We start from the raw sequence: 72,089 nt of genomic DNA, 5'->3' as shown, positions 1-72,089 counted from the left end.
TATGCAGTATATATTATTGTATACTGTATATTTATATATACTTAGGATTTATGAAATTATATAAATAACAATCACACAACCATATTCATACAAAAACCAAATAATGACCAAAAATCACCATGAATATTTTTAAATATGCCTGCTACAAATTGGTTTATTGGTCACAACAAGAAGCATATGCATATAACATTTGACATGAATAAAAGCAGCAATTTGTCAGATGTAACTAGTACTGATCAACAAATGAAGTTTTCAAACTGTGATTTTTATCAGTTAATTTTAACACATATTTTCATAATACCTAAATATATTCAAATAAGATAAATAGAACTATGATGAGAAGTTAATAATTACAATCACAATTATTGAATATGAGGAAAATTTACTCTTATATAAGTTTTACAATTCTAATTACAAACTATAAGAAATTATCTAAAAATAAAAATGGTGATCAAACTGTGCTAATTTTCATCATATGTGTCTATTTAAATTAACTTTTTAAAACATTATCAGGAATTTAAATTTTTCAAGTTTGATTTCTAAGTATTTCTGCAAATCTGATAGGTGAAAAGGGGGAATTCATTTTTAATGTATCATTTATGTTTCAGATTTAACTTTTTTCAAAATTAACCATTTGGTAATAAAGATTGACATAATTGAATGATTTTTGTCTGTTTGTGGCCATTCATAACACTTCATTTATTAGTCATTCGTTTATATGTTTTTCCACTTACTCATGATGCTTTATTTCCCAATGGATTTAGGTGTCTCAGGAAATACAAACACTAAGTACAGTTTGAAAAAAAATAAGAAAGGTACAGTTAATATTATGTAACACATTCTAGATTTTAGACTCTTCCTTTCTCTTTAAGTTTAACCTTTAGAGCCAGAAAAAATGAATAAATTTAGAAATAATCCACAATAGAGAAAATAGGATCCATTGGCTACATATATTATTGACTCTAATTTTAAAGGCTAAACAGTAACTCTCTGTAGTAATTTTGCTATAATCAGAGTGATTTAGTCACTGTTCAAGGGATACAGGTGAAACCAATGATGTTGAAAAAAAGACATTATAGAAAAGTGATGAATAATAAAATGAAAAACAAGATAATGCCAACTAAATAAGGAAACTAAAAGAGGAAATGTGGAGTAGTTGTACCTGTGAACGTTAATTTGTCAGCTATACCTATAAGCATGCTGTTACCTTTCTAGATTCCTTCCTTATGCAAACTATGTGGTTTATATCATGATGATACTATATGTCATCAGCTGCATCACTCTTCCAAGTGAGACCTGGTAAAAGAACTAAAAGCTAATTTTATGAAAATAAAATGGAGAAGTGAGTCTCATATATTTCACTATGTAGTTAAGTTAATATCATTTTAAGGTTCTAAATTAGCCAAAGCTCTAGTAAAAGGATTAGTAAATATACTACCTCAGGCTACAGCTGGAAATAAAGTTTTATTTAAACAGTTATGACATGCTACACAAGGCTGGGCAATGCTGGTGGATACCTTTAACTCCAGCATCTGGGAGGTAGAGGCAGGTGGATCTCTGTAAGTTTGAGGCCAGTTTGGTCTACAGAACTAGTTCCAGGACAGCCAAGGATATACAAAGAAATACTGTCTTAGAAAAATTTAAATAATATAATGGAATAACATAGTCCACAATGCCTTTCACTGCTTTCCCACTACAACAGAAGCTAGTTTCAATGCAACAGTAAGTATAAAACCTTTACAACCTAAAATATTAAAATTGAATTTGCTGTAGGTTTATTAAGGATGATTAGAAGTTCAAAGTCATTCACAGCTCACAGTGAGTTTGAGCCTATCGTGAGATACAGGAGAACCAGTCTCAAATGTGTATTTACTTAAATCTTTTTAGTTTCTGGTCTATCTTAAGAAATTGTTGAGCATAATTTAATGTAATTAAAACTGTGCTTTAATATGTTAAAGTATAAAAGGTATGGATAGCAAGTTTGATTGATATTTTTGGTTGTGAGCTAGCCTTTAACGGCTGAGCCATCTCTCCAGCCCACAAGTTTGATTTAAATATTCCAACATATTAATAGTGTGTTTTAATGCCTGCTGGCAAGTGATAATGTCCCATAATCCTCAAGCTTTATTCTAAGTCATTATCACACAGACTAGTGTGGTCAATATCAGCTAACCTGAGAGGAATGACTTTACATTTCTTTTTTGATTGTTTTGTTTAACTTTTATTTTTATTCTTTGAGAATGTAGTATAATTACAGCATTTATCTCATCATTTCAGAAATCTTTCCCTATACTTCCCTTGCTCATTTTAATATTCATGACCTCTTTTGCCATTTATGTTGTTATATACACACACACAATGCTCTTAAATATATAATTTTTGTTTTAATTTTTGTTTGTTTAGTTGGGTTTTGTTTTTTGTTTGTTTATTTGGTTTGGTTTAACTTTTTGGTTTTTTTCAAGACAGGTTTCTGTTGGGTAGCCCTGGCTGTCCTGGAAATCACATTGTAGACTAAGCTGGCCTTGAACTCAGAGATTTGCCTGCCACTGAATAGAGTGCTGGGATAAAAGGAATGTGTCATAACCACCAGGCTCAATTATTTTTTTTTTATATCAGTGTCACAGGGTACACAGAAGACAGACAGACATATTTTACAGGATAAATTCTAAAAGATTATAGTGGCTATAAGAAGACTAATATAGGCTATTTCTAGTAACTGAACACATTTTTCTCCACAATTGCTTGTTTGACTCAAATACTAATTACTTGAAATACATTTCTGAATTTATTCTAAAATGATTGTAATACAATTGCTACATTTTATACATAATGTACATTAACCCCCCCTTCCCACATGATTATAATAGGAGCAGACAAGTAGTGGTGTTATAACAGACATGACAAAACACCTTAAATTAAAAAATGCTAACAGCTAGATATAGTGTTTATGTAAGAGAACTCATATCAAATGTCTATTGCATGAATCACATATTTCATATCCATTTAAAACAATCTGTTCTAAACCAAAAATGCATTTCTATCATTAATTCTTCCCAATTTTAGCCTATTTCTCCTAATAGTCATTAATTCATATTATAATTCATGTAATATTTTAATTAATAGCAAAACAAAATTAGGCATTCAAAAAATGGAATGATTTTTTTTGTACTAAATTTTCAAAATAAGGCCTAACAAAACCAATTTCCTGTCAAAGGAGCTCATTTTAAACTAACCATGAAGGAAATACAAAAGCAACTAAAACTAATTAATGTATCTTCATGGTTAAATAATAACTCAATTTTATTCAAACTTCATACTCTTATCATCTGAAACTTTCTTATGATTATCTGCCATGCTAACTACTCAAACATATAAATTAGTTTTCCACAAAATCCACATACACATGGATTCATTTCCAAGGGTTTGAGGTTATATCAAATACACAGAACCTCATCACCCAAAAGATAGGAAGAAGAAAATCGCATGAAGAAACCAGATGTGAGTGGTATTTTGCAATAGCAAAGATACTAGGAAATCTCAAGTTGGAAGAAAATGTCATGATTTAGAATAATTATTCAAATATTCTCAGAGTTTCAATCAATATCATATGAGTTTTAAAAGCAGACATTCTCACTAAAGTGATACACAAACGCTAACCATAATCCTGTATTCACCTTTCAATAATGAAATGCAAAATCATTAGAGTAAAAGAGAGAAGGTTGTGGTCTTTGCTTGTAATTCTAGTATTTGGAAGCATAGTAGGTTTGATGTCAACTTGATATACACAGAAAGTTCCAAACCAGCAAGGAATGAAAGCAAAGATTATTGCACAATTCTATGTGACAAAGTAAGAAGAAAATATAAAATTTCAAATCCTCAAATGTACAGGCACAATACTGGAAGATTTCCAGCTAGGGACTATAACAGTATCTTCCTTTTGGGAGAATATTCAATAACTTTCTTGTATATACTATAAACATTACTGCTGTTGATTGTTTTGGACATACTCTAAGTCTATGTTCAATGTAAGTGGTAATTATCAGTGTTCCTTCCTATTTTTGTTTACTTTAGATTTAATCACCTTAATTAATCTTTGAGAGCCAAAGAATGATAATGACATGCCCACATCTGGAAGCCATCCAAATACAAACATTAAAACTTCTAATCTATTTTTTCAAACATCAGATTATTTGTCCATCTCACTTTCAAAGATGATATCAGTGGAAATATTAGAGACTTGTTGTTTAAAATACACAAAATAAATATTTAAAATTCAGAAAAATTGGAACAATTCTGCATATCTTCTGTGACTTTAATCCAATAAGACTTAAAATCAGCAAAAATTATAGAAACTTATGGACATAAAAAAAATTACTGAATGATGACTGGTTCAAAGAAATCAAAGAAACGATTTTAAAATAGGAAGTAAATTAATAATAAAACAACACAACAAAAGCTCTGGGACATATTAAAGGCATTACTAAGATGTAAATTCATAGTTCTGAAACCTACATTAAAAATTAGAAAAAGAAGCAAAGGCAGGTAGACGTCTGTAAGTTCAAGGGTAATCAGCTTCACACAGTGAGTTCCAGAGAGCCAGGAATACATAGTAAGATCTACTGTCAATAATATAAAATATAGCAAAACCAAAAAATGAGAAATAGGACAAAAAGATGACTTAAGGATATAGTTCAAGAATTTGGAAAAACAAGAACTAACCAAACATAAATCCAGTAGACTATAAGAAATAATAAAAATAAGAGCAGAAAATTATTAAATGGAATAAAAGTATAAGGACCGAATGAATCTATGAGCTGATTCCCTGAAAAGATGAACAAATTTGATGGACTCTTGGCCCAATTAATCAAAATAAGGGAAGAGATGACCCAAGTAACTAAAATCAGAGATGAACAGGGCAACATAACAAACACCAAAAAATTAGAATACTATGAGAATACGTTAAAACATATTCTCTATTATATTAGAAAATCTAACACAGCTGGGTGGATTTCTAGAGTTCTCCAAACCACCAAAGTTTAACCAAGAATAGATCAATAGGTTAAGGAACTCAAAATGTGCAAATAGATAAAAACGTAATGGCCACGCAATGGGCACACAAGCCTTTAATATCACCACTACAGAGGCAAAGTCAGATGGATCTCTGTGAGTTCCAGCTAGCCTGGTATAAAAGTGAAGATCCAGGACAACCAAGGCTACACAAAGAAACCTTGTCTCAAAACCAAAAACACAACACTACAAAACAAAAATCCAAAACAAATAATAAAAGATCAAAGAAACGTAGCAAAAAGCATTCTAATATTGAAAAAAATGGCCCATCTAAGTATGATGATGCATGCCTCTAACTCCAACACAGTAGAAGTAGAGAAAGGTTTGTGGAACTCTGTCAGTGCAAGGGCAACCTGATTTACACAGGGAGCACTAAGACAGCCAAGGTTACATAGGTTACTATATTTATTTTTGTTGCTTTTTGTTTCAGTTTGTTTAGTCATTTTTCTCTTATTATTTCTTGTTTGTTTTGATTTTTTGGTTTGGCTTTTGTATTTGAGAGAAAGGACATGAAGTTGGGTAGAGAGGGAGGATCTGGAAGAATTTGGAGGAAGGGAAAAATACCATCAAGATATATTACACAAAAATAAAACAAAAAATAAGAAAGTCTCAGGCTCAAATTCATTCATAAAAAAAATTCTACTGGACTTTCAGAGAAGATATGCCATCAAATTTTCTTAGAGTCTTCAAAATTAGGAACACAAAATTAGGAAAATTTAAAAGGAGTATTTAAATTGATATTGCAGAAGTTTGATTATAAAGAGATTTACATAATTGCCAATCAACTTTCTATGTAATGTTTACTTAGAAAGAATAAAGTTAACATTGTAGAAAGATGTCAGTCCCAATTAAACTAAATGAATATCCATATTGCAATGATAAACATGTTTTTATTTGGCATGATTTATTGAAGGCATCACACATTTATTTTGGGTATTCCTGCCACAAATACATGTTCTCAGATATTTCACAAGGAATAAAATCAAAAGCTGAAGAATCTCAAAACCTGAAAGGTGCTATTTCTCAAGAACACCAATACTATCTAGGACAAAGATTGACTAATGGATTCTGATTAAACAATATAAAGACATGTGGCTTCTGTAAGTAAAGTTATTTTCACAGAATGGAAAAAGAAAGAAAAAGCAACTATTGACATGTAAATATATACAATGTATAAGACATGCTTTTATACAGGTGATGATGCAGCTGATATTCTTAATTTCTTTCCTTTTATTGAAAATAGATTTCTCACATACTAAGTATGATTTTTACCTCCCTCTACTTTTTCCAGATCTTCTCCACATGCCTTCCTATACAGAATCACCCTTTTTGTCTCTCATTAGAAAACAAACATGCTTCTAAGGAATAATAATACAATGGTTAATATAATATGATACAATATTATAAAGCAGAAATTAAAATATCAGAGTAAGAAAGGTTTTTAAATTTTAAGCCAGGCTTAAAGGAACATACATATACTTTTATAATGTAGATGCAAGAAAATATTAAGCAATTTGAACATCATATCTGCAACTAATGTATAGTTCAGAAAACAAAGTGACATGTATAAACAGAAATAAGATGGGAGGGAAGGGAGGGAAAGAGGAAATGGAATGATGAGTGAGAGGGATACAGAGAGTAAGACTAGATAAAGAGCAGATGGCTCTAAAATTTTATAAAAATTAAAGAGAAAGAAAAGGCTTATTTCCACAGTATGAACTCAAGGAATTTATGAGGAAGTGCAAAATTTGGAAACAGTGGTTGCTACATCTAGAAAATTATTTAATTTTTTAACATTTTGGCCACAACATTTAAATTAGGCTTAAGTTTTAAAATTACTATGTCACCTATTAGATTGACTATTATTTAAATATTTTGAAACAGAGTAAACACAAATCAATGAAAATTAGCACTGTCATTACACCACAGCTCTGGTTTAGCCCAGAGAGCATTTAAGAGCAATTTCACAATATTGACAAAAAACACAGAAGACGATATAATATTATCATACCTAGAAAACTATTATTGAAGTAGGAACCCAAATATATTTTCATAGTTTTATCATTATACACCACATCATCAACAACATCACATGTAGGAGCACAGCATTTTTTTATAAACTTAAACTGCTGCTTTGGAAATACTTCCATGATATATTATATAGAAAATTTAAAAGCATTAATACAAATATCATACATCTACAAACTCCATATCCACTTATGTCCACATAAGAAAGTTACTGACAACAACATATATCATGAATGGTTAACTCATCACAGCTGCGTAATGGGGATAGAAGATTCAGAATGAATGACGAAAGAATGGTTTAATCATTGTTGATGGCATATTTCAACATACTAAAGCATCTAACCTTAAAAATTGCTAAAACAAAAAAGAAACATGTTAAGGTCCAAGTATCAAAAGGCTTAAATATTTCTTTCAGTGACAAATACAACTATACATATAGACATGTAGAGCAGTGCTTCTCAACCTTCCCTCAGGCTGTTTTTGTTGCTACATCGTGATTGTATTTTGGCTACTGTTATGAGTTGTCATGTAAATACCTGGTTTAGAATAGTCTGAGGTGACCCCTGTGAAAGGGTTGTTGGACCCCAAAGGGGTCACAACAGGTTGAGAAGCACCGATATAAAGAATTCGGAAACTACTACAAGCAAAGACATACTTGTGTATCTTCTGTTTCAAAACAGATCAAATCCTCTGGATGGAAATGGAACTACACAGTAGGCTAAGGGTTCAAAAAATCATCTGCTAGAGTTCAAACCAGGCCCCAAATCTGGTCATTGTAATGATTTTACTGGCATACAGTTTAACCATCAGCCCTTGGTACTTTTGTACTGCAAGAACAGATTCCTGGTTGCAACAACATGATCTGGAAATCTGGAGCCTTACAGAGAATGTTTTGTGACACCCTAACACAAACTGACAGGTTCTTGTATTATCCTGTGTTTTATGCACTGCCACTGTGTCAGATTAGACTCAAAATGAATCTGAACTCATAAAATGCTAATATAAGAGATGAACTGAAATACATTAACTTAACTTTGCTATTAAAAAAGGAACTCCACTGCATATAAATTTAAATGGGTATCAAAAAAGAACACAGGTCACTCCTTAGAATCCAGCTGAAATGCCATAATAACATAATAACTAAGGAGACATGGGTTGTACTAAAAATTTATGAGATTAAAAAATGCATTATGTCTTCTGTTCTCTGCTATATTCTGTACCACTTGGGTTCCACGGTCCAACTGGGGTTGCCAGCCTTAGATAAAAATCAGCATTTTCCCCTGAGCTACTTTACTGTATTAAACAATTATTAAACAATGTATTAAACAATGTATTGGTAAATGACACAAAAGAAAGGAATCAATAAATAATCTTAAAATATTTGGGGCTTGAGTGATCATGGCTCACCTCTAACTCCAGCTCCAGAGAATCTGGCTTTCATTTCTCTCCTCTACAGAAAACTAATATGAACATAATCCCATAATGACATACATGCACAGATACTTTAAAAACTCTTAGCAATTGTATTTACTCTTGACAATTATTAAAACAGTTTGAGAAAAGCAGATAGTAATTTCCTAATGAACATTATGGTCTAGAAACAGACAACTAATATTTACAACAAATAATACTTTATATTGATTTCACCTAGTTTAAGAAGTAACAAGTAAAAATCAACACACTGTGTAATAAACTCAAATCTCTTTCATACAGTGAGTTGTTACTTTCACCTGAAATGACATAGGTGATACCAATAAAATGATGATGCCACACAGTCTATAACACATAATCCTTATGGCTCTCCTTACCAATTCAAGGACAACATTTCTCAACATACTCATAATTGCAATGGCACTGAAGTCTGCAGTTGGGGTGCTGAAGAAGAGGCAAGCCACAGAGATGCATACTCTTGCCTCAGACATAGGCCAGCAAAGTCAGTAAACAGCAACCAGTGCATCACCTCACAAATGATAACAAAAATGGTATACAGGGAAACTTAATTATTCAGAAAAACGTTGTTATCTTCCAAAGTATCATAAAATATCTGTGTCCCATTAAGTGTACTACACAAACACAAAAGTCTCTTCCATTTAAAAAGTAAAATATGAATAAGAGAATAGGTAACACACAATATCAGAGCACAAGATATACTGAAAGAAGTAATGAATGTTCCAGTCAATTACTTGCCAAAAGCAGATCATTTTTATTTCATTGACGTCTTCTGTACAAGTTATGAGATGAAAAGAGTAGAGTAAGACTCCAGTAGCAATAAATGCAATAACTGTATTTGGGAGATACTGTAGATGAAACCTCTTCAGAAGGTATATTTAGTATATTTGTCAAGATGGCCACCGCCTGCAAGAGTACAGAAACATAGATTATAATTGGAAAAAATAAGCTGTAATCTGGTTTCCAATATATAGAAATCATCCTCAAGATTTCTACCAGAATTCTATAAAAGCAATTTCTAGTCCTGAAGACAATGAAAAATATTCTATAAAAATGATTATGTTATCATTTCCTTCTTTTGTTTCTTATTGTAAAAAGTTTGCTGTTTAATCACATTAATTTGTGGACCTAACATTTCCTATATTGCTTCTTAGTTAACAGCCAATAAGTTAAAATATGCACGACATTCAACAATAGTTTATGGAAATATTTTCCAAAAATCAAAATCCCAACATCAGGGAGGCCAAAGCAAATTATTTATTTCTGGAAACCTCAGGATGCATAGAGGAATCCCTGTCTCTGAGAAAAACAAAAGCAAAAGACGTATCTATTGTGTCCAAATTCCTAAAAGCTTCTTGTGCAATTTCTTCTGATACTAAGAAAGCAGTGGCTTGAATACAAATGCCTGCCTGCTGCTGTAATAGTCCTGGGCTTATCCTCTGAAACAGTAAGACCCTAGTGAATAGTATCTTTTAAAAGTCTCTTCATGCATGGTGTTTTGACATAGCAATTAAAAAGTAACTAAGCCAGGCAATGTTGGCACTTTAATCCCAGCACTCGGGGAGGAAGAGGCATGTGGATCTCTGTGAGTTCCAGGCCAGCCAGGTCTACAGAGTGATTTCCAGAATAGACAAGGCTACACAGAGAAACCCTGTCAACAAACAAACAAACAAACAAATAAAAAGTAACAAAGACAGAAATTGGTATTAGGAGTGAGGAATTACTGTGCTAGGCCTAACTAGGAATGAGGAGGGAAGACTGGGTAAAACTTTGAGACTTTGCATATGAAAAGCAGTTTGATGATGAAAGCAGGGCTTACCAGGCCATCCTAACAGATGTTTGGAAGATGATAACTGCGAAGGTAATGTAGACTATGGAAGCCTATGAAAGGCTTTTACAGGGAAATAATATCAGCAACTGTGCTAGAGACTATTTTGTGATATTTTGGCAACAAATTTCTTATTTTTTCCTTTTTCCTAACAATCGGCCTGAGACTAAATTGAAAAATACTAGATTTATTTCTTTGGCAGATATTGATTCTGTCACTTGGTTATTAGTAATTACTCGTATGCAAGTCCACAATGTAAAAGAACAAGCAGGAAAAATAAATAAATCTACACTTTGAAAAGAAAAAGAGCACCAGAAAATTTAATGTTGGAGCTATGGCTTATACTAAAAAGATAAGGAGAGACTTGATGGGAATGGAATAAAGGGTGGGATGCCTTCAAGGAAAGATTCTACATTCAACCTGTGAAAAGGTCGAAGGAAAGTTCTTTACCCAAGAAGCAACAACAAATCAAAATTTATGCAAATATAATTTAAAAAAGAGGCCAGGTTCTACCTCAAGAAAGCATCTGAACTGGAGTTCAGGTCATATGGTTCTGGCTTGAGTTGTGAAGGATACAAGAGCAAATTGGTCATGAGATCTTCCTCTGTAGCTACAAGAGCTGCTGATAACAGGCTTATGGCCATGGACTGCCTGCATGGAGGTCCTGGGAGGCCACTGCATGTAGCTGACCTCAGGATGTTGGAGGTGCCAGAGCCAGGGGATATCTGTCAAGTAGGGCTTCAGACAGGGAGTGGAACTAGTCTAAAGAAATGTGTTGAGAAAGAAGTGTGTTACAGTCAATGAAGCAGAGAGGAAAAAGCAATGTGTCCCCTTTGACATCAGATATGGTATTAAAAGATTTGGAGTTTTCTCTGCTGGGTTTCAGTTTTATTTTCATACAGTGTTTCTTCACTATGCCTCCATTCCTGTCATTCGGGAAAGATAATATACATTCTGTAGAATTGCTTGTAGGAAGCATATAATTTGCTTTTTGATTTTTATTTCACAGGCCTTATACTTAAGAGAATGTCTTGAGTTTCATATGAGACTTTGAACTTTTAACCTGTGTTAAGACTATGGGGAGTTTCAAAATTCATCTACATTTTGTGTTATGATACAACTAGAAGCATGTGAAAGCCAGGGGCTGGAATGCAGTGATTTGAAGGAGCATGGCCCCATAGACTCATATATTTGAATTCATGGTGCCTGTTAATTGACCAGGCAAGAATAAGATCATTACCACAAATTGAGACAAATTTATAGTAAGCTTTATTAAACACTGGCCAGCACAATAGACACAGGCCAGTTCCATACCCAGGACTCCCAGAATATAACAGTAAATTAAGTTAGGGGCTTCTAAAGGCAAACCTGCAAGGCTACTACAGACACAAGCACATGAAACATTTATACACTTATACTACTGGTTGTATGAAGCTAAGGACTGTATCCAGGGTCTCATGCATACCAGGTAAGCTCTCTACTATATATCTATGAAACAAGCAAACAAGCAAAACCATATTTGAGGGCTAGAGATAGCTAGTCTTCCAGAGGAAGGAATCCAAGTTGGGTTCCTTGCACCCAGGTAGGGAAGTTCATACCAACTGAAGCTCCAGTAGGATCCAATATACGCTTCTCTACTCCTCAGCCCCCTAAATCCTTGTGGCATTCACACACAAACACACATTGAAATAAATGAAAATAGTAAAAATAAATCTTTAAAATATTTTGATTGCTTTATACCTAAACTCTGTAAATAAACAAAACTGTATAAATAAGTCTCTAAAATGTTTTTAAGAAAGCCCCACTGCCTCTTTTAAAAACAATCAGGAATGAAAGTCAAATGAGAAAAAGACCTCCAGGCCCAAAGTAACACAGGATACTAACAGTATAATGGAGGAATGTCACAAGGACTAAAATGACATCCGTTGCTGCAACTAGAGACCATAAATACAAACATACATACATACATACATACATACATACATACATACATACATGCTGACTAGTAGGTATGTCGCATTTGTCAGCTTAGACTTCAGAATTATATTATGATTTCCCTATTCTGGGTCTACCATGAAACATGAGCTGTCATTTTGCAAATAAATATCTTTTAAGAACAAACATTTCAGTCATAAAAATGGGAAAATGTGAAGTCAGGAAATGGTGAGGCACATCTTTCGTCCCAGCGTTTGGGAGGAAGAAGAGAGATCTCTGTGAGTTCAAGGCCAGCCTGGTCTACAGAGTGAGTTCTAGGACACACTCTAAAGCTACACAGAGATACTCTTTTTTGAAAAATCAAAAAAGGAAAATGTGACATATTATGCAAATTGCTTCAATTCTCTTACAGTGGTGATTGCTGTACTTCTTACACTCATGGCTAGTTCTAACTCACAAAAAGAAATATTTACTGAGAAGAAATTTAACCCAATATTAGAGACACATCCAGTGATATTCATGAGTAATTGTATAGCTAGTTATACCAGATAATTATTTTTGACAAAAATGTACCTGTATACATGTATGAGAACACTAGTCTTGATACATGCATATGAGATGGCAAGGTTAACAATGCTATTAATAATGATTTCAATGTCTATAACATCACCAGTGATTTTAATAGTAAGATAATTAAATTTTATTAATTTTTAAATATAATTGTTAGCAATATAGTTTTGACTTTGTTATCCTTGGAATACTCTGTATTATCTGCAGCGACAGGATGCCATGACAGCATTTTATATAGTAATTATATGACCTCACCTGGAAATCAATAAGTCATGTAATTTTATGCTGTGATAAGAGCATTCAGCACAAGTGACCAACACAAACACAGGACCCCTAAAAATCATGATTAGGCACATGAATTTTGGAAAGTCACACAAATTCATGTCACTGAGATTAAGAAATTAGGCTCTTCAGAATATCCAGACCCATGTTTACTTTCAAGCAAATCCTAATGACTTAATCCAGTTTTCTGCCCAACATGTCTACATTTTTCATTCTCAATTAGTCAAGTCATACTGTAATACACCTCACATATTATAGTGATCTATGTGTATATCCTTGTTTTGCATAGTTACATATGTAAAAAATTATACTTATAAACTCATAACCCATTCCTTTAATTCCATTTATAATGCATTCAGAATGCAATCAAACATCTACATATATAGCTTGAAGTTTTTTATCATCTGGTTCTGATTCCCTTCATTTTTCCTTAACTGTCACTAACCTACACATCCATTTTTATACATTTTCAATACATTTGGAAATTGATCAAATAACGTAAATAAACTATCCACAGGAAAATATAAGCAAAACACTTCAAGACAGAGTCACACACAAAGACTTTCTGACTCAGCCTAGGAACTAATTTCAAAATGTCAAAATAAATTTTGACCACAGCACAAAAAACTATCATTGATGAGAAAGTCTATTAAACAGCAGATTAATATCTAGAATTACACAAATTCCTAAAGCTCAAATACCAACTAAACAAAACCCATTCAATCAAATCAACATAAAGAGCAGCTCCAAGGAGCTTGAGAGATCCATGGAGGCTCTGAGGGGGGATGTGGCTGAGGTGGTAGCAGAGAGTCTGCAGAGCCTGCAGTACCACCAGAACAACTTTAAAACAGGTAGATCTCATGGGAAGATATCTTTTTTAAAAAGTGGACTTGTCAAAATGGACGGAAACTTGGTAGGCCAGAGCCATGTGTGTGGTGGAGAATTGTATAACAGCCAACAGGCATCTTTGGAGGTGGGAACCATACAGGTGCTTGGTCACAGCACACAAAGAACATGGGCCATTCATTGGACTGTAGGTGAACTGCAGCATGGAGCCTGTGCTACTCACCCTACTGTGAGGAGGGGACGCCCATTGGCTGCAAGTGCACAGGTCAATCTGGTGAACCTTGAGGCAGCTGGCACCAAGGGCATGGAGGTATAAGGTATGTGCAACTCTCGATAATACTGTTCCTGGATGCCCTGCCTAGCTGCAAGATCACTCTTAATCTGGAAAACAGTGGGATATCTAAGAAGATTCTATGCAATGTTCCAATATATATGGTGCTTCAGAAACCAGAAACCTTAAATCAGACCAATGACTCATTGCAATGAGTATTTGCATGTAAAAGAGTTAGATCAAAAAAATAATACTGTGACACACTGAAAATTTCAATACCACTTTGACAAACATTTTTGTGATGAAGAAATGGGAATGGTGGAGGAATGGAGTAGATGATGCATGGTAGAGAGAGACCATAGAGATTTGATGGTGGTGAAAGTAGTTTGTGAGAGCTTCAGTGGACAGGGAGCATGCCATTGCCAAGTAGGACCAGCATGGTGGCATGCAGCATCCTGGAGCTTCCTCCAAGGATGTGTCAGTATCTGTGTTCAGTGTTGTTGCCCAGGGCCATGTAGATGCCCATGGCCTGCGTTGCCACCAAAGCACATGTTGACATCAGTGATCCATACTGTCACTGGGGGCCATGTTTGTGTCCCTGCCCCATGCTGCTGCCAGGGCCATAATGTCATCTATGATCTGTGCTGCTGCCTGAGGCTATCCTATCTATCATCCCAGTACCACTGGGAGTGATGCTGGTGTCTATGGTTCCTATTGGAACCAAAGCCTATTTTGGAATCTATGGTCTGTGATGCCGCCTAAGACCATGTTGATGTTCATATTCTGTTTTATAGCCAGAAGACAAATGTAAGTCCTTGGCCTGTGGTAATGACTAAGGCCATGTTGATATCCAGTGGTCCATGCAGCTGCCTACGGCCATGTTGATGTCCATGGATTGAGCTGCCACCAGAGGCCTTGTTGATATCCATGCTTCATATTACCACCAAAGGTCTTATGTATGTCTGTAGTCTATGCTGCCACCTGAAGTCATGTTGATGTCCATGGCCTGTCCTTCTTCCTAGAGCCATGGGAGTTTGTCAATGCTCCAGTGAGTATATGTGCAACAGATAAAGACTTAGTAAATTTTTTCCTTCTGTTTTAGGATGAGGTCACAATGTTGGACATGGGAGTATGATTAAAGTGCATTATATGAAATTCCCAAATAATCAATAAAATATTATGTTAGAAAAAATCACTTAATAAGTCTATGCTATTTTGAAATATACAATATTTGAAACCAACCTAGATGTTGAACTATAGATAAATGAATTAAAAAATATGGCAATATGCACAATGGAATTTTATTTTGATGTAATGTAAAATGAAATGACATTCTTAGAAATATGGAATGAGCTGAAGGTCATAATGTTCATCAAAATAAGAAAGACTTAGGAAAATATATATTACAAATACAGAATATAGGTTTACTTCATTTTATATATTATACACGCACACAAGACACATACACAAAAGGAAAATGGGTAAAGGGATGGGAGACTAGTGAGTAATGAAACAGATACAGATGCATGGAAATAGAAATGACGACGTCTTTTAAAAGGGAAATAAGGAGACCATCAAGAGAAGAATGAGAAATTATCACAATATTACCTGTTACTTATTACACTAACCTCCCAAAATACTCTAATGGGTACAAATCTTAATCCTGAGACAGTATTTGATTAGTGAAGAGTGAGGATAAGAACAAGAACTTCAGGCAGAGAGACATGTGAGGGAAAAGAACATAAGAAGAAAGCGTCACATTGTTGATGTAGTAAGTGTCAAAACAGACAATGAAACAACAGAGTTGAGAAATAAAATTCGAATGAGAAATATACTTTAAATAAAACCGCTGAAACAGAGAATTTATAACTAATATATCGACAATCTTTGCTGATACAACAGATTAATGAAACCTAGAGAAAAATAACTTGCAAGAAAACTAAGATATATCAGAATTATCTCAAAATAAAAGTTTTCTTCTGAGAACAAGAAATTTATTTTGATTTAACACATCAAACCTCCATGCTAAGGAGAACATGAAGGAGGATTCTGTTTGAGGATGAATAAGCAGTATGCAAAAACAAAAAGCAAAAGACACCTGTCTACTTATTTGTTTTATAAAACTAAAAGTCATCCCCTCTAATCCAATAAAAAAAACTTTTGTACATTTTACCTAAAGGATTATACTGAACCAAAGGTCATAGAAGAAAATGGATAGGTTACATACATATAGAACATTTTGAACATAAAATATCAATCTAACAATTGACTTCTATAACAAAAACAGAAAGATACTGGTACCCATACATTCAATAAAAATCAGCATTCGTTTCTCCAAACCACTTGTGAATTATCCAAAGAAAGTGGAAAGTCAGCATTTGTTATTAGTATGTCCTAATTATATAAAATGGGGTTCATGACTTTTCATATATATATTTTCATATATATATATATATATATATATATATATATATATATATATGAAATGTATATGTATATATATGTATGTATATATATATATATATATATAAAATCAGTAAGTTTTTTGTTTAATTGTAAAAGAGACTTAATAAATGTAAGCATAGGTTCTTTGAGTGAATAAACAAGATTTACAGATCCTTTGCTCAACCAAACAAAAGAAAGAGTAACAAAAAATAATAGAATCAACAATGAGCATGAAACATTACAATAGACACCAAAGAGATACAGAATATTTTAAGGGAATACAGAATATTTAAAAAAAAACTGTATGTGACTAAGTTAGAAAATTTGAAAGAAACGTGTGAATTTATTGATTCATCCAAACTACCAATGTTAAATTATGTGAGTACTCACATGTATAAGTACTTGTTTTTACATTGTTTGGGAATTAGAATAATAGAATGAGTTTGGGAGTGTGTGTGTGTGTGTGTGTGTGTGTGTGTGTGTGTGTGTGTGTGTATGTGTAACTAGTCAGTACCTAACCTGATAAACCTCCTTTCATGTGTTAGACAGGGTAGCCCATTAGACTCTGAAAACAATATAGGATATTGATGCAGTGAAATAGCGATTGGTTGACTTTCTAAAGTTTAGGGTGTGTTCCTATTGCTTATTCAGGTGACTAGAGCTGGATATGCCCTTAAAAACTATGTTTGTAGTCTAGCTTCCATGGTTACAGAAAATACTATGCAAAATGCTAAGGAAGACAGCAATTAAAATGTCTTAGCCACTTTTAACACCTATGAATTATGACAATTAGCAGCATAACTATATTCATAAACATACAATGACGGATGCTCTGAAGTCAATGGTAACAACAGTTGTCTAATTGGACTTCAGGCCCACTGAAGAGGAAGGAAATCATGCTTGGTACTGGAAACCTAGACAACTTCCTGAAGCAAGTGGGTCATGGGCATATGTATATGAAAATATGTATGTATTCATGCATAATATGCACATGTGTGTATATATGTACATATATGACTACATATGACTGTATATACAGATGAGGCTAGCCTGGTCTATAGATTGAGCTCCAGGACAGCCAGTGCTACACAGAGAAAATGTCTCAAAAATTAAAAAAAAACCTGGATTATAACAAGCTCCCATATGATTCAGTTACATTACTATTAGGCATATGCCCAAGACTTTATATACTACTATAGGGAATACTTTCACATATGTTTATGAATTAATTGTTCATAAACAGATGGATAGAGATATTTCTTACGCATAAACTATGGACTATTAATGATGAAGTTAAAATCTTGTTATTGGTAGCTAAATAGATAAGACTAGAACAAGACTATGAAAGGTGAACTTAGTTCTCTTTTCTATGGATCATAGCATCAGATATCACCTCTTGGAACAATTAAAGGACTGAGAACAAAAAAAGAAGCATTTGAATTGGCATATGTTAGGGGGTAATACATGGTTGTAAAAAGAGAAAGTTACTGAGGTCGAATCCTGGTGGTGGATAGGCTTAGTCAGAAAGGAATATGAAGAGTATGAAAACCAGGCTATTAATGAGAGGGCTAGCTCCATGAAAATTGTATGGGAAGCCACATAGAAGACAACTATGTTATAACTTACTTTACAAAGTGGAGGGAAAGTAGAACACATGTGAAATGAAAAATAAGGGTAAGAATACTAAGTTAAATAGTTAAGCATGATTCTGGGGTACAAAAAAAGGTATGTTAAGCAGAATAATGACTTATGAAAAAATACAAAAGACACTTCTTTTATATTTTGTGTAACCTTGGCTGTCCTGGCACTAGCTCTGTAAAATATGTTGTTCTTCAAGTAATATAGACCTGTGTGCCTCTGCCTCCCATGTTCTTGTAATAAAGATGTGTGCCACCACTGACAGACTTAAAAACCACACCACTACTTAATCAGCTAAGACCTCAAATTTAATTATTTTCCACGTGTGGACAATAGTCCCAGATGTGGATTGTTAAAGCTAAATGTCAGTAGAAGATATAAGATGACTCCCAACCAGAAAGATTATCTTAATCAAACACAGCTTATCTGCCCTAGAAGTTTCTAAGCCAACAAACTATTGCACTGCTCTTGATAACCCACCATAATTCACATAGTAAATGGCAAAGACAGCACACATTTAGGCTGATGGACAGATGTAAGTACCCAAGTAACCAAGAACTTTCTCCTGTCTGGCTGGTAATTAATTGCCAATGTCCCTGACTACCTACAACAATGACACTGGAAGACTAATTCAGGAATATTTCACATACAAGAAATATCAGATATAAACCAACCAACCAGGAGACTTTCCTTATGTTATCTACATTTTTATAGTGCTGTAAGATTTTGCTGTAAACAGCTGTGGGAGAAAAGGTATCAATTATCTCACCCAATGGAAAGGTAGATCCTGCATGGTGCAATATTGTAATAGTAACAGGACAGTTATAGTAAACCAGCTAATTTCTGATGCCTGCTACACTAGAGGTAACTTGATGCCTGGCACTGGAATTCTTATCAAAGGTTCACATATAAGGAGATTTGATGTCACAGAGTATAAATTGCTGTTGTTATTTTGCTATATAATCATTATGCAAAATTCCCTTTGGAATTTTTATGATTGTTTCCACAGATTTGAGCTAATCTCCTGTTCTAGGTTTTTTTTTTTCCTTTTTGCAGTGGACAGATGTTAACAGAGATATACAATTTACCTGTTAACATGCTGAGGATATAAGGTTAAAGAGACTGGATGTGCACTCCCACATAGGACATGTACATTAACATCACCAGCATTAAGGCTCATGAACATTGCTTAAGAAGACAAAAAGAAGGTAAGAGGCAAGGTTTTAGAAGAGTACTGTGGGGTTGTTGTTAATGAGGAAAAATATTATAACACTTATTAACTCAAAGCAACTGTGGTTACCTGCAAAAGATGAAGCCAGAAAAAATTCCACCTCAGATGGAGTATATTATCTTTAAGCTGAATTCCTCCCTGGTGTTACTGGGAGTAGATAGTTGCTGGGGGAGGGAGAATTACTCTTTTTCTGAAGTGGACACAAATAGGTTTAGCATGCTCCACTGGAAGGTAGCACACACAAACAGTTCTATATCCTACATATCCATCCATCTTTCTCTTGTATGGTTGTCCCATGTGCTTTTAATACCCAAAGTCATTGCAAAATGCTGCTGGGACCTTTTCTACTCTTCACTTGTATTACTTTCCCCCTTTATTTCATCTTCCCTTCTGTCCTTGCTTTCTTTTCTTTCTCTCCCCTCTATCACATTTTTCTCTGTCCCTGATCTTCAAGGTCCTTGTGGCTCACCCTCCCAAGACAGGACAGTTATTCAATTATCTGACTGCAAAGGTTTGCTTCTAAATTTCAAACATTTCCCTATTTTTACTTTCCCACTTTAAAAAAATCGTTTTCCTATTCTTAACTATCTTTCTAATATTATTCCTTTCTTTTCTACTCATATTTACTGTGTTAATATGCCTTTACTCCCTGACATAGTGATTAAGGGATAACTTTTAAAAACTGAGTCCTAGTTTTGGCTGCCTTGGAAATGACTACTGTTTTAGGGGGTATCTGTGGATAGATTTTGGTTCGCTGAAAACCCTCAATTAATATATTACTAAAAAACATTTCCATCAAACTAATTCTTGATGCACAAATCTTAACATACTCATGTACAAACACACTGAATCAAATGGAATACCAAATAATATGTACCAGAAAAGAAATTCCCCATGAAAACTTATCAAAACACTACATGTACAGAAAATAGAATATTGAAGGCTGCTAGAGAAAAACATCAAATAAGATATAAACTTCACCTATTAAAATAACACATGATTTTTAAAGGAGAACGCCAAAGCCAGGAGAGCATGGACACATGCTCTACAAACCAGTTTCAAGCCCAGATATCAACAACAACAGAAAGCTTACAAACTCATGGAAACTTAACTCACTACTGAATGAAAATAATGATATTCTATAATTGAATGAAAACAATTATACAAGGCACCTAAACTGATGGGACACAGGGAAGTCATATCTGAGAGGCAAGTTCATCACACTAAGTGCCTAAGAAATGCTGGGATCTCATATTAGTAATTTAATGGGACACTTCTCCACCTTCCTGATGGTGTGACCCTTTAATAGTTCCTCAAGTTGTGGTGATCTACAACAATAAAATTATTTAGTTGCTACACATAACTAGTTTTCTCTGTTATGAATCACAATGTAATACCTGATATGTAGATTATCTGTGAGAGTCTTTTGACCCTCAAAGGTATCACAATCTACAGGTTAAGAACCACTGTTCTAGAACAAAAAGAAGTAACACCACAAAGGAGTAGAGGATAACAAACAACAAAAAGAAAATACAAAGATTCAATGAAACAATGAGTTTGTTCTTTGAGAAAAATCAGTAAGATTGACAAACCCTTATTCAAATTAAGTAAAAGTAGGTTAAAAGTTATCCAAATTAACACTATTCAAAAGGAAAGGGAAGACAGAACAATAGAACCAAGGAAATCCAAAGAACCAAGAATATACTTTAGAAAACTGGAAAAATCAAAAAGAAATGTTAAGTCAATAACACAAACAATTTAAACAGACCCTCGTGAAATAGAAGCAATCATTAAATGTCCTCCAACCAAAAACAAGGCACATTGTTTTAGCATATAATTCCACCAGACTTTCAAAGCTGAGTTACTCCTCAAATCATTCCATAAAATAGAAACAGAAGGTGCACTGCCCAGTGAGAAACAAAACGGGGGAAGAATTCCAATCACAGTAGCCTTAATACATATGTATGCATATCTTGGGGCAACTGTAATCAGGCATGTGAAAATTTGTATAACGAAGATATAAGATTTGAAGTTCTCCTACATTCATGAATCAATAGGATTAAACAGAATCATTCAACCTACACAACTCATTGAACATGAAAAGGTAGAGCCAGTGCCTTCATACACTTTACACTTACATTCTAACATCTCTATTACATGAAGGCACTCTGTGTGCTACCACCAACCCCAACCATAAAACCTTGGGTTAAAAATGTATTGTGCTTATAAGATATTCTAATACAATGGTGGCACAAGGCTTATGGGAGTAACCAACCAATATATTTTACATAAAGACACTGCTTTGGTGGCAAAAAAATCCTGAGACTAGATAGCCCATGGATTTAAGGGAAACCTACTAATAGGATATATATATATATATATATATATATATATATATATATATATATATATATATCTTATTGACATTCTGCTATACATACAGCTCAGTATCAACCAGCCCAGCAGCAAAGAAGCCTCCCTCTGTAGCAGATGAGAAGAAATATAGAAGCCCACAGCCAGGCATTATATAGAGTGAGACCTTGGAATGAACAGCCATAAATATGAACTCTCCATCAAATTGCCCCTATTGGGAATCAGAGAACTCTTTAGTAAAGCAGTAAGGTCTAGATGGAATGCAAGACACCAAGGAAACAATGTTTCTGAAGTGATCAATATTCCTAGACTTCATGAAAGTGAAAATTAAAACTGCATTGAGTTTCTAAGTTACCACTATGTGAATAATTACTATTATGAGGACAAATGATTACAAAGTTATGGAGGAAGCTGAACACAGTCAAGTTAATCTGGTTACCCACTAACGAATTCAGTGTGGAACTTTTCAAAACAAATAAGTGCAAAACACAGAACTCCACTGTGACCAAACATTACCATTTCTGGGGATTTACTCAAAGGACAGGAAATGGATGCAACCTAGGTATCCATCTTATGAATCGGTTATTTAAAATATATCCAAGCAGAAAATTATGGAATTTACCTGTTAAAGGCTGATAATGGTATAATAAGGTCTGACCAAGGTCTGGGAAGACAAATGCCTCATTTTGCATTTCTTATGAAAATCCAACCTGGAATCTTTAGATATGAATCTGAAGATACTTTTGTATCATCAGTACAGTAGTCAGTACATATATGTACAATCTGATTTGAGTGAATAACTTTTGAATGCTTGGCACCAATATCACTATATTCAGAAAATGTACAAGGAGGAGGAAATTTTAAGGACTTAATTATGGAAAGCACTGAGAAATGTTCTTTTGGGTACATAAGTGTGGCTGTTATTCCAGTGTATTCACAGCAGCAGGATTCAAGTGCACAGGAGCTTGTGTTTCATACAATACTATATTCCCTATGTTTGCTGAGGAGAGGAATTTGTTATTCCTAAGTGATGTAGTAAAGTGGCTTTGCTCAAATGAAAACCCTGATGTTAAAGTATGTGAACATGAATTCAGCTTCCCACTGAGACAAGCTTAAGTAGATATCTTTGGAGGTGCAGTTACAGCAACCGTAGACCTGATATGATGGGTGCTGGGAATGAAATACATTAGGTACTCTAAATCACTTAGAATTCTCTTTGGGCCCAACAATTAAACAGTGAGCTATACAACAATGAGGTCAAGTTATCCTGCGCCACACTGACACTTTAATGAGGAGGTTTGAAAAATAATTAATTCAAAATACTAAAACCAATGCTAAAATTGGAGAAAGTTATTTAGTATGTGACATTACCTATGACATTCTATCAGTACTTCAGACTTGCATATATTCTTGAAGTACTTCCCAATTCATTTTTTTGTGATCAAATGATAGTAGGAATTTTAACATTTTTAATGTTAATGGAGACTAATGTGAAAGGGATGTGAAAGTGAATTTAATATACTATAAGGCATATTTAATAGAAGTTACATGCCATTATATTAATGAAATTCATGGAATGCATAGGTATGAAAACATGTAGTTACAAATAGAAGACATACCTTGATGTTGTATAGGAAGACTCAATTTTAAAGAAATCTATTTTCTCCTACTTAATCTATTAAATGTGGTGCAAACGAAATTAAAAGTGCATTTTTTCCAACTTGTGAAATAATCAAGCATCAACTCTGAGGAAAAAATTGACTACATACAGGGAAAATTCTGAAAAAGAAGAAAAAAGTGACGGTGCTCAATAGAACAGGTAAGACAGTACAATTCATCACTAAATAACAAGTTAGTAGAAGAGAAAGCAAACAGGCTTATAGCAAATTATGTGACAGTTTCTATATACTAGATTTTAGGGAGTAATAATACAAGTCAAAGTAATTTTACCATTCTGCCACATTAACAGGAGCAAATGTAAAAAAAAATATGATTCAAAATTATGGAGAAAACAGATGACTATGACATGAACATAAACATGCTTACAAAAGAAAACAGACTCAAAGACACATGAGAGAAATGATTGTATTTCAATGTATAATTTATATACATCCTAACATTAAAACAAAGTAAATACAAACACATAATATTTCATTTGACACACATGATGAGTTGCTTACACACTCATTACAAATGAGCTTATAAACAAGTAACAGATACTCAGCATGGAAACTCAAACAGAACACATAAAAATGAATAGCATGATGATTTAATATTAAATAAATAGTATGTTACAATATTATATTACCAGTAACCACAATAAATGTACTATTAACTAAATAATGGTCAAATCCATTAATTCTTAAGTCATTTGCTCAAAATGTAGATTTGATATACTTTGGCATGTTACTTCAAAGCAATAGAAATTATTTGAACTATTTGTAAGATTCATATTTCCATATGAACATACTTGCTATGTAGAAAATGTAAAGCTATTACCTAAACTCATGAGAGGCAATTACAAATATGTATGAAAAATGTTCCAAATAGTACTAGAGAACTCCATAAACTTTGGTTAACACAGTATGTTAAAATTAGGAGGAACTTAATATGAAATAATAAAGCTTCATATACTACTGTGAACTTAGCACATGGTTAAATTTCTATAATTTCACCAATCAGGAAGTTGTGTGAGTTCAAAGTTCAGGCTGTGCTACATAAACCATTGGAAAAGGAATATCAAAATGAAAACTTCTTTTAAAAAGTTCATAATCAATTATAATTAACTTCAAATCAGCCTCAAAATTATCATGAAATGATTGTTATGAGAAACACTTCATACTTAAGAAAACAATGTGATGAAGCCAATGTCACTTCCATCATACTATTTTGATCCATGTAGTTTTGTCTTTATTTCTTGAGCTAATCCAACAGCAGCAATGAAAATGCCTCAAAAAAATTGTCTTCAAAGAATCCATTAGTCTCCGTCAATTTGCTTCAATTTTAATGATTGTGAAGACTACTTACACCACACATGAGACATTTTTTCAGTTATGAAGGTTATAATTGTCTTTTTTTTGGTGATCACCTGAAAGCACAGATCACCTGAAAGAAATTCAGAACAATTAGTATTATTATCAAAATACATTATTTTTATTTTTGTATAAGAGTATTATCCATTCACAATGTTTTTACATAAGTAGTCCTATTAGTATTGTGGTGTGTTATTGATTTGTGTTTGTCAGTTTTCCGTTTTACTAGATTTAAAATTCCACTGTATTTATTCCTGATCCTTGCTACTTTGTTACTACAATCACTTTCAAATAGGCGTATATTGTATCTTGACTATTTTTTTTCCATTCCTTCTCCCTATCCTGATTAATCTCTGACCATTAATGTGAACACCAACAAATTCTCCTGCTGTCATGCTATCCCTATGATTGTGGAACGTTCACTGAACTGTGAACACAAATACACACTTAAGTGCTTTGAGTCATGTACTTTTTAAATATTCATATTTATTATTTTAATCATGGGACATTTTTGACGTGTATGTGTATGATGGTTGTGAGTTACTAGGCATGGGTTCTAGGAACTAAACTTGGGGCCTTTGAAAAAGCATTACTATTCAGTGCTGAGCCATTTATTTAGACCTTATTTCAGGTGTTTTATCTAAGTCACAAGTCACATAACTAATATGGAATATACAAGCCAATTACAACACAGTATTAAAATCATTTTTTTAAAATGACTGTTTTGGGAAGATGGGAGATTTTAGATTGTACTTTCCATACATGAAGCACGCTCTGATTTTATTCCTATTAACTGCATAAACCAGACACATGGTTTATTCCCAATATGAAAAGGGGAGGCAAAGGAATCAGAATTTCATATCCATCCTCAGCTACATAGGAATTTTGAGGACAGATGGGATACCTCAGATCCAACCTCAGAAATTTATAAAGTAACTCAAGGCTCCAGTCGCAGTTTACTCAGGCTTGCTATTTGGGAGGCCCAGATTTTATACCAATCACTGGAAAAAATTGATTTAAGTTAAAACATTGCAATATATGAAAATAATATTGTTAGAAATAGTATTACTTTGCTGCACACCTAAGTTATAAACTAAAATCCTTTCTTACCTATAGCTTGCATGCAACACTTTAGTAAAGTCAATTTTCTTGGACTTCATAAGTAAATATCAAGGTAGGTTTAATAAGTCTGACATCAGGACCACCTGAAAAATAAAGTAGCCAACATAAACATTTTGTTAATGAAACAAGTATTAAGAGTATTTTTCCGGTTTTGGACTGGGGGGCACTCTTATTTAATAGCAATTTTTTTATCTATTTCCATTTTTTATGTGTACGAGAACCCAAAGAGTTAGAGGCATCAAGTTCCCCCCAAAGATTTACATATTACTTATGTGTTTGTAAATAGAGTTCATGTTCTTACAAGCATCTTCTTTTTAATTCATATGTCTGTGCCTGTACATGGATATGTGCTTTTCATGGCAGGTACCTGAGTGCAGACATTTCAGACTCCTTTGGCTCTGGAGTTATAGGCAGCAGTGAGCCACCACATTAAGCTGCTGGGGGCAGAGCTTAGGTCTGAAAGAATGTTAGAATGTTAAGTGCTCTCCACAGCTGAGCTATCTTTTTTACAGTGTTTCTGTTTCAATTTTGCCAGTATCTAAAGTGCTCCCCAGTAATTTTTAAGCATCTACACATCCTTAAATGCCTACTTGATGTCTTTAAGAAAATAAAACACAAACAATGAAGGAATACTCTATTCTTCACTTAATTAAAAATGAATTGGGATGCCTGGAAAGGTAATTTAGTAGTTCAGCTTGAACTTCATCATGCTTCAAAATGTGTGTTATAATGTAAGTACAAACATATAATGGGGAAATTTGCAATGTATTCCAAATGTGACATACCAAAACTTTTATCTAATATAGCGTTCAGTACCCATCAGGATAAATGCCATTATCCAGGTTTACTTTTCTAATTATTTTTAGTTATTTTACTCATAGGATCATAACTCAAAATACTCACGTTAAATTTCGTCTTCTCCTTTGGGTCATTGGCTAATGCATTACTTTTTGTTGAATCATAAAATCCCAGAGTGTCTTAAAATTCTTCAAAAAATGTTCATAAACCATAAGTGCTGCTAGGAGTACAAAGGTGGATATGGAAACCCAGCACTCCTGAGATTGGTACTGGGAAAAATTGTCTTTTTCTTGTTTTCTTCTTGTTTATCTGTTTATTTGCAAAGGCCCTTATAAAATGCAAAGGCAGACAGAAGTGTTCTTACTCCTTTCTATTTAGGAGTGTTCAAACTATAACATTCTTCCTGAATATCTTTTTCATTTCCATAAATTGTTCATTCATTGTAGTTGTTCTTACGAGGAAATTTCCATGAATGTATACATTGTTTACTTTAAATAACTTGAAAACTCTTCAAATATTACTGTAAAATAATATGCATTGTAATGCAAAAGTATTAACTCTCAGGAAAATAATCCCTACGTGTAATTATCAGCTGAAAGAATGAAAAACATGTATGTATACATGTAGGTAAATTGTTCATTTCTTCAATTAAAATACAACAAACAATACTTCTATAGAAATTGGGTATTTCAAGTGTTAAATTACATGTATCTTAAGCTAAAATCCTTATGCTCTGTTCATTGATAGATCTGGTAATTTTTATATAAACAATCTAATTAACATTTTCAGAACCAGAAAATTTTAGTTGTGAACTGTAAAATTTGAAAATAATTATACATTCTTCTAACTCCTGTTATTTTTTTTTGTAGCAAGGTGTTCAGTTTTTTTTTTGTTTGTTTGTTTTCTTCTGACACTTGGTCTTAAGACTCCAGGCTGACCTCAAACTCGGTATGTAGCTGAGTAGAATATTGGCAGGTGATGATGTAAGTGTTCCTCATCAAGCCCAACTCTACATGTTGTTTTATGTTGCCTTTAATGTCATCCAGGCTACTTTTTCTTGCAGTACATTTGAGGGAACGCTAGATGTTTACCTTTAATAATCCTAGATGAGAAATATATAAAAATTGAACAAGTTTTTAAAATTTTTTACAGTAAAAATGTAGAAATACATAAATAAATTTAGAAAAAAGTTACAGGCTCTTCAATATCATAAAACGTTTCTAGTAATTGCATGGAGATTGCAGAATAATCTGAATTAAAAATAACAAATTAATTGTGTAATTTGTAAAGTTTGAATATGGGTGTAAACAAAATCAAACTTTAACTCATGCAAGAAGAATATTATGTGATCTATAACTATAACAGAAGATGACTGTTATATAATTGGAGATATAAATAAACAAATGTACCTAGGTTAAATAGTCAAGATACAATGTTTTTAGAAATTCTCATTAATTTGCAATTTAAATTTTCTTTTTCACTGTTAATTTTTCTTCATAAAGATAAAAATTTTTGTAATTTTTTTTTGTTTTTTTGAGACAGGGTTTCTCTGTATTGGTTTGGAGGTTTCCTGGAACTTACTCTGTAGACCAGGCTGGCCTCGAAATCACAGAGATCCGCCTGCCTCTAGCTCCCAAGTGCTGGGATTAAAAGCGTGCGCCACCACGCCCAGCTGTCTAATTTTTTTGTAAGTAATTTCTCTCTAAGTAAAAATAAGCTCTAGCTTATTCTTCTCTACATGAGAAACTATTCAGAAACAATTTTATACCAATACACTGAGTAGTACTTATCTATTGCATTGAAAAAGCATTTACTATATTAATTTTATTAATGTTAGATTACAATGTAATATTTACAGGCTTATACTTTTATCATGAATGCGCATCTTAAAAAAAAACATTTTTTCAACCTAAGATATGCATCAGTTATTTACAACATATCTTGAATGCTGTCATGAAAAGTAAATATAATACTGTAGTAACTCACAGATGTAGAAGTCCTATCAAAAGATGTTACCTATGACTAAAAAGAAATATTTACATCATGGCCTATCATTAATACATCACAGAATTATGATTTATTTCTATTAATGTTCAATAAGCCTTACTTATCCCCATGGTTAATGAAGATTTTCCTTGAGATGAATAGCCAAAGTTAAAGATATTTTTTTTAAAGTACTACCAAATTACAAGTAATGAACATAATGTGGAAAAAAATTCTCAATGTTAAAAAATTGACTCTTAGAAATTTAATGGAAGTTTACAATGTTGTATTTACAAAAGGAACCCTGTTGCACTCTATCCATCTAGATAAGACTAGATGTTAAAATTTTGTATTTGACTATTTACAGAGTTGTCTTGAATATTGTCATGCAACCAGGAAACACATACAAAACTCTGTAGTGTCCCAAGAGGTAGTACAAAAATCTTCATGAAAGTTGACAAAAAGTAGAAAAAACAGGTGCTTCAGTAGGCTCATTACTGCTCAACAAGCCAACTGGATTACCTGCCATGTTAATGTACAACTCACATGAAAAAAATGGTCAACTATTCTACAATGAGAATAGAGTAAATGCATAGTATTTGTAGATTTCTTCTCTGGCATTCAAACAAATCGGAAAAACTGTGAGCTCCATGATGACCCCTTTTATAAACTATCAGTTTCTCATATTAAATGAAAAAGACAGTATTTACAACATATTTATAAGCATATAATCGCTAAGGTTCGATACCTCTAGAATTACTAGATGTTGACATAAAAGTATCTCATTACTTACAAGTTACATTTTTGTCATGTATCAGGTGAATACAAATTCTGATATATCTAGATCATTTGAATAAATAAATTTTATCAAAAATCTCAGAGACCAGAAAATAAAATGAAACCAAATGCCTTTTGAATAGCACATATTTTACATAAAACAGTGACACTTTAATGTGTTATGTTCACATATATATATATATATATATATATATATATATATATATATATGATAAAAGAGGCCATTGTTAACACAATGTTCAGGTAATTCAACTATCACACCAAAACATAAAGATAGATATTTTAGTACAAAAAAGTAAATTTCTTTTCTTATAATCAATATAAATTTAAAATTTAAACCATGAGCAGTCAATGTTTTAAACACAGCTATTAATACATGTGTTAACAGAGTCTCTCTCTGTTAAGTTTTTATAAGTTTTTAAAATATAACGTAACTACATACAGTTAAAACATTATGCTGAGATTTAGTACATTATATTCTACCACACACCGCATTAATCCTAAATTTTAAAACTAAAATATACTCAGAAAATGTAATCAGAATTTATACATATAGGCATATATAAATGTAAAGAAGCTCAAATAAACATATAAATTAAATTCAAAAATAAGAGGTTGATACTTCTAATGTTAAGATTGAATATATGTGTGTGTGTGTGTGTGGTATTTCCTGGAAGTTGGTGTTTCTACACATTCTATGCAGATTTACTTTCTTACTTCTGCACTAGTTAAATAAGGTCAGACCATATTTTTAAAAATGAATAAACACATCAGAAATAAGTTGAGAATTAGAGAGGATAAAAGTATTTATAATATGTTAATTAAACCTACAACTGTTATAATCCTCACAAATATTTACCAGAGTGAATGGTTAAATGTAGCTTACTTTACTGACAATCATTGATTTAATTACTAAAAACATGACTGACAGAAGCATGGAAGGTTCAATAACAGAAACATAGTGTTTGATAAGTGGAACCAACTAAATTTGTAAATCCAAAGTATGACATAGCAATTTTAAGATAAAAAAATAAAATGTTTGCCTTCACAATTCACAATGAACAACAGGAATAACACTGCTGTATCATACTACTTAATAAACCACATAATAGTTTGTGGTAACAACAAATTCTAAGCTTGTATCTTAGTGACTACTGTTTTATCTAAGTATAGAGAAATTTGTAAGTTAATAAGTATATAAAACTATATACATCCATGTAATTTGGGACAATCATACTCTTATCAAAGACTAGAAATGTAAAACAGAAATTATACATTTTATTTATAACATATCAAAACCCATATAAATGTTAATTTATAAACATGTGATACAAATATGAATGAAAAATAATTTGATATATACAAATATAGAATGCCACATGGCTTTGGATTAAAAATGATATTTGGGGACTAATATGGACAAAATAACTAAAAATTACTTGATGTTATATTCCTTGACTCAAGCTGATTTTCTGTCCAATCCTATTTTCATACATGGGGATTTTTGTGATTAAAAAGAACTCTGCATTTATATATAAAACACAATTGAAAATCATAAAAACTGAACAGAAATTTCTCATTAAATTTCTACCCTGTTGGATCTTTTAGGTACACAATGACACACTAGTACATTGTGCTTGTGGGGGGTGGGCTCTATAAGAATACTTTTTAAAATGCTAAAAAACTCATGGAGCTGATTTATGTTCATAGAAATCTCTATTATCATGAAGGCAATAATATTCTTTTGCATCTGATTCATCCACAAATCAAACCTGATACCTTTTTAATGAGGTCAAGCCATGTGAAATGCATCACATAGGACACTCTAAAAATGGTATCCTCTCATCTATTAAATCCTTTTCAACTTGTCATAAAAACAAGTCTAGAAATTCCTGAACAAGAAATGAAAATCATTTTAGTAATTTAATGATTTTGAAATGCAATCTCCATAAGATTAAATTAACATGTTCCATTATTCTATTACATGTAGATCAATGTAAAAGAATATTCTATCCTGGATAACAAAGTGATGTTTTTCCAGAATCCATCATGACAAAGAAATTTTCTGTTATACAGGTTAAAATAAGCTTCTCTGACAAACATTTAACCATGACTACCATAGTGATTATGGCACAAAGAAAGTACTCATCAAAAGGACAGGCACATTAATCCAATAAAATTATACTCTATACTACACAAATTCTACTTTTATTTTTTGAAATAATAGCCCCTTGTTTCTAACCTACCCAAATGTGAACATGAAAGAAAAACTTTAACACATACATTTTATCTAGGTATTTTTACTAAATAAACCAAAATTAAAGTACAATAAACTATGTTCTGATTTGACTCTGGTATGAAGTAAAACATAATACTTTATCAACAATCATCTTACATCTATTTCTGTGTTATCTAAATTATGCCAATGAATTACAATGTTTAACATGTTATATCAGTTTTTAAATTTACCATAACTTCAATATTTAGAGGTTTTTTTTACAATTGCAGGAGCAAATCAATCTACTTGTTGTATATAAGCAGATATGCAAAAATTCAATGGCAAATCTTACAAGGGCAGGAGTAACTGATACACAAAAAGAAAAGCTCAAGGACACTCACATGACAAAGAAATTAGTACAGAGATAGTCATCCAGATTCTGTCAAACCAATTGTCCCAAAATAGGAATTATTTTGTTGCAGCACAAAATAATTACTCACACTCAGATCAGTAGCCATAGAATTGTGAGGATAAGACTAACCTCTCTGAATTCATTCTCAGCATTCTGGTAAAATATCAAATTCCTATCTTACTCAAAATCAGTGAATGCCACTGGTGGGGGGTGCACGCCTTTAATCCTAGCACTTGGGAGGCAGAGGAAGGAAAATTTCAGTGAGTTTGAAGCAAGTATGGTCTACAAAGCAAGTTCCAGGACAGCCAGAACTGAATGTTACACAGAGAATTCCTGTCTTGAAAACCAAAGCTCAACACAAATACCTTACTAACATTCTAGTAATATCTCAATGTGGTAAATGGAAAAGCAGTCAGAATGACTAGGAACATGTTCAAGAAATTATCCCAAAGGGAAGAACTGGGTGACTAGAAGATCCACATTAACTTCAAAGGTCCTTCTCAAGTTTCTTTATTAAATGGAATGGAAAGTGAAAGCTACTATGTGATGGGAGTATAGAGGCACTTCAAATAAGGAAAAGTAAAAGGTCTAAAACAAATTTTACTATATTGGAAAAATCTACAGCTCCAGTCTCCTTGAAAAAAATTGTGATACCATGTTGCAATGACTTAAGTTTAAAAATTTTGTTACCTAAGTCATTAAACGGACACTTTGGCTAGACTTCAGAGTAACCATTTTGAGCCTTATTTCATCATGCTCAATAAACACAGCTCATCATAAATCCAGCCAAGGTCCTCTACAAGGTATTTACCAAAAACTATGTAAAAAATGGAATGTGGTATGTAGTCTCTTGGCACTGATGACATAGGAAAGACAGTGAGGTTGAGAAAAGAAACTCAAGCTATAGATGTATGGTTCACCGATAGAGCAATTGTGCCACATGACAAGATTCTGAGTTAAATTAACAACACAAAAACAATGTGAAGAGTGCAGGCTAAGTGTGTGGTTAGTACCCTAATGAGATATACAGGTGGTCCTGAGTTCAAGCCTCAATATCCATTCATAAATTCTCTCACAAAAACACACACATAAAATTTCACAAGATTTAAAAATACAGACAGTTGTTTTATCAAAGGACAAGATCCTATCATGAGAATCATTGATAAGCTTTATATAATAGAGAACTTGACAATGAAGTAAAAAAGAAATGATTCCTGAAATACAACTTCAGATTGCCACAAGAACACCATGACAGAGAAAGCTTTGGTGCCCATTATGAATTCACACCCGCATGCATGCACACACACTCTCTCTCTCACACACACACACTTAATGAAAGTGAAGAAATAAATAAGCCTGTATTCCCACACTTGGAAGCTTGAGGCAAGAATATTGTGACCTGGATGCCAGTTTGGCTAAATGACATAATGAAATCATGTTTCAAAAGGGAAAAATCACCAAAACCCACATCAAACCAAAAAGACAAAACACAAGCCAAAAAAAACCCCACACAAATACCTGACTCCTCCATTTCCCACTACAGAAGAAACTGTACTCATGGCCACTGAGTTCAATTTCCACTTAAAATGTAACTGAATAAATATGCAAATGAATAATAAATGCAGCGGGACAAACACATTGTTATCAATAGAATATGAGATCAAAGATTTTAGAATAAGAGATCAAAGATTTTAGAATAAGAGATTAAAGATTTCAAAACACTAGTCAATAATCATCCCTTCCCAGAAGTAAATCATTGAAAAAATTGATACGTGACAGAGAACTGCCTCCTACACCTACTGAGAACTCATTATCAAAATTAGCCATGATCAGTGATCATCTACTAACCCAAGATTAATTTACTATCATTCCTTTCCTTTTCTTCCCTTTTCCGTAGGCCTCCTTGTTCCTTGAAATTCAAAAACACTCAAAGTGTAATCACCCTCTAATTACTGAAAGAAAATAGAGTTCATCTGTCATTCCCTTGACAGTTAAGAGAATAAAATTATAAAATATTTCATTTAGGTGTTGTGGAATATTTTTTTACAACTGTATAGATATGTATTTGCCAAGGTATCTTCTGATTGGTTTTACAGAAAGAGGATAGGCATGACTTCTGGACAGAGAACTCTAGGAAGAACAGCGGAGTCATCAGCAGGGCAGAGGGATCAAGACGTGCAGGAGGGAAGGAAAGGTTCATGAGTCATGTGGCAACACATAGATGAATAAAAATGGGTTAATTTAAGTTATAAGAGCCAGAGGGATAAGCCTAAGCTATAGGCCAAGTTTTCATATTTAATAATAAGTCTAAAGGTCATTTTTTGTTAGCTGGCTTCCTGATATTTAGGATAGGTTGGTTAATGTATTTTAGGTATACAGGTCATTTCCTTAACAAAAAACTGTATTACTGATCCAGATGCTTAAACAAGCTATCAAGCAGACACAAAGGAAACAATTAAGGAAAGTGGCTACATCAAACACTGATTTTCAATGAAAAGCAGTGTCATGATGAAAAAGATGTCATATCCATGTGAGACTTCCACAAATATTATTTATTTCTAACCAGGCAGTGGTGTCACATGCCTCTGATTCCATCACTCAGGAGTCAGAGGCAGGTGGATCTCTGTGAAGTCAAGCCAGCCAGGTCTACACAGCAGGTATTAGAACTGCTGCACTAGAATTGTTACAGAGAAAAAAAAAAACCCTGTCTCAAAAACCAAAAAAAAAAAAAATAATTCCTTGATTCTAAGCAAATAAAGATGAACTGGCTATCCTGAATTAAGTTTACACAATTTCTGATTTATATTTGAAATTACTAATGCTCTTATGAATTCTGCACAAAGTTACCTACTTACACTACTCTAAGCGTACCCTATGACTAGAACATTGTAGCTGAATGCAAAAGTGTTAATATGTTTGGCAAGCATTTTAAATGAATTCTTGACATTTTACCACTGACTAAATTTTTTTACAAAATGTTGTTATTAACAGATACCAAACATGGCTCTAAGAGCCATGATGGTGTTGTATACTTTAATTAAGGTTCTTACTACTTGATTTATTCTACAGTCCATGAATACTTGTGTAATTTATTATGCTAGTTTGATGTAGTCTTATTACCTGGTTGGCCTAGAGTTTACTATGTAGACCAGGTTTAACTATAATTTGTATTAATATTCTTCCTTTTGTCTCCAGAGTACAGGATCAAAGGTATATCCTAAAATACCCAGATAAATGTACAATTTTAACTATTATTATTTGAAACAACAATGCATAAAGCTACTTTACATATAAGTCAGGTAAGGGAAAAATACTGAAATATCCTGGTGTGCAGAGGTGTGATCTTCCAAAGTGAAAGCTAGAAATAAGGCAGAGTAGGTAAGGTGAATGGTACTCGGGTGTGGTAGACTGTCTGTGGTCCTACCACTAGAGGCAATCTCCACATCAAGCTAGTTAGTGAGGTAGACTATCCAAATCAGGAACTTTCAGGTTCAAATAAGATACCCCGTCTCATTCTATAATGTGGAGAGCAAAGAAAAGATGACACCTTTGTCCTTAACATGAGTTGGCACTAACATACATATAAACATAGTTTCTGGAACATACACATGCATAAAGACACATACGAACACATGTGAAACGGGACATCACTGTGAATCACAGAAAAATGTCAACCTACTACTAACATTAACATATTTGGAAGTTGCTTATTCCAACAACACACATGAGTGATTTGAATGTTATCAAAACTTCAGAGTGAGCCAGGCATTGGTTGCGCATGCCTTTAATCCCAGCTCTCCGGAGACAGAGGCATAGGATCTCTGTGAGTTTGAGACAGGCCTGGTTACAAGAGCTAGTTCCAGGACAGCTTCCAAAGCCACAGAGAGACCCTGTCTCGAAAAAATAAAAACAAAACAAAACAAAAAAACTTCAGAGTGAAATCCAAAAGCAGGGTTGAATGAAACAGCAAAAAAAAAAAAAAAAGAAAAAAGAAAAAAGAAAAAATCATACATGAAACAAAGAAGCATTAAGTTTCAGTCTTTTATAAATTGCCACCCACATCCCAAACGCCAGAAACCACTACTCTCAGGCATGTGCTGTTGTTCTATGGTCAAAGGTACATGCTGCAAAGCCTAACAATCTGAGTTCAATACCATGGATCACTCTTGTTATTTCTTGTAAACTTTCATAAATATTTCAGCAACTGGATCTATAATACTTCCTACTTAACTTTGTTTCTTCATTAGTGGATGTAGTCTTGTGCCTTTAATTTCTAGGTTTCTTTTTAAGTAAAAGTTCCCTATCTCTGTAATCAAGAGAATGCTCTTCACCCCAGTAAACTTAAATGACAATTATTGTTTTTTTCACATTACAAAGATTGCTAAAACACTGCTACAAATGCATTAATAATATAAGTTATAAGGTAAAACATACAAAATATAGGCAAATATTAAAGCATTGTAGGAATAGCCAGCTTTAACATTAGAGTATGGACTCAGTTACCAAATAGTCATGGATTCTTAATACTCTACTGGATATATATAACACTTAAAACACTTTCTGACATAGAAAATTTCTAATAACTGCTACATTTATTCAATAAGTAATAATATGGTAACATTTGTTATGATGGTATCTGACCAGCTTAATCAGATGTAGAAATTAGAAGAAGAGGCTCTTGCCATACTCACCGCATTCCACAATGTACATCCTCTGTAAACATTACCCTTTCCTCCTGATTGATAGCACTTACAAATCCAGAATGATTCATTCCATTTTTCAAGACTTTGGAGTTCCACTTTTACACATTCTTATTTCCATATCAACAGGTGCCTATGTCTTTTGTGATCCATGGACATTTCATGTTTTGCTTTCAACAAAATACAAAATGCAGAAACAAATTATCTCAAAACATTTATGAAACAATATTGAAGAATATGGAAAAGTGCAATACTGTATTTTCCAGGTTTGAGAAGTTCTCACATCCCTCACGATTATTTGCTTTCATTTTTTTTTCCATAATGACTATTTGCTTTCATTATGAAGACAATATCTTGTATGCAACATATGGTGGCATGGAGCTTGTAATCATCACCTCAGCCTCAAGTGCTGGGATTACAAGTATGTGCCACTATGCCCATCTAAACAAATATTTTCTATTGAGAGTTATAAGCAATAATATATAGTGAGGCACACTGACTAGATTTCAGAATTTTTCAAGCTCATTTCTTTAAATCATTATGGTCAGACAAGGTCCTTTGTCATCATAAACCTAGTCAAGGCCTCTGTAAAATGCTCTTTTTTATCAAAAGATTACATTACCTTGTATGCTTTATGTTTCTGTCTTAAATGCAGCTATTAGTATTTACAGTCTTGTTATAATACTACGGGGTGGTATTCAGTCTCATGAAACTTCATAACATTCTTTGATGAAATTCTTTTCAGTCATCAACTATATTGACAAAAGGACATCACATGAGACTGAAATAACATAAAGATAGATATATACTGTTTCAGGGTTAGATACTGTTCTACAAAACAAATAAATAGCACACCTTAATACATAATATAAAATCCATATTCTGAGATGACACATAAACATGAAGTAGAATGCAATAATGAATGAGAATCAAAAACAAAACATCAATTTCTAAATTTTAACAATTTCATCTTTTTAAAATAACTAGATTATAGACACAGTAACAAGACTTGAAAATTTCTAGGCATGTACTTCATATTGTCTTATCATTTTAAAAATTGACTCTCTACCTCTAATGTCCCATCCAAGAAACCAGTTCCCAATATATTAATATCTGACTTCTAAGAACAATGGAGAGGTCCTAATTAAGGTCTAATATGCTGAAAGTTTCCATAACTTCCAAATTCTTTTTTGAGCCATGGTATCACCTATTAATGGCTGTCTGGTAACTAAATATACAGCCATGAACCTGAACAACTTACTAATCTCTGACTTTGTTTCCTAATGCTGGGGTGTACCAATGCAACTTATTTATGTTTCCAGAAATAAAACTCATGACTTCATGCCTGCTAGGCAAACTGTTCTTTTTTCTAGCTTTGTACATGGGTTTCTTCACTTTTTCCCATAATAAACCCCCATATGCTCCGCTAACGAAAAAATTAATGAGCTGGTGGTGGTGAATGACCTCAATCTCAGCACTAGAGAGGCATAGGTTCAAGCTAGCCTGGTCTACAGAGTGAGCAGGATAGCCAGGGATATATAGAGAATCGTGGGAAAAAAAGTGAAAAAGAAAAAAAAAGGAAATTTAAATGATCCAAAACAAAGATATTTATGCAGACACAGGTAATCAGTGTGCATACTAATCTGAGAATATTTTAGGAAACATGCACTCATTAAGTATTATGATGAGGTAGGGAATGCTAGAAATGTCTGTCATATTAGCACTTAAGAGGATGAGGAAGAAGAGCTTATGGTCATCTTTGCCTATAAGGAGTTTGAGATCAGCCCAGGTTACATGAGATCCTGTATCAAATTCTTCTGAAAGAAAAACGTAGGATGACTTCTTACATATCAGAAGTATATGGAATCTTGAAAACTACCATGTGAATTCATATTTCTAATCTGTGTAAATCTTACTAACATTTTATAGTAGTCTATAATACAAATTATCACCAGTAAACAGCACTCTTGAAATTCCCAGAAAGTTATAGGCAAAAAAGAATGGCACTTCCACTAGCGAAACATCTTTTTAAGATGAGCATCTTACAATCTAGGTATCTTATAATTTATTTTCTAACTTGCAAAGAAAGGTGGAAGGTTGCCTTTAGTCCAGGAATCAGAAAATAGATTTTTTTTAAATGTGCTGTTATCACTCAATCCCAAATCCAAGAGCCTCCTGTTACCAGCTTTCAGAACATGGGAGATGGCTTAATTAGCCAGACCTCCAGAAAGAACAGCAAAGCTACATACATGAAATTTCACAAGACCCCACACAGATGAAGAACTATCACTGACTAATGAAAAAGGAAGAATCAGTTTACCTCAAGAAAAGCAACAATATTTTACCTAACGCCACATGATGAATCTAAACAGATGTATATATAAGAAACAAAATGGAACCAGTAAACCTTTTTTTTTTTGCTTTGGGGTGTGTGTGTGCGTGCGTGCGTGCATGCGTCCGTGTGTGCGTGCGTGCATGCGTGCATGTGTTTACAGATGGTCAAGAAATGGAGCATGCTTGAAGTACATGAGAAGAACTAAGTGGGAAGGAGTGGTGGAAATGATGAAAATTCTACAATCATGTATTAGACTTTTATTTTAATTAAAACCAGAGAATTTACTCATTACCATTAGAAACATCTTCCCACTATAAAATAACTATTGTTGATAACTAATTCAAATTAAATTTCTTTACTATGATTCAAAGACAGCTGCTTTTCTCAATACATCTGGTGAATGCTACACGAGTGGTGATGACAGATATATCCTTAATATGAAATTTAGAGTGCTATATGCTTATATCAAGCATGCACAGCCTTGTTTCCCAATGCCCAGTCATTGACCCTTAGACTTACCATAATTGATTTCATTCCTAGATCAGGTCTTTCATACTCTATGGATTACAAACAATTGTAAAACCTGATCAATAAAGTAATACCATTTTCAAAAGTATTAGCTTGTATTCCAAATTTTTAATTAATGATCATAATAAAAAACATGCTACTCTCATAATTTAAGTGAATTTAATTATCTGATTAACTATTTCCACATATCTTTAAATGTGACATATTAAAGTGACCACAGTGCCATGTGAATATTAGCAAATCACATTCTTCACTTTTCCTTATCTTCAAGATTTTGACCAGTAAGTTAATGCATGAAATAAATGTCAGGAATTGGGAAAAAATTTCACAACCATTTTATCCTAAGATAACAGCTTGAGTAAACTACATGTCTACATTTAACTCTTTTACAATAATTTCACACAGAACACATTAAGGTTCACTCTGACTCTAACAAAATTGACAAAGGAAAACCTCAATTCAATTGCTCTATGCATTTATTAGCTATAATTAATGCAGTAAGGAGGGGTCAAAAAGCTTGCAGGCTACACAATTTCACAAGACGCAATGCAGGGGAAAGGAAAGGTTGATATTTATCAACCATATCTTAGGGTCTTGGTGGACGCATTCCTGGGGGAGGTGGGCCTAGAAAGGAAAAATAACAAAATTCCATTAAAGTTATCATGAGTATATAAATATTAAAGGATCTGGATGGGATTCCCAGATCCTAACATGCCACTAACCTCTAATTCCTGGTGGTGGGGGTCTCATTCCTGGAGGGGGCATGCCTATAGGTGTACCTCGAGCAGGGGGAAGGCCAATTGGTGGGCCCATGGGTGGTCTCATACCAGGTGGAGGAGCCATAATTCCTGAGAAAATGACAGCCATAATTAATCCCTTTGTAAGTCAGCTCAGTAAATAAATGATCTTATGATTTAGCACAAAACAGTGGTTAATGAAATAAGCAGAGATTGTGAACAAGAAATGATGTTCCTTATACTTCAATACCAGAGTGTCAACCTAATTCCAAAGATTCTATTATCTTTCATTTATATCTAGCAATGTCAATTCAAACCCTGTCATCTAAAATGGTAATCTGGAAGAAAGGTGCACTGGTACACACTGGTGGAAAAGACTGTGGGAGAAGCTAAACATTACTTGGTTGTATTTAACTTTCACTCCTTGAGTTGGAACCTGTCCCAGACAAAGCTTCTTAGATGACAAAGAATCTGGAACTAGATAGGCCATGAACCTAGGGCAAACAAAAGGAATGTAGCAATAATTAACACTCTACTATACGCATAGATCAGTGACTTGCTCAACCAGTATCAGAGAAGCTTCCTCCTCCTGTAAATGGAAACAAATTTAGAGACCCATAGGCTGACAATGTGCAGAGAGACCTTGGAATATTCAGTCCTAAATGGGATGCCTCCACCAAATCCTTCCCTTGGGCCATAGGGAACTCTACTGAAGACGAAGAAAGAGCTTGTAAGAGTCAGTGAGGATACAAGACACCAAGGAAACAAGGCCCTCCAGACACAACAGAACTGAGGAAGATGAACTTAGAGATAGTAGCAACATCTAGAACCTGAACAGGTCTAAGCCATATGAGAGTACCAGTACTGAGAGAAGAAGTAGACACAAGTCCTCACACGTAACCCAGAAGCTATTCCCAATGGATAATCACTTGCAAAGGGAAAAATGAAGATTCTCAATGTATATACAAGCCACTCTTAGAGACAGGCCCCATTCCCAGCAGTAGATGGTGACACAAAGCTGACTCAAATATTTTTGGAGGTGTTTTGTCTCATAAGGCTTTGTCTAAATATTAATAATTTTTAACTTTATAGATCTTTTGGTTATATATTATGGTTTCTGACTTTGTTTCTTATGAGTTTTTTTATGTTCACAAATGTGTTTTTGGTATCTATGTATGTTTCTTCTGCTTTTAATTTAGTTCTTTTTTCTATTTTTTTTAATCCTAACCTGGTTTATTTGGTTTTAATTTACCTTAGTTTACTTAATTACTATTTTCTGATGCCTGCTCATATTCTAATGAGAAAGGAAAAACGTCAAATTGGGTAGGTGGGGAAGTAGGGAGGTGGTGGGGGAGGGGAAACTATAATCAGAATATATAAGCAAATCTATTTTCATTAAAAAATAAATAATAAAACTAGGAGCATAGTTCTTAAATTCTTAGCAAGGCCAAGAAATGACGCCTTATCTCTTACAAAGTACTTTGAGATGGAATTTCTTCAGGATGATAGAATCTCTTAGAAATCCAAATCATTATCATAAAGCCCTTACCTGGAGGTGGTGTTGCTCTGCCTACAGGTGGAGGAGGTGTCCCACGCCCTGGTGGGTACTGTGTTGGAGCTCCAGCAATGCTGGCAGTGGCAGCAACTGCAGCAGCTGCTACAGTGCCTCTTCCCTGTGGAGTCATGACCTGAAAAGTTAGGCCAAAAACACAAAGATGAGGAATACTCATCTCTAATAAATAAACAGAATTAGTGAGTATGTCCTATTACAAATATGTGTCTTGTACTTATCTTACTCTAGTTTGAAGTTGAAGAGGAATAAATCCAGGAGTTTAACCATGCTAAAGCATGCATTCCTGCTGAGTTAGTTATTGGGCTCTGATTTGTTTTGTGGCATGGCTGTTAGTTTCTTTAGCTGTTTCTTATTTTTAAAACACTGTCTATATAGTCCTGGCTATCCTGGAAGTCAGAGATCTGCTTCTCTCCAGAATCCAGAAATCAAAGACATATACTAATACATCTACCTTCACCCTCATGTTTTTAAATCTTGGCATGTTACCATTTCATAAGCTTTTGAATTTTCTCAACCTGGCATTCACTGGTATACTCCTTATACATACGTGAGTTATCAGAATTTTCTACAACATATACAACTTAATGGTATAGATACACACTTATGTTCCCACATTTCCTCAGTTCTAGGTTCTAGTCATATTTTGCCATTATTAGAAAACCGTGTTCTGGTCCTACCTGCTGGGATGGACCTCCAACTCCTCGGACAGGACCTGCTAATCCAGCAGGAGCTTGTGGAATAGGCACACCAGCTGGTACTCCTCTGCCAGCTGCCCTCCCAACCCCAGGGCCACCTGCAGCTCCAGCAAGTGGAACACGAGCAATACCAGTCTGAAACAAAAAACATGTATCTTAAACAATATGTCTACTGTTTAAATGTGAGTGATTTTATTCAAAGGAAACATGGTACAATCCTAGCTCCTATTAGCTTCAAATACAAATAAATATGATGGTATAATACAATAGATACTCTGTAGTCCCCTTCAGATTTAGAATACCTAATATCAGATCGTAAACTTATATCCTTACTTAAAAAGTCAACTCCTTGACTATCATCTTACCCCCCCAAAATTGACTTATACCTTCTGTATTTGCAGTTCTCATATTCACTTTACCTTGTAATAGAAGTAGCATGTTGTTGCCAGAAATATTAGCATTGCTTTGGGCACATTAAGCATGTCCTTTCTGAAGACACCAGAAGGGAGAAATAAAGTACACAGACCAAGTCTAAACTTTAGTACATTTCCATGCAGATTTATGCACATGTGAGAAGGTGTCTAGTTTGTCCAGTGATTATTCTTTAGATTTGGACCACTATATTTGTGTTTGCTAATCATTTCCCATAGGCGAAAAAAAAAAACCCTGTAAAAATGTTATACCCTAAGTAGGGTAACATAATATGAAACATTTCATTTTTAAAAAAGTTCACTCCTTATAACTTAGGGAGTACCCAGCATACAGGTCAAATCATGAATAACTCCTTCATTCCTAAAGATACAGCTGAAGCAATTACTTAAAGTACTAGGCTCATTATGATTATATATAATTTGTGTGTCTCTACTGTATAGTGATAAGACAATCAAGCAACATGTATATTGATAAGACATTCAAGCATGAAGTATCATCCACTTGCTGGATTTGCCCTTTATGTATGAATTAAAAACAAAGATAAAAAACATGTAAATCTTGCCCTACATATTCCTTACATCTTTAGGAGGTGGACCCTCCACAGTCATGGATACCAAGTTCTCTCCACGTAGCAAGACCAGACCCAAAACCCGCTTTTCTTCACGCTCTGGCTGTTTTGCATTCTTTGGCCTAAAAATCAGAAGTCAATAAACATCAGTATGTAAATTTTTGTGATCTTTACTTATCAATGGTATCAAGACAAAATCTGGTGCTAAGTTTCTCATGTAGACAGTGATTTATTTGCCTAATTACTCTGTGAACTTAATTACCATGCATAAATAGTACAATTATTTTCCTAAGTATGTTCCCTTGACATTATACAAATACCCAAAATAATCTTCTGTTTCAAAATATAGATGTAAATGGCACGACAAAGCCCTTTAAGGTAGGTAAACCTGAAGCTTCAATTATACTAAAATTACAAGTGCATTTGAAGTAATTATAACCAAATAATATTGACTTCAGACTATTTGACAAAGTTTTAATTTCACCAACATCCTTTGCATGTATTGACATAGATATAACAATATAAGGATCTGATCTAGTCCTGAACAGACAAGGTAAGACAACAGAATGGCAATATTAGTCTTTGTATCACTTCAATCACCCTATGTAATCTTACTCCAGCTCAAGTCTACCTACTGCTCCTGCCTCCCCATTCAAGCCCAAACAAGCCTTACTTGATCTTCCGGAACTCATCACAATCACAGAGGATCAAATTCATATGCTTGTCAAAAGCCTTAAAAGTGCCAATGAAGATTCTTCCATCTTGCAGGATACATCTCATTCTATAGTCAATGTGCTGCAGCATCTTGCTACTCTTACCCACAGTCTGCAAATAGTAAAGGAACATCAATGGTAAGCTCATCTGTAGCCAAGTTTTCTGCTTGCTTATTACATATATCTACAAAAATGTTTCTTTAATTGGTTCCCTTTATTCCTCTGTATTTTCTAAATCCTGAAATATCAAAGTGACTAAGCACCACTTTAAATAGTTCTGTACTTCTCAGAACCCTAAGTAAGGACCTATCCTATCTAATAGAATTATAAAATTTATTCCTAAGATGGAAACCCCTCAGCCTAGTTTTCCTTTAGACTTGCTAAAGACAATTGTCATGCTTTCCTTCCACTAAATGGCTAAATGACCATAAACTTCAGAGGACCTGTACTCTAAACTATTCTTGTAAACCTAAAAAGACTACCACAATAAAAATGATGCATACCACCAACTCAATGAATTCATGATTCCCCATTAGCTCTCACTCCAAAGGCTGCCAGAATCCATCATACCCACATCACCATTACTACAATCCTTATAATTTTTGTAGACCAGGAACTAAGGAACAAGACTGGCATTGAACTTGTTAAAGAAGATGATGAGCCTGAGCTCTTATTCTTCCTCCTTCTCCCAGGTTTTTAGGTCTCAAACACAACACTTGGCATTGAAAGTAACATCTTTTCCCTTGCTAATCTGTGTCATACTTTCAGATCCACAGTATGCCAGATTTAGGAAAACCTCCCCTTATCTATCTTTATTTCTGTGTTAATTAAATAAAAAGCTGGTATTTCCAAGTATTCTGTGTATGTTCTGCAACTGGATCTAAGAATCCTCTCCATCTAAAGTTGTCTCTTAAGGTGATACTCATTGACTGAAAACAAAATGGTAAGACATCCTTCATCCTTCAGTATACTTTCAAAAGCTTTTGATCACCATTATCAAGAAAAGGACAGGCCATCTCTTAACTGTTATACAATACATCTCTATGGATGATTCCTATTTCAAAATGTTAGTACCTAAAATACTGTACACAATGAAAAACTATGACTTAAGGTCATTATAGCAGATATTCAACTTACCATGATTGCTGGTCCACAACAGCCACTTAACAGTAAAATTTCAAGATCCTTAATACTGTGGGGAAGGCTATAAATAAAGGTGTGATACAGGTTCACTTTGACACAAGGTAAGCTTGATTGAAGCGTCACAGACAATGGATGGGTTCTATAGAAGGAAGAACATTTGTAACTGTACCTTAGTCTATGGTTTAAAAATAAACAATTTTCTAATAGTGTATCTTCATAAATACCTGTGCTCTCATATCTAACAATTTCAGCCCTCGCTGTCTTAATATTCATTTCACCCATGAGATCTGAGACCAATTGGCTACCAGTATTGCAAAAATTCCTGGGTGTATATTTTAGTGGATGCATTTAGAGGTCAGATATCAATGCTGTCGTCCTTTCTGGCTACTGTGTAAATGCAGAGCTTACTTTAACCTCCAGAAATCCACCTGTCTTACTTTCTAACAGTGATATTACAGATTTCATCTTTAGCCTGGTGCTCAATGTCAGAAAATGACACTGAATCCCTAGGAACTAAAGTTGCAGCTAGTTATGATCCTCCATGTGGGTGCTGGGACTGAACCCCGGTCTTCTGCAGAAACTAAAGAGCTATCCTGCAAATCCCTGTTACCACAATTTTGTGTGAGTGTTTAGGAAATCAGGTCTTCTGTCTTGCAAGGAAAGTCCTTATCAACTGACCATCTTTCTAAAACTCATTAAGAATCAAATATTTATTTTTAAAATATTGAAATATTTTCAAACCACTACACATATTTCATAAACAACCTACACCTTTTCGTTCCCAAAATTTATTAGTGTCATATTTACTTGTTTGTTCAAAATCTACTTTTTGGCCTACACGTTTAAATTGTAGGCTCCCTCTTCAAAATCAAGATAATCTTTTCCTAACAACAAATATGTATGACCATAAGAAGCACAAACTGTAGAATGTGATCTCTGGAATATGATTGTAATCAGAGTGTTCAGAATGCTGAAGCAGAAGTTCAATAGCTGGATGACCCAATTTCAGGACAGCCAGAGCTTTTAATGTCTCAAAAAAGGTAAATGTAAAATACAATAAATCGCTTTGAATGTAGGTTTCTTATAGACACTGATTGCATGCTAAAGCATAAAAATTTTGCAAATATTTGCTTGTATTTCTTTCTGCCTAGCCTAAAATTTGATCCTTTTCCTTAGCCTTCTGTGTGTTAGGATGGATTACAAGGACACTCTGCTCAGATTTAGCCATTAAGTTTAAATGAGAATCTGAAGTTAAACATATGAGAGTAAATACTGTTTCTTTAAAAAGCAGAAGAGGTTTCACAAAGCCTAAGCCTTCCTTGAACCTGCAACTATCTTATTTTATCTCAGTCCCTCTGCTGCTCCAGGAATTAAATCCCCGTGCAATCCTAAAAACAAACTGGAATAACAAGAGACAGACAGAGCATCCTGGAGCAACGGGAATTACAACTCACACTAAAATTATCTGAATAAGTCATACTAAAAGCTTGATAATTCAATGTTTATAATATACATTGTTTAAAAACCAATTTAATTAGAGTTACCAGGAGATGATTTTCCTCACAGAAGCCACATTGTATCAAACTGTCAGGTGTGAAAAATCTCCCTTTGGGTTAGTGCAGTGTGGTAGCAGACCCCAGCCTCAAATAATATAGGCCAATGCAATTGCTTTATGTTTCCCAGCAGAATTTGATGACAAGCCCCTATTGTCATCAAATTGAAGATATCATGTAGTCTATGTGCATATAATCAAAATATCAAACTGGAACTGAGCCAGAAGCTTCCCAACTGTCAGAAGGTGCAATGCAGGAAGCTGTAGGTTAAGGTAGTCTCATCTATTTTTGAACCCTTTGATCTAAATAACAAAACCCTGGTAATATATGACCACTGGTACAATGGTGGCATTGATGTTAAGGGAGGTAACCAGCAGCATTCCAATTTAAATGTAGAAATTTTGAAAATTGATTAATTCAATTTTTCTACCTTTTTGAGACTCTGTTTACATAGCACTGGCCTGCCTGGAATTCATACTGTAAATCCACCTGTCAATGCTTTCCAAGTGCTTGAACTGGAGGCATGCAAGATCATGCCCAGCTAAATGGAGAGATGGTTCACTGGGGCTGTGAGCTCCTGCTATGATTTCACAGAGGACCCAAGTTCAGTTCTTAAAATCCACTTGGGAATTTATTACTGTCTCCATATCTAACTCCAGACAATCTTGCTGCCTTCTCAGCCTCTGCAGTTTCCTGAAAACACATGTTTATTTTAATAAATAACTGGAGCTAAGACTCACTCCTGGTACTAAAATCTGGACAGAAACCTTATAGCTGAGGAAAATACTATGAGGAAAGCTACAACTATTGTTAAATTGACATAGTATCAGACTGCTCTCTAAATATTTAACCTTATACCCACAGATTAGTTCATTTCTCATCTCTTATCAGAAGCTTCTTTATACAGTATTTGGTAGTTAATACATTTGTAATTGGTCAAAGTGCATAAAATAAATGATAATGGAATGCTCAGTCCTAAATCTTATCATACACCTACCACACAGTCTAAGAAGCAATCACAGAAGGGGTAGAAAGATTATGACCTCAGAGTGCTTCTTGGAAATACTGTCTTCAGTACATGACAGGGTTTTATAATTATGAACTCTCATAGTAAATATAGTCCCTGCACAAAACTTAGTCAACATTCCAACAAGGATGGAGCAGAATTAGAAGGCTCCATACTTTTCCTTACACACAATTGGCATTTAAAAACTAGTGGAAGTGAGGATGTCAGTTTACTTCACTGATGTATCTTACAGCCCAAATCCCAATGGTTAGCACTATATGAACACAGTAAGTTATTTAAAATTATAAAAAATGAGAACAGTTACTTAAAAAAGGAAGACCTGACAGAAGGTTCAAGAGAAGTTAAACAGGAAGCGTTGTGACTGGATATGATTTAAATACACTGTACACATATATGAAGATAGCAAAGAATGCTGGACATAGTGTCACATGCCTTTAAGCACAGCACTTTCGAGGTAGAGAGTAGAGGTCGGAGTCTGAGGACAATCTGGTCTACATAAAAATGTCCTGATCAGTCATACCAACATAGTGAGTATGTGTCTAAAGATAAATTATGAAAGAATAAATAAATGAAGAGATTACTCAGCAGTTAAGAACAGTGGCTGCTCTTCCAGAGGACCCAGCTTCAATTTCCAGCACCTACATGGCAGCTCACAAACATCTGTAACTCCATTTCCAGGAGATCTGATGCTCTCTTCTGTCCACAAATGGTACATAGACATACATGCATGCAAAACACCATAAACATAAAATAAACTTTTAAAATAAAGAAATAAAACAGCATGTGTTATGGCCCACACTTTTAATCCCCGTACTCTGGAGGCAGAGTCAGGCAGTTTTGTTAGTTCAACCCCACCCTGTTCTACAAAATGAGTCCTAGACGAGAAAGGGTGCAAAGTGAGATCCTGTGTGAATAAATAAATAAAACTTGAAAAATAACTCTAACATAACAGTATATGCCTGTTAATTTCACCATTCAGCTCATAAAGGCAGGGAGAGATAGAACCGAAGGCTTTCTTGGCCAGAGTGAATCCAGAGTTTGCAAACTCAAAAACACAAAAAGGGCAGATGAAGTACATGGAGAAGAAGCATGCTAAATATAAATATAATTATGTGAAAATGTTCAAATAAAGTAGTTTGGGGCATAGAGATGTCTCAGCAGTTAAGAACACTAGTTTATCCTCCAATGTACCTTAGTTTAATCCCTGACAACTTGATGTCTCACAGCTATCTCCAACTCCAGTTTCTAGAAGATCTGATGCCCTCTTTTATACTCTGTGTGCACATGCTGCCCAGATATGCAGGAAAAACATCCCATATATAATGTTTTATAATTAAAAAATTAGGGCCAGGTGGTAATGGCACACACTTTTAATACCAGCACTAAGGAGGCAAAGGTAGGTGGGTTTCTTAAGTTTGAGGCATGGTCTACAAGAGTGACTAGGGCTACAACACAGAAAAACCCTGTCTCAAAAAATAAATAAATGGGCTTAAAAGAAAGAAAATTATCTGCCAAACAAGTCAAAGCACAGTTTAATGGCTTTTCTCTTAACAGAATGCAATCTAAAACATTGTGGATAATATTTTTATTACATTATATGCTGCTTCAAAAGCAATTACACTGAGAAAATGTCAAAGTGAATAAATTATGAATCAATGAATGAAAAGTTAATATGTTATCATGGTAAAATATATTCTTGAGAATTTTATGCCTATTGAATAATAAAATAAACAACTCAGTATATTCATAAATAGAACACTGTTTCTTTAAGGTAATAAAAGCTAATATAACACTTCGTTAAATATTAACAGAAAAAAGTATCTCACAAGACGGTATTATGACATTCACTAATAAATTCAATGAAGTATGCTTCCCTTGTTTTTGGTTTTGAGACAGGGTTTCTCTGTTTAGCTTTGTAGACCAGGCTGGCCTGGAATTCACAGATCTGCCTGCCTTAGCCTCCTCAGTGCTGGGATTAAAGGCATGTGCTACCATTACCTATCTTGAAGTATGCTTCTTATAATATTTAAAATTAATGAAAAAATAAAATTAATGGAAAAGAAAATTAAAATGTCCTTAATGCATTCTAAATAGTATATGAAATCATAATACTCATTAATGTAGATATATTAAAATCATAATAATTCTCATACCAATGTTATTCACTATGTTCATTGTATAAAATATGTTTCTATTGCTACTATATAAGGTTTTCATGAAAAGGTAAATGTATCAATTAAATTCTAGATATCCTATTGCTTTTTATTTGTTTGTTTTGGAATTAACTCTAACCTGTTTTCTTTAATTTCCACCTCCTTGATGTTTCAATACTGCTTTAACCACCTCTTGGTGTCTCAGCCAAAAATGCCTGTCTCAGTTCTGCCTGGAAATCCACCACAGGAACTTGCTGCTGCTGCTGAGAACGTCGTGGGTACTGATGGCACCTACAGTAAGACCACAATATTTTTAAATCACAGAGAGACATTTATCAATGCAGATAGCAGTAAGAATGAAAATATAGACACTTTTATTCTGAAGAGCCTACTTTAAAAAAAGGTCACCAGTAAAGGGCTAGCATATTTTAAAAGATCGCCATTTAGGTACTGAACATAATATTATGTAATAAGTTAGGCAGTGTATGCACCAAAAAGGGATTTCTTCCCATAAGAATGAACAACTACTAGATACTTATTCAGTATGTGGATGTATCCTACAGTACTCATATAGAAACTTCCAATAACATATGCACTCGTTTTCCAATTATGTGGAAACAATACTTTCAGCCCTGTGATGAGGTAAGGGATTTGATGAAAGAGTTAGAAGATATTAATTACGTCATTCCTATTTATCCTCCCAAGAAGACACTAAATAATACACTTATCCTCAATATGAAAAGAGGCAAATGGAAAATTATCACACTGTCCCAACTCACAAAACTTCCCTACCTGCCATGGAGTATTTATACATACTATAGAGATCTGAGGAAAACATTTTTTTTCTCCTTCAAAGTTATCAAAATGCCAAGTTTGGAAACACATGTTTATAATGGACTGGCAAAGGCTCACAGTAGTTTTACTTTATTATATAGTGAGTTACAAATGAGCTGAAACTCTCAAATGATACCCTATCTCAATAAATGACCCAACAGTTATTGCTGCACCTAGCATGTACAAACAATCAGCTCAAGACCAGCTTGTGCCATGGTAAGAACCTGTTCCAAAGTGCACGCGCGCACACACACACACACACACACACACACACACACACACACACACACACACACACAAATAAAAAAAAATGAGGGCTTGTAGTGATGGTTCAGTAGTTATGAGCAACAACTGTTCCTAGGACCACTGTTCAGTTTCCAACATCCACCTGGTGATTCAAAACCTTTCTGTTAACCCCAGTCCCATAGAATCGAATGCCCTCTTCTGGCCTTGATAGGGTACCAGATACATACATGGTACAGACATACATGCAGGCAAAATGCCCATATATATAAGATAAAAACAAATCTTTATAAAATGTATACCCATATATTTGACATCTGAAAAAAGTTAAGTTCATTCCAACAAATGAAGATGAGATTTTTGTTGAGTCACCTATGTAACTGCTGTACAGAATAACGTATCTTAGAAAAATACCACAGTCATTGACATATCACCCTATCTCATGCCTATAATACAAGTACTGAGGAGGCAGAGACAAGATTATTGCCATAAGTTTGAGTGAATTGGGTTACATAGTGAATTGTAAATCAGCCAGGGTTACTTGGTGAAACTGCCTCCAAGAAACAAAATCAGAGGAAAATATATTAATGTGTGTGTGTGTGTGTGTGTGTGTGTGTGTGTGTGTGTGTGTGTGTGTGTGTGTGTGTGTGTGCGCGCGCTGTGGTAACACAAACCAATAATACTGAAGAATCTATGGCAGGATTGTTGTGATTTCCAGCCTAAGGCCCACCCATCTTAGCTACACAGTGGATAAAAAGCCAGTATCCTTTTCCTTAAAACAAAAGAACATGCTGATCCTTTCCGACTACTATAATGCTTCTCTTATTGAATCTTACCTAAGTGTCACAAATCTTAAAATATCTCTGGAATAATCTTTTTAAAATCTTTGGATCTAGAAAAGACTGAATTGAAGGAACTATACTAAAGATAGTAAAATATTTACAGAAATATAAATATTAATGTTTATAAAATATTCCTTCCAAAGCAATCTACAAAATAAAAATCTAATTTTAAAACATGAGAAGAATGATTTTAAAAAATAGGAGAAAATAACAGGGTGTTGGCAGTGCACACTTGTAATCCCAGCACTCGGGAGGCAGAAAGACAGGTGGATCTCTGTGAGTTCGAAGCCAGCCTGGTCTACAAGTTCTAGTTCTAGGACATCTAGGGCTGTTACATAGAGAAACCCTGTCTCAAAAATCAAAAACAAACAAACAAAGGCAGAAGCAAGCAGATCTCTGAGTTTGAGTCCAGCCTGGTCTTCAAAGTAGGATCCAGGAAAGCCAGAGCTACACAATGAAACAAACAAACAAATATACAACAAACAAAGAGAAAAAAATAAGAAAACCTTGGCTCCCACCACTTGTTCTATGTATGTAATCTTTCAACAACTATTTACATATACAAATAATATGTTGCCTACAATTTAAAAAAAAATCCTGCAGTATAAAGGGTGTAAAACAAGCATCAATGTATCATGTGTAACAACTACCCACAAAACAAGTGATGGTGGAGCATGCCTTTAATTGCAGCACTTGGGAGGCAGATGGATCTCTGTGAGTATAAGGTCAGCTTGTTCTACAGAGAAGTTCTAGAATAATCAGGACTACACAGAGAAAACCTGTCTCAAAAAATGTTACTATAGCACATATACTCTGCATTCAATGAAATAAAGTCAGTGTTTAGATGACCAATTTGAAAAGGTAACAAACGTATACTGTTGAGACCAAAAATCCCATCTCTCCTCTTACACCCACACAAGCACACATGTGAATGCCAACAAGAAGCTCTTAAATGAGACCAATTAGTGATTATCTCTATGGAAAATAGCAAACTGAATTACTAGTAACTTTGAAACTCAGACTTTGAGTTTATATATCAATATTAGGCGTAAAAAATGTTCATTCAGATAATCTAAAGACTCAAGCTTCAATATTCGTATCATGTATATCAAAAATTCATTTAAGTTTTTTAATTAGCTGGGTAAAATCTGCTAATCAAAGAACCTAAATATAGCCAGGCATAGTATTGCACAAAGTAATACCAGCACTTGGGATGTGGAGAAGGCTTATGAGTCAGGATTATACTCTGTTTTACGATGGATTTAAGGGCAGCATAGACTATTCATCTCAAAACAGAAAACAATAAAGTTTAATTACTACAAGGAAAGAGAAAATGTGCACATCCATGTTCCATACATGCAGAAAAAGCATTACAAGATACAAACTAGACAAAATAAAATAACTTAGATGGTCTAGAGAAATAGCTCAGGGGTTAAGAGCACTGGTTGCTCTTCCAGAGAACCAGGGTTCAATTCCCACCATCCATAGCTTACAACTGTCTGTTAACACCCTCACAGACACACATTGCAGGCAAAACACCACACGCATAAAATAAAAATCATTAAAATTATCCCTTTAAAAAACAACAGGTATTTATACAGTGGGTAACATAAAATTCTAAAGGTAAAACTCCCTTACACATGCAGAAATAAAAAGAAAACACTTGCATAGAATGCATGAAGCACTAAGTTTAATTCCTACCCCCCCCAAAAAAAAAAAACAGAAGAAATGGAAGCAACACTTCTGTAATTGAAATGTCAGGGGGAAGCGTCATGCATAGTAGTGCATGTTTTTAATTCCAGCACTCCTGAGTGGGCAGGTGTATCTGTCAGTTCAAGCCTAGGGTTGCACAACGATATTCTGTATCAAAAATAAATAAATAATTAAATAAATAAATGATAGAAGTTGACTTAAGTTAGATTTCATTATTTTGTTACATCTTCTATATTGGGTATTCAATTGACACTCTTATCTCTTCTTTGCATGATACTTTTAGGTGACTTGATTCACAGCCCAGATTTACATACTCTTGGTTGCTCAGTGAGGCAGTCCTTCTACGTTTGACCTGGACTTCCACCTCTGGCACGTGCTGTTCAGTAGTTCTTCTCAGGTGTAAGCGATCCCTGAAATATGAAAAATATTGAATAAAATCATTTGTTTATGAAACCAAATTTAAATGGATTATTTAGGATTGGGACTGGTTCTAAGAATTTTTGCCTAGGATGCAGGAAGCCATGGGCTTCATTCTCAGCACTGCATAATCAGGGAGGGTGGCACATGCCTGTAATCTCAGCACTAAAGAGGTGAAGACAGGGTTATCATAAATTTGAAATTCAATGACATCCTCAACTACCTAGAAAACTTTTCAGTCTCGAGTCCTTACATTGAAAAAAACAATATAGGATTGATAAACTCGCTCAATAGGTATAGGTGATTTCCAGCCACTGATACAAACCAAACAAAGACTAATCCCTGGACCTTTGAAAAGGTGGATGGGGAGAACCTACTCCATGAAATTATGCTGACTTCCACATATGCGATAACATGCATTCTGCTCCGCCCTGCAAACACAGACTAATAAGAATGAAATTAAATATAAAAAGCTTAAATGAGGTCTTTATTTAGAACCTTTATCTTTAGTATATTAGCACATATTCATAATCTAATCAAAGCAATTAAAATTATGGCAAGGTGTACCTTTAATTCCAGTACTTATGAGCTAAAGGCTGGAAAATCCCTCTAAGTTCCAAACTAGTCTGTTCTACAAATTGAATTCTGGACCAGCTATGAGGCCATGTCTCAAACAATGGTGTGATCAAAACAAGGAAAAATTATTAGATTATTTTCTCATTAAAAATATTAGAATCTCTAAATATAATCTAGTTTTAGAAGGACATATCAGAAAACCTGGATTTATAGATTAAAAAATGAAGTAAAATATATTCATCTCCTACTATAGTCTCAAACATATATGCAGATGTCACACACACACACACATATGCACACAGACATACACCAATACATACTAGCCAAAAATAGCAAAGCTGACTCCAAATATTTGGGATTGTTTTTAGATAATGATTCTTTTATAAAGCAGACTAATGAAGCATAAAGAATTAAATTGTAAAATTATTAATTAAAAGGAACTATGTAAATGTAGCTGTCTTTGGGATTTACAAAGAAATAGGAAGGTTGCTTAAAGAAAATGCTATCAACAACACAGAAAAAAAACACTACCATGTTAAGGTCGGGGAGCACTTCACAAAATGGCCGTTTTGTCAAACTGAAAATTGACAGCCTCAGGGTGGCCTCAGTTAGGAACTGCCACTGATATTAGAAATTAAAAACCAGAAAAGACAAATGAAAAAGCTTTTGACAAGGCAAGAACGACTCTCAAAGAAGAATCCAAATGCCAATTTTCTGAATCCCACCTATTTTTTAAAACTGGCTAAATTTTTAGATTAAGCATCTGACCAGTAAGTAACAGTTATTTTTTAAGAAAACTTCAACTGTACCAAAGAATCTAAAGAAAACAAATAAAATTTAAAAACATGTTAAGATTTCCAAAAGAACACATGACATCTGTATTATAAGCAACTTAATATATTGAATTTTACCCATGATTGCATAGGATCACGACACACTATGATACTAGCACTAAGGCAGGTGTGCCACAGGTGTTAAAATAAGCTGGACTTTAGGGTGGGGCAATCCCAAAACAAAAAGAGAAAAAGATTGGTAAATTATATAATTGAATGAAGTCAAATTTTTAGGCTGGAGGTGGAGCTTTTAGAGATGATGGATAAGCATGTATGGCATTTCAGATGGAAGATACACCTCAAAACCAAATTTACAGCTTTCATACAAAACAGATAAAAAGTGCAAAACATGCTTTTAAAATGGGTAAGCAGCTTTCCTAGTAACAAATTTAAGTGGCCAATCAGCACATGAAAATATTATTAATCAGAGAAAATAGAATTACGATACTGTGATATATCATTTGATAATGACAAAGAGTACACAATGCAGAGAAAGGTAATGGAAATAGAAAGCTGTACTGAGACTAGAGTAATTAATAACTGCCAAAGTGTTACATTCTAAATGTCTACTAAGACAAACAAAACCATTTATGATATTATATACTAGAATACATTCACTTACAAACATAAATGAACTGATCCAAGCTGTAACAGTGGACTCTGAAATATATTATATAATTTAATATTCTGAGACAGGGTCTCTCATGTATCCTAAGCTGTCTTCAAACTTACTATGAAGCCAAGGATGGCATTGAACTCCTGATTCTGCTATATAAATCATCTTAGTGGTAGGATTACAGTGCTATGATTATTGCTAGGGTTATAGGTGAGTACCAGCAGACACATTTTATAAAAGAGATAACCTACCAATCTAATTATAAGCCCAAATTCTTCCATTGCAAAGAATATTATCAAAAAATCTGTAGTTTCTTAACAGTTCCTGAATTGCTCAGTGTGAAAAAGGCTCAGTTAAATCAATACAAAAATATTTTATTATTTCAATTTCTAAATCTAACTTTTATATACAGAATCACCTAAGAAGTTTATTTTGAAAATATTCGTGTAGTTCAAATGCAGGCATTTATGTAAAAAAATGGCACATTTTAAAAGATGCCTAATTGCTCCAACATGCAATTAAGGAAAAATTAAATGTTAAGGGAAAATTTAGTTCTGTGCATGCATTATTTTTTTACAAATCACTGTCACCAGAAAATTCTATTTTGGAAATAAAATGCAAATCAGAAGCCTTTATTCTTATAAAATGTCTCACAAAAATGAAGTTCAGAGGTCCTGAAAAAGAAGAAAGAATAATCAAAGGTATCTTATTCACCATTTACAAAATTGTGAGCAAACTGTAAAGAGTCAGAAACAGAAGTCGAGCCAAAAATTATTGGAAGCAATATGTTCCTACAGCCTAATACTAAATAAATCATATTACATATAATATTTTAAAAGGTATGTTATTTTTCACACTATTTGAAGTCTGTTAACTGAAGATTGTAAGTTCAAGGTCAACATGGGCTACAGAAGGAAAGACAGTTAATCTTAAATTTACCCTTTTAAAATCACAACCTATGAAAACCATATATATATATATATGCATATATAATCTATTCATAAATGGGAAGGAAAATGATATAAAAGAGCATGTACATAAAAATCCTGGGGAAAAAAGTAAATACTTAAATCCATGCATAAATCACTCACATCTGTGTTTCATCGACCGGAAGACAGGGGTGGATCACCAGCTCCAGAGCAGCCTGGGATACATACCATGTCTACAATTTAATATGGGTTATGTCAGAATCCTAAACATGTATAACAGGGAATATAAAAACTCAGTTATTTGGTTCATTCTTCTTCCAAATACTCAATTAGCTTCAATTTCAAAAATCATGAAAAATATCATTAACTTAATACATCAATAAAAATTATTCATGAGGAATAATTCTTATGCCATGCATACCTCTAGTTCTCTAATTATTTTCTTCTCTTTAAGAAAATACAATTTCTAGTATTAGATGCTACGGACTTGGGTAGGTGGGTTCATTGATGTACAAGTCCATCATCTTTGTTGGCCCAGTTAGTCAAACCCATCACTGTGAGATAGAATGGACTATCAAAAAACATTAGGAATGGATGACGTAATACTAACACTGAGGCAACTGTTATTAAATCTGTGAAATACAAATAACAGGGAATAAACAGAGCCCAAAGCTGTTTAATTAGTTATTGAATCTTCCTTAAAAAATATATAAAAAAAATCCGACCACATACAGAACAGTGGAAAGGTATTAAAATATTTGCGCATTAAACAAATATAATTGCCCTACCCAGCAGGGAAGGTTGTCCCTCTTAAAGCATCACCAATCGGTCCTGAGCTGGTTGCTCTGTTTTTCTAAACTCTCACCCACCAAACTGGTCTTACAAACCTCTAGCCCCTATCTATTATCCCACCTCCCCCAGCCGCCCCTCAATGCCTTCCACCAAAGGTCGTGGAAAAGACAGGACCAAGACTGTTAGAATGAGCTTGCGCAAACCAGTCTCCTTTCCCTCCTCCCTCCCCATTGCGGCTCAGGAAGGGAGGGGCAACGAGGAGCTGCTAAAGGTTAAGGATATGGCTGCCATGAGCACCACACCGACACTGCGCAATCCCTTCAGGCCTCACCACACCGACACTGCGCAATCCCTTCAGGCCTCAAAGCAGGTAGAAGTGGGTGGCAGCCATACTGCATTGGGTTTTCCTATGCCCACTCCAGTATTGCCCTCGGGGGTAAGTCACCAGAGGTAGGCTCAGCGGTCCTGAGAAGAGGGTGTGGCTGAAATTCCAGCACCGCAGAACTGACAAGCAGGTAATGACCGCCACAACGAGCAAAGTGGGGAGGGGTCTACTGTCACCAACACCCCCACATGAGCCATTCAGCGCCTGTGCAAAACAGCTCCTCTGAACCAGCGAAGTGGGGAGGGGTCTACTGTTAACCACCACACCCACATGTACCATGCTGCGCCTGCGCACAGCAGCACCTCAGCACCAGCGAAGTGGGGAGGGGTCTACTGTCACCACCACCCCTACTTGTACCATGCTGACCTGTGCACAGCAGAACCTATGCACCAGCGAAGTGGGGAGGGGTCTACTGTCACCACCACCCCTACATGTACCATGCTGCGCCTGCGCACAGCAGAACCTGTGCACCAGCGAAGTGGGGAGGGGTCTACTGTCACCACCACCACATGTACAATGCTGCGCCTGCGCACAGAAGAACCTCTGCACCAGCGAAGTGGGGAGGGGTCTACTGTCACCACCACCCCCACATGTACCATGCTGCGCCTGCGCAAAGCACAACTTCTGTACCAGCGAAGTGGGGAGGGGTACACTGTCACCACCACCCCCACATGTACCATGCTGCGCCTGCGCACAGCAGCACCTCAGCACCAGCGAAGTGGGGAGGGGTCTACTGTCACCACCACCCCCACTTGTACCATGCTGCGCCTGCGCAAAGCACAACTTCTGTACCAGCGAAGTGGGGAGGGGTACACTGTCACCACCACCCCCACATGCGCCATGCTGCACTTGCGCACAGCAGCACCTCTGCACCAACGAAGTGGGAGGGGTCTAATGTCACCCCTACCCCTCCATGCACCATTCTGCGCCTGCGCACAACAGCACCTCCGCTCCACCGAAGTGGGGAGGGGTCTACTGCCACCAACCCCCCCAACACCCCCTGCGCCATGCTGCGCCTGCGCACAGCAGCATCTCTGCACCAGCGGCCATCTTTAGCAAACCTCACAATGGCGTTTGACTTAGGACACGACCCCCTTGAAATACCATGACATTCAAAGATTAAATTCGGAACACCAGGAAAAAGAATAAAAACAAAAAACAAAAAAGACACATTGTCTTGTCACTGCTAAAATTCGGGGTAAAAGCAAGTTTTGCATACATCTAGTACATTAACCACTGCAGTGAGGGGATGGTTAATGATGTCAAAACAAAACGCAAACACTTCAGCTTACAGCGCTACCTGGTAAGCAGGCAGCCATTCTACAAAATGAAGTGACACAAACACAATACACAAGCCGATTACCAGAGACGATTGCAAGGAAAAAATAATAATCAAAGGTCTGAGATTCGGCCATGAAAAAAGGTCTGCTATCACCCCTCCCCCAATAGTGGTACATTCCACAGATCCATCACAACAGACGCCCCCCCTGCGGACCACGCCCTTGCAGAGCCTCTGACAGCTCTGCCCCAGGATTGCGCAATTACGTCACACACCCAGCTACCGCAGTGCTAGCCATCCAGTAACCACCTCCACCCACGCTCAGCAAGATCTAAAGCCCCAAACCACGGTGACTCAAAAACAATCTAGCAACCCACAATTTGACCATCCTGTCCATTCTCTGAGCCACAAGTATCCTCTTACCGCAAAACCACACGCACATTGAGGCAATCTCGCAGCGGTCACCGGGCGAACCACCTGTAGCCCGCAGACGATGGTCACCTTCCACTCCTGCCGCAGCAGCCGCGGAGCGCACTAGCCTTCCCTCACTGCCACGACTGCCTACCCTGCTCATCTTTCGGTCCCACGGCCGCGGACTCTGGTCACCCTCCCTCGGCGCCGAAGCTGCGGACCGTGGTCTCCCTCCCTCGGTTCCATGGCCGCAGGCCGTGCTCACCCTCCCTCGGTGCTTCAGCCACAGACCGTGGTCAACCTCCCTCGGTGCCGCAGCTGCGGACCGTGGTCAACCTCCCTCGGTGCCGCAGCCGCGGACCGTGGTCAACCTCCCTCGGTATCGCGGCCGCGGGCCGTGGTCACCCTCCCTCGGTGCCGCAGCTGCGGACGACTGACCTTGCTTTCCGCAGGGCGGTGGCCACGGATTCTGGCTTGCCTCCCCACCCCCCTTAGTGCTATGGCCGCAGATCATGCTGTGATCTCGGACCGTGGACCTTGCTCATCTTCCCTCCCGAAGCCCATGGTCATACCATAAGACTATCACCACAGACTGGTAATGGCTTCCAGTGCCAATGGCAAAACACAGCTCCCCCAAATGAGTCCTTCTAGCGGCTCCAATGGATTGTTCTCTGATTGTCAAAATTAAAGGTATCTGGCTCATCCAAAAACTCAAAGCTCCCAAATCTGGATTGTGAAAACCCTCACAACTAAAAAAGGCCACCGAACCAACTGACCTTGCTCGATCCATTGCGTTGCAAATCGCTCCTCAGAACCAAGCGTCAGACATCTCCAGCTCCCTCTTCGCTCTGCGCTAGACTTGCCGCAGTGACTCGGGTTTGTCACGCAGCTCCCTACGCATGCGTCCCAGCCACGGACCGACCCACACATGCGCACATTTTTTGCCGCAATGCAGGGGTCGCACTGTCCGTCTGACCGAAATGACCTGCAAAGAGATGGCTACTGGTCCCTGAGCAATCCCACTAAAGTAAATTAAACGAGTATTTTCAGAAAATAGCTGTCAACAGGAGCTTATGAATGCGATTACTTATTTTTTAAATACATTTAAAATAAACGAGGTTTAGTTCCCTAGTGGTTTCAAGCAAGCATCACTGGTAAAAAAAAAAAAAATCATGATTTTAAAACATCAAGGTTCTTATTATATGTGATAAAAAATTTTATTATCAATAGTCACAGGACTGATTTCTAGGCTATAATGTGCTAAATATGGAGACAGGTTTTTTTTTTTTTTTTTTGAGTGATGAGTTGGAGAAGAACCCTGTACAGAAGACAATTACCCATTAATTCCATTAATTCTACATTTTCAAATGCAGTGATATTTGTTCGTTTGTTTCTGTTTTCTATATGGTTGGGGCCAACTATGAAACTATTTCCTCCAAATCATAGTGCGGTTAATTATAATAGAAAGAGGGGCATTTAGTTGTGAAACTTATCAGCCTTTTTTTTTTTTCGGTTAGGGCGTTTAGACACAGTGTTTTTCTGTGTACCTCTAGAACTCACACTCTAGATCAGGCTTGCATAAAACTCAGATAATACTGAGTGCTGGAACTAAAGGCATATGCTACTACCACCTAGGGCTATCTGCTTCTAAAAGAAGACTCCATGTAATAACCAAAAGTGAGAAATTCCCTTGCCTACCAAATTTTGATACACTTAAAATATTACTAAGAAACAAATACATGACCTCAGGCCCCTCTTGGTGATGCTATCTGTAATTACAGGTATAGGAGACTATGTAGCAGGGTATTTTTTTTAAACACAGGGTCAGCATGGGGACAAAGCAAGACACATTATCTAAAAGCATCATATAGATTGTAGATACATATATGTGTATATGTGACTGTAATTTTTTACCTAATAATATCTATCTGCAGGTGTGACGGTATTGTTGTGCTATTTACTCCAGTAAGCAGGTATTTTGTTATTTAATAAAAGAAAATGTCGAGTGCATTTTCTTAACATAAAGAAGCTTCATTGCATAATGTTTAACATTCCTTTACACTTTCTTGTTCAACACCCTCTAGAACTGCTGGTGAGCTATTCTAATGGTTATTATGTAGCTAAAGTCCTCTCGGTTTTCACAGCAGGGGACTACAGTTCCCTTCCCAAACACTCTGTATTCCACTTGAATGACAGTTTTAATTTTAATGTTCACCTGAACTTTGAAAAACAGGAGAAGAAATGTATCTAAATATAAGCAAAAAATGAAATATTCCTGATAAAGTAATGTTTATAAAATAGTTTTGAAGGTTGACTATATTAGGAAACAACTTAGAAAATAAAATATATAGCATTAAAAAGTGAACTTTTCAACTGGAGTGACAGACATGGAAGCAGGAGTTCAAGGTGGGATTTTATTTTATAAAGGAAATAAAAAAGGAGGATTTTAGATTCCAGCCAAGAACTAATGAGCCTTCAAGCAGCACAAACAAAATCATGATGTTTGGCTCAGTCATTGCCTTAAAAATAATATCACATAAATTATAGGCCTGAGTTAGTATATTCGTTATGTAACAGTAAATAACTGTAAATAAATAAATGTACAGCAAGAATTTGTCAAATAACTTATCTAAATAGATTACTAGATTGTACTATACACCAATCATTTGATCATTTTGAACATAAAAATTAACCCTGAAGCCAAACTGTTAGGGATAGCGTCATGAGCTTTTAGGACACCAAATCTGACATAAAAATATTTTAAATACCATTGCCAATAGAGAACTTGCAAAAATCTGATCAAGATTCTTACATTAAACACTAAAATTAAAATAGAGAATACTTACATAATTTAAAGTATGAATAACTCAGAAGAAAATCAGTGTACATTTCTGCTAATTTCGATTATCAGATTTGATAGGTAAAACAAAAGCAGTCAAAATTAGTAAGTTAGATCCTACTAGTTACATAAGGGATTTTGTTTCAAGGAACACTGTTTAGAAAATGAAAAGACTAAAAGGAGGCTGGAAGAAATCTTGTGCCAAACAAAAAATCCTATTAAAGTATATTAGTCAGAATAACAGTCATAATATTCAAAGAATTTATAAACTCAAAACATCCCTGTTTTGCCAAAGAGAAAGTATTTAAATGGGAGTTCTCACAACATAAGATTTAAAAATTGGCAATCCAATAAACACATGAATAGATACGGTTGTCAGCCTTTATGGAAATGCTAATGAAAGAACAATTAGAGACTGAGAGAAAAATAAAAAAGACAATAGAGTAGGGCTAGGAAGGTAACAATGTTACTTGGTTGGGGGCAAATTTTGTTTTTACTTTTTTGAGGCAGGTTCTTAATCTACTCCAGGTGTACTAGGAAAATCTTCCTAGATTAAACTGGGGATTACTTTGTTTTTCCGGAGTAGGGGAGATGTTGAGACAGGGTCTGTGCTAGGTTGGAATTCAAGATGGAAACTATGCTAAATTGAATTAGGAATTATGTGGTGCTGGAGATCAGAGGAATTTGCAAGCCATAACTTCAAAGTAAAACCCTACCTATTGTTTTTTGTTTTTTTAGATAAGATCTCACTATGGGGCTCTCACTGGCCAGTAACTTGTTTTGTTATCAGGCAGGTCTTAGACTCCTACTGTGCATCGAGCCCTGGCATTACAGATTTGCTAAAACACAACACCCTAGGGGGTGGATGCTTAGGGCTCTTGAGCATGACTAAGACAAAGAACCTGAAAATTGACTACAAGCTGAAAAAAAAGGTAGACTAATGCAGCCACTATAGACTAAAAACACAGTGGGAGTCAGGAGGTTACCATGAATTAAGGATGTCCCTGAACTAAACAGAATGTTCAAACTCAATTTGGAAAACAGTGAAGCTATTCTCAAAATCACAACAAAACAATGTTGAATGATGTTGACACTGACTTTGTCAATCCTGAAAAAAACTGACCTTTAAGTTGCCATAACACCTGAGTTTCAAAATAGGCATTATTGTTCATCCTATAATGTTAGTTCTTGGGTAACTGATACAGGCAAATTTCTAAGAATACAAACCAATCCTGACACAGTGAGATTCTGATGAAAACAAACAAGCCAAAAAAAAAAAAAAAAAAAGCAGACGAGACATTATTGCTGTTTCTTTACAGAAAATCATGAACAGAACCTCTCATCCAGCAATTTTACATTATGTTTTAACTTTGAAATAATTATTTTAAAGAATCCTGCTATAGTTTCTTCTTGAACTTCCTTCCTTTTTCAAAACCTGAGATTAAGCTTGCTTTTGATCTCACCATCACTCTCATGAAATTTCAGACATACTTTAGTTGGATGATAGGTGTCGCTGTGGTACCATTAATGACAGATTCCCAAAAGTACAGTGATGCATTTAATTTACCACCCACCTTTTCGTTATTGAGATTATAATGGCACTGCCTTATTTTCCATTTCCTCCTTCCAAGACCTCCCATGGACCTCCTGTTTTCTTTCAAATTCATGGCACCCCTTTCTCTCAGTGTTGTTTGGAATTTAAACATCCTGTGCTTTGACTTCAATTGTCTCCTTTCTAGAGGACAATTTGATGACCTGACTCAGCATCTTCACATTAAATCAAAAGGACTTTCTGCCCTGATAATATTTCCTGGGCTCTTTCTCATTATAGCTTATTTTATTATATTAATAGTATTTGCTTTTGCACCAGGTACATGCCTGATGCCCTCAGAGGCTTTAAGAGATGTCAGATCCGGTGACTTGAGTTACAGAAAGTTGTGAGCTTCCATGTGAGTGAGCTAAAATGAACCTAGGTCGTCTGGAAGAACAGTCATTACTTTTAATCTTTGAGCCACTTCTCCATGCTTTAGTATTGAAAAAAATTGTTTTCTTAAAGTATATTCTAATCACACATTCTCCTCTCAAAATTCCTCTGAGATCCTCCCCACATTCCTTAATCTATGCAATTTGTTATCTCTCCTCTCCCTTTCTTTCATCTCTCTGTATCTCAATTTAAAACAAACAAAATAGAAAGACAATGAAAAAGTCACAAGAAACATAGACAACATAAAAACAGAAAATCATAACCAAAGGCCAGGTAGTAGCACATGCCTTTAATCTCAGTACTTGGGAGGAAGAGGCAGGAGTTCCAGAACAGCCTGGTCTACAAAGTGAGATCCAAGACAGCCAGAGTTGTTACACAGAGAAACCCTGTCTCAAAAGAACAAAAAAAGAAAAAAAATGAGCAAAATAAACAAGCAGAGAACAAGAAGACAAAAACAAACAAACAAACAAAAACCAAATGCCCAAACAAAGCAATATTAGATGAAACATCTTCAAAAATACTGGTGATTGTGTTTTGTATTGACTACCTATTCCTGGGTAAGGGGCATAGGCTGAACTGTGGTTAATATGTCAATCAGCTTGCACAGTTTCAAGCCAGATAGAGTTCCAGTGTTTAGAATGGGAAGAGGAAAGTGGCTCTGTCCACTCACCAAGAAGCTATCAGACATCTGCTTGCAAAGAAAAACTAGTTTTCACCAATGTGTTGACTGTTGTGACTTAGACTTTATTAGAATTCCTTTTTTTCCAGATCCTACTTTTCCTATCCTTGTACATGATGCAATGAATTAGTAAAGCAGAAAGTGAGATAGATATGATAAAACATTATACTCAGATTCAAATGTTTATAAACATAGACGTTAAATATGTTATTTACCATTATACAGCTAGGGCCCTTAACGGAGGCCCATTACAGGAAACTAAGTGAAAATTCTTCATCAGAATGTCTTTGGCTGAGAAAGATTTGTTATTGCCACTGTTGCTGTTTTGGTTGTTGCTGTTTTTAGACAGGGAGTTGCCATGTGGTCTGGAATTTGCTATGTAGAACAGGCTGAACTTCAATTCAGAGATCTACCTGTCTCTGTCTCCAAAGATATGGGATTAAAGGTGTTTACTATCATGCTCTAAATTGGAGAACTTTTAGATATCTATAAATGGAATGAAAGAGTTTTTTAAAGTCTGACAGGAGATGCAGTGTGGATATGGTAATTCCCTGTGCTATAAAAATATGAAACCATCCCTCTTTGAGCATAAGCTCCATAACTAGAGGTTCATGAGTCTCTCCCTCATAGGAGACATGAGATGCATTTTGACATTGCAGTATCGGGACACCATGAGTATCAGGTATTGTAGCAAAACAGAAACAAGTTAGATATTACTGCAGTAACTAAGCATAATGAGGGTGATAATAGATGTCCCTATGAATATCAGAGATTACAAAAATAATGGAAGAAGTATAAAATTTATTAAGTGGATTGCAGATGGGTGTAATTATGTTAAAGATTTAGACTAACATGGAAACTAGGTCCATAAAGTACCAAAGCTAACAATAGGGCATCATGGACTGGCTCAAGCAGACTAAGAACCTTCTGGTTCACTCATAGGCAAATGTGATAAGATTTGTACTGAGCATTGAATGCCTAAAAGAAAGGTGACCAAAAAGCCAAATGCTATATGGCAGCATTGTACCGAAAATATAAATGTTAAATTATGCAGATGATAAAGATTAACTTTGAGGCTGGGTGTGATAGCACATGTCTTTAATCCCAGTTTGTGAGAGGCAAGGGAGGATTTCTGTAATTTAAAGTATAGACTACTCTTCATAGTGAATTACTGGTCAGCAAGGGCTATGTAATGAGACCCTTTAAAAATGATTTTAAAGATTGACCTTGTCCTATTAAGCTTTTCTCTTCCCAAGGATTCAGTGTACATTTCTTTACTGCAAAAAAAAAAAAAAAAAAAAAAAAAAAAACTGGGGACAGATGTAATTTGCCCAGCCCTAGGATTTTAGCAGTCAGTTTGATTAATGGATCAGCCAGGGTCATGGTACTGTCCTGGAGCCTATGAGAACCATAGAACAGGCTTGGCAGACATGGCAGACTAGAGGGCAGGAGTAATGGTTTGAACGAGAAATTTTCCCCAGCAATTCTGGTATTGGAACACTAGAATCCCAGATGGTGGTTCTGCTTAGTGAGGTTTAGGTAGTATAGCCTTTCTGGAGGAAGTATATCACAGAGAGTGAGTTTTGTGACTAAAAGTCTTGTGTGGGTTCCAGTTTGCTCTCCCTGCTTACTGCTTGTCCTCTATATTCCCTGATTTCTACCTATATTTAGATATGAGCTTTCAGCTTCTTATACCAGACACCACGATTAGTGAGAACAGAGAGGTGATTTTTTTCAAAAGATATAATGCTAACAACACTGCTAAGATAGCAATCCATTGTACACGTGTATCACACTGTGCTCAACAAATATCCATAATCTGCATACAGAAATTAGATATCTCACTTGGTCTCTGTCTCTCTGGTTCTGTCTCTCTTTTTTGTATCTTTCTCTCACCATCTCTTCCTGGAAAGATGGCTAAATAGGGTTAAAGTGCAATTCCTATAATATATATATATATATATATATATATAATATATATAGAGAGAGAGAGAGAGAGAGAGAGAGAGAGAGAACAAACTGAATATTGTCCTATGACTTCACATGGTTACTCAGGCCCTGCAAATGCACCATGAGCGGAGCATGAATGTTCCTGCACGAATACCCACACAAGTACTGATGATTTGCACAATAATGATTTTTGAAGTATTTATTTTAAAACTATGTACATGATACTGTGGTGGCTTGAATGAAAATGAGGCTCATAGGGAGTGTCATTATAAGAAGGTGTAGCATTGTTCAAGTAGCTGTGGGTGAGAAACCAAAAATTCAAATTAATGAAAGTTTAAAACCTTAGGTCCTGAAAAGGTAAAGGAAAATTTAACTCCTTAAATCAGGAGTGCCATGACTGGTGCCTGATGCCCTGCTCTCAGAGAAGGAGAGGTAACTGTCCACCAATCCTGTTAACATTCCTTTGCTAATTGCTGGTTGTAAAGATTCCCCAGACCAGGGAATAACTAACAGACCCTGTAACCCTGTAACCGTGTAACCGTGTAACCGTGTAACCGTGTAACCGTGTAACCGTGTAACCGTGTAACCCTGTAACCCTGTAACCCTGTAACCCTGTAACCCTGCAAGCCCATGCCCTGTCTTATCTCAGTCAAATGTTTCTCCCTTAAAATGTATAGTTACTGACTAACTCTGTACTTTGTATGACCTTAAGTAACCACTGTGGAAACTGTAATTTGTGGCCTTCAGCCTTTTAGTCTGCCCCTTTAAAAGCTTATCTTTTTGGTTGGTTGGCATCTCATTTGCCCGCCATGCAGTGAGAATCTACCTGGCTAGCTTGAAATAAAAAGAAACCTTTTGCTTTTGCATCAGAGTTTTGCTTTTGCTCCTTGGGTTAGTGTCTGGGCTCCATGAACCTGGCACAACAGTGGGTTTGTTGGAAAAAGCATGTCTCTAGGGGTAGGCTTTGAGGTTTCAGATACTCAAGACAGGGCTAATGTCACTTTCTCTCCCTGCTGCCTGCCGATCCAGATATAGAACTCTCTGATCCATCTCCAGCACCATGACAGCCTGCATGTTGCCATGCTTCCCACCATAAAGAAATACAAGTCAGCCCCAATTAATTGTTTACCTTTATAAGATTTGCCAGGGTCATGGCACCTACTCACAACAATAAAACCCTAAGACAGAAGTTGGTACCAGGGATTGGGTTATTGCTGTGATACGCCTGACCATATTCTGTGTTTATGGTTTTTTGATCCCTTGGAGGAATGTGAACTTTGGCACTTTGTGTTTGGAAAGCAGTTGATACTTTAAGCACAGTTTAATGAATCACACTAAGTAAGATCATAGAAGAGCCTGATGCTGATGTTGATTTCAACTGTGAGAGCCTAGATCAAGAGGGCTCAGAGGAGAATTTAATATGTGGCCTATAGACAATTCCTGTGGAATTTTGGTGAAGAACATATATATTCTCTGCCCTTATCCAAAAATACTCTGCCTGAAGCTAAATTAAAGAGCTATGGATTAACAGCTTTGGCAGAGTAAATTTCAAAACTACCTAGCATTGATTGTACTTCTTGGTTATTATTGACCAGTATTACAGATCTATAATGAAAATAAGCAAGTTGAATGAGAGAAAATACAAGTATACAGTCTGAGGAGAAAATGAACAAAAAGAAATCATTTTTAAAAAGCCTGGTACTAAATAGAATAAAGAGAAGGGTGACCTCTGGTCAAGACCCAACTCAGTTAAGCTTCCAAGCAGTGAAACTGAATTAAGAGGTAAAGTGCAGGTTTGGTGGTACACGCCTTTAATCCCAGCACTCAGAAGCAAGTGGATCTCTGAGTTCAATGCCAGCCTGGTCTACAGAGGTAGTTCCAACCCTGCCAAGTTTAGGCAGTGAAGGAAACCATCAAAAACAGAAAGTTGTTAAAGATACACACACACACACACACACACACACACACACACACACACACACGTGTACATGTGCGTGTGCGTGTGTGTGTGTGATCTTTTGAACAATAACATATTTCAGATTTGGGAACAATTATATTCCAACAATACATAGGTTAATAAGTGAAGATTTCAGTGCCAGACAATGGTTACTATCTTATGAGTTAATGGTTAGAGAAGTCCAAGAATTATCTACAACTATACAGACTATTACCATTATTCTCTGTTGTCCATTAGAACTTGATGGCAAGTTCTATTGTTGAAGACATGATACATTTTTTTGGAAGACATATAGAGATTGACCTTGAACTAAGCAGAAAATTCTTCATGCTGGCTTGATCCATAGTGCTAGAAAGCATTATGCAGACTGTTTGCTTATCGGAGAAAAGATAGACATTTTTTAACTCATTGCTGGACTTTACATGTTATAATAATGACATAACAGACAAGATGTTCCTCTTGGTATAATAGTGGCACTACTATTTATGGAGGTAACTATCCATTTTCTTGAATGGAATTGAGGCCTGGTCCATGGAAGGAAATTTGGACTTGGTTCAGTAAATAGGGTGAAAAAACCCAAAAAACAAACAAACAAACAAACAGAAACAGAAAGGAAATCCAAAACCAAGGCTAGGGACGTTGTATTTTAGAGGAAAGTCTGTTGATATATTCATAAGTAGTCATTTTGCCAATGAAAATGGGTGTCAGTGAGGAGGCCTTGGTCATCTATGGGGCCTCTGGAACTAGATCAGGATTTCTCCCCAGCATACAGATGGACTTTGGGAGCCCATTCCCCGTAGATGGATACTCTCAGAGTAATCAATCATATGTGGGAGGGCCTAGGCCCTGTTCCAAAGAATATTACAGATTCTGAAGATCCCCATGGAAGACCTCACCCTCCTGGGGGAGCAGAAAAGGAATGGGATAGGGCGATAGTGAGGGGAGGTGGGGAGGGAGAGGGAACACGGGATTGACATGTAAAACAATCTTGTTTCTAATTTAAATAAAAAAATAGAGGGAAAAATATATTGTGATGTTTAAAATAATAGTTTCGGTAATATTTTGCAAATTTTGTGCATATACATAATATATTTTATCATACCATTCCTCATGAACTACTCCAACACATTCAAGACCTCCCAAACTATCTCACTCTATCCTTCACAACCATCATCACCATTAATATCATTATCTTATTTTTCATCAACTCGTTACATCTGTGTCTAGTTAATACTGACACATGCACACGAGTTTGGCCCCATCTACAAAAATGGTGACAACTCTCAAAAAATGTGAATGCAAATGAATGCACAGTATACCCCAAATTACCGGACACATGAAAATGGTGCCCAGAGTAAAGTTCACAGTATCAAGTGCCTACATAAAGAAATTGGAGAGATCTCAAACTAGCAACTTAACAACACAGTTGAAAACTCAAAAACAAAAAGAAGCAGGCTCATTCAAGAGGAGTAGAAATAATCAAACTGAGGCCTGGAACCAATAGAATGGAAAAAAGCGAACAATACGAAGCACTGGAAAAAGAAAGAGTGGGTTCTCTGAGGAAATCAGTGAGCTGGATGAGCCCTTATCCAAACCGTCTCCATGAAAATTGCCACAATGAAGGACTTGTATCTTGAATTAAGTTTCTGTTGCCCTGATAACATACCTAGTTTTGTTTTTATTTCTATTTTAAATTCATGTCTTTAAGAGTCAATGTGCAAAAATAGAAATCAAGAGAGATAATTGTGATAATTACTTTACATTAGGAATATAAAGAAACACTTATATGATTAATCTGGATATCATATAAATAGTGGCCATTAACAGTAATAGGAAATTTTATTCTGATCATGATTATAAATATTAACTCAGGTCGGGCATTGGTGGTGCACGCTTTTAATCCCAGCACTCGGGAGGCAGAGGCAGGCGGATCTCTGTGAGCTCGAGGACAGTCTGGTCTCGAGAGCGAGTGACAGGATAGGCTCCAAAGCTACACAGAGAAACCCTGTCTTGAAAAACCAAAAAAAAAAAAAGAAAAAAGAAAAAAAGAAAAACCAAAAAAATAAAAAAATAATAATAAATAAATATTAACTCAGATTCCATACTAAACTGAACACACTTTTTTGCATGTGTGTGCTAGGCATACACACACACACACACACACAGAGAGAGAGAGAGAGAGAGAGAGAGAGAGAGAGAGAGAGAGAGAGAGAGAGAGATTACAAATGGATAAGAAAGGGTTAAAGAGACTGCAGAGTTCAGAAGGGCTTCACTGAAGGCAGAGAGCTGCTACAGGTATCAGCAAAGCCCTTTAGGGACCTTATAGG

At 35.3% G+C, this 72,089-nt stretch overlaps 2 protein-coding genes and 2 non-coding genes across 4 annotated transcripts; all 4 read right to left on the bottom strand.

Annotated features, from left to right (window-relative positions):
- Nucleotides 1-33,043: 33,043 nt before the first annotated feature.
- LOC113838347 lies at nucleotides 33,044-33,110 on the bottom strand. The gene has a single exon (XR_003488666.1). It is a non-coding gene; the product is annotated as a small nucleolar RNA SNORD64 (small nucleolar RNA).
- A 4,418-nt stretch (nucleotides 33,111-37,528) lies between these two features.
- LOC113838348 lies at nucleotides 37,529-37,599 on the bottom strand. The gene has a single exon (XR_003488667.1). It is a non-coding gene; the product is annotated as a small nucleolar RNA SNORD107 (small nucleolar RNA).
- Nucleotides 37,600-40,475: 2,876 nt separating this feature from the next.
- On the bottom strand, nucleotides 40,476-44,728 carry LOC103159417 (small nuclear ribonucleoprotein-associated protein N). The gene is made up of 6 exons (XM_035441391.1): nucleotides 44,568-44,728; nucleotides 43,905-44,016; nucleotides 42,877-43,029; nucleotides 42,176-42,314; nucleotides 40,612-40,737; nucleotides 40,476-40,513 (listed from the first exon to the last, which is right to left on the bottom strand). The coding sequence occupies exons 1-6, from the start codon at nucleotides 44,696-44,698 to the stop codon at nucleotides 40,476-40,478; spliced, it is 699 nt and encodes a 232-aa protein (XP_035297282.1). The 5' UTR covers nucleotides 44,699-44,728.
- A 5,937-nt stretch (nucleotides 44,729-50,665) lies between these two features.
- On the bottom strand, nucleotides 50,666-61,143 carry Snurf (SNRPN upstream reading frame). The gene is made up of 3 exons (XM_035441420.1): nucleotides 61,130-61,143; nucleotides 54,430-54,525; nucleotides 50,666-50,774 (listed from the first exon to the last, which is right to left on the bottom strand). The coding sequence occupies exons 1-3, from the start codon at nucleotides 61,141-61,143 to the stop codon at nucleotides 50,666-50,668; spliced, it is 219 nt and encodes a 72-aa protein (XP_035297311.1).
- Between the last annotated feature and the right edge of the window lie 10,946 nt (nucleotides 61,144-72,089).

The sequence above is a fragment of the Cricetulus griseus genome, chromosome 3 (assembly GCF_003668045.3).
Source record: "Cricetulus griseus strain 17A/GY chromosome 3, alternate assembly CriGri-PICRH-1.0, whole genome shotgun sequence".
Lineage (NCBI taxonomy): Eukaryota > Metazoa > Chordata > Mammalia > Rodentia > Cricetidae > Cricetulus > Cricetulus griseus.
The sequence above is the reverse complement of the archived record's forward strand: the minus strand, read 5'-3'. Positions and strand labels throughout refer to the sequence as shown.

Coding starts and splice junctions, on each gene's coding strand:
- LOC103159417 (XM_035441391.1), bottom strand. CDS start 44,698: ATGCTGCAGCACATTGACTATAGAATGAGATGTATCCTGCAAGATGGA. Junction 42,315..42,876: donor TTGGAGGTCCATCCCAGCAG/GTAGGACCAGAA, acceptor CTAACTTTTCAG/GTCATGACTCCACAGGGAAG. Junction 40,738..42,175: donor CAGAGCAACACCACCTCCAG/GTAAGGGCTTTA, acceptor TCATTTTCTCAG/GAATTATGGCTCCTCCACCT.
- Snurf (XM_035441420.1), bottom strand. Junction 50,775..54,429: donor GCCTCACTGAGCAACCAAGA/GTATGTAAATCT, acceptor GTCTTACTGTAG/GTGCCATCAGTACCCACGAC.